Consider the following 72,089-nt stretch of genomic DNA (forward strand, 5'->3'; position numbering starts at 1 on the left):
TTTGATCAGAAAGAGCTGAATATGAGACAGAGGAGACGGTTAGAGTTTCTGAAGGATTATGACTTTGGTTTGAATTACCATCCGGGTAAAGCAAACGTAGCGGCTGATGCATTGAGTCGGAAATCATTGCATATGTCTATGTTAATGGTTAAGGAATTGGATTTAATTGAGCAGTTTAGAGACTTGAGTTTGGTGTGTGAGAGTACTCACAATAGTGTTAAATTGGGAATGTTGAAGTTAACGAGTGGTATTCTGGATGAGATTAGAGAGGGTCAGAAATCCGATGTGCTTTTGGTTGATAAGTTGACTCTAGTGAATCAAGGTCAAGGTGGTGAATTTAGAGTTGATGAGAATGGTGTTTTGAAATTTGGTAATCGGGTGTGTATTCCGGATGTTACCGAACTTAAGAAGAGTATTCTTGAGGAAGGACATCGTAGTGGCCTGAGTATTCATCCTGGGGCTACGAAGATGTATCATGATTTAAAAAAGTTATTTTGGTGGCCGGGAATGAAAAGAGAAATTGCGAGTTTTGTTTATTCTTGTTTGACTTGTCAGAAGTCAAAGATTGAGCATCAGAAGCCGTCTGGGCTAATGCAACCGTTGGCTATTCCAGAGTGGAAGTGGGATAGTATCAGTATGGATTTTGTTTCTGGTTTACCGAGGACAATTAAGAATTTTGAAGCTATTTGGGTGATTGTTGACAGATTGACAAAATCGGCTCATTTCATTCCGATCAGAATGGATTATCCGTTAGAGAGATTAGCTGAGTTGTATATTGAGAAAATTGTAAGTTTGCATGGTATTCCGTCGAGTATTGTTTCGGACAGAGATCCTAGATTTACATCGAAGTTCTGGGAAGGTTTGCAGAGGGCTTTGGGAACTAAGCTGAGATTGAGTTCTGCATATCATCCGCAGACTGATGGTCAGACTGAGAGGACGATTCAGTCACTGGAGGATCTTTTGAGGGCTTGTGTTTTGGAAAAGGGAGGTGCTTGGGATTGTTATTTACCTTTGATTGAGTTTACCTACAACAATAGTTTTCATTCGAGCATTGGTATGGCACCGTTTGAAGCTTTGTATGGTAGGAGATGTCAGACACCTTTATGTTGGTATGAGTCCGGTGAGAGTGCTGTGGTTGGACCGGAGATTGTTCAACAAACTACGGAAAAGATTAAGATGATTCAGGAGAAGATGAGGATTGCTCAGAGTCGTCAGAAGAGTTATCACGACAAGAGGAGGAAGTCACTTGAGTTTCAAGAGGGAGATCATGTGTTACTCCGATAACTGGGGTTGGTCGAGCTTTGAAGTCGAAGAAGTTGACACCTCGATTTATTGGTCCTTATCAGATTTTGGAGAGGATAGGGGGGGTAGCCTATCGTATCGCTTTACCGCCGTCACTTGCGAATTTGCATGAGGTTTTTCATGTGTCTCAGTTGAGGAGGTACATTCCTGATCCGTCGCATGTGGTTCAAGTAGATGATGTACAGGTGAGAGATAGCCTGACTGTTGAAACATCACCTATGAGGATCGAGGATCGAGAGTTGAAGCAGTTGCGGGGTAAAGAGATTGCTTTGCTAAAGGTAGCTTGGGGAGGACCAGCAGGTGGCAATGTGACTTGGGAACTTGAGAGTCAGATGAAGGAGTCTTATCCAGAGTTATTCGCTTGAGGTATGTTTTCGAGGACGAAAACTCTTTTAGTGGGGGAGAGTTGTAACACCCCGATAAAATATGATAATTATTTAAATTAAGTTAATAGTATATTTATTAATTTAATTAAATAATTGGATTATTATTGGAATATTATTTGGAATTATTATTATTGGAATAATAAAGTTGGAATATATATAAAGAGTTCCATTTGGTAAAAAGGGTTTTTCACGTGAAAACCAGAGAAGCGACAGAAAGTGAGAATAGGGTAAAGAGGAAGAGCAAGAGAACGAGGGTTGAAGAAGGGAAAAGCTTAAAGCTAAAGGATTTGCCGGATTAACTCAGGTAAGGGGGGTTTATCGTCGTTTAATGGGTATTATGGGTTAACATGTAACGGGTAGTAATAAGCCATTGAATTGACCCTAATTTGGATGATGAATGTTGCAAATTGTGATGATCAAATTACGTTAAAAACTGTGATTAAATCTATAATTGGATGAGTTGTGATTTTCTGGACGTGTAGCCGTTTACGGAATCGAAATCGGAGGTCCGGAAGTCCTCCGACGGCGGAAAATGCGGGTAATTCTGCATTCTGTTCGTGTTAGCGCAGGAACAGCTTTCTATCTTGCGTTAACCGGTTAACCCAGGGTGTTAACCGGTTAACACTGTTATGATTTAGAAAAATTAATTTCTGTTCTGCGTTAACCGGTTAACCCAGGGTGTTAACCGGTTAACACTGTTATGAATTATTAGAAATTGCTGTCTGTCTTGCGTTAACCGGTTAACCCAGGGCGTTAACCGGTTAACACTGTTAAAATGTGCCAGGAAGCGTGTTCTGTGTTGCGTTAACCGGTTAACCCAGGGCGTTAACCGGTTAACACTGTTGGAAAAGTGGAAATTTGATATTTAAATATTGTGGACATATTTGATGATTGGCCTATATTGGTGTATGATATAGTAGGGATTATTTCCCGTTGTTTTGAGCAGTATAGGTATTAGTAGAGTGTGCTAATACTGTGATTTATTATTTGGCATGACATGATATGCTTCTGTGATAAATATGCTGATGCTGTATGATGGTATGCATAATGCTGTGAATATATCTATTATGTATGCAATTGTGGATGGATTGTTTATGACTTAGAGTGTGAGCATAGGTCCATTGTGGATTGTTGTTGTTGGTTGCATGCTAGGTGATTTAGCGTGCATAGTATGGCCTTTATGGTGGTAGCTAATTCCCATGGTGAGGAATTAGTGAGTGAGTTATTGTGGATTGTTGTTGATGTTTGCATGCTAGGTGATTTAGCGTGCATAGCATAGCCCTTGGGGTGGTAGCTAATTCCCATGGTGAGGAATTAGTGAGTGATTCACTAGGTCTCAAATGAGTGGGACTAGTGAGCTTGGTAGCCGTATCTGGATTTGATCGGTGAGGTTGAACTATGTGTTCACGAATAGTCGGTACCGCATGCATGGAGTCTCATTGCATAATGTATGTGTGGCGTATAATATGAATGGATGTATTCCAATATTATACGTGTGTTTTGTGTTGTGTTGTGTTGAGTATGATTTATGAGTTGATGTTGCCGTTGCTGAATGTGTGATATGATTAGGGTGATGAAATGTGTTAATTTACTTAGCATTACATGATATTTTATAATGCTTATTATATCGATTGAGGAACTCACCCTTACAACTATGTTTCAGGTAACGAGCAATGATTGAGTAGAAGCTAGTGCTTGGAGTCTAGTGTAGTTCCTTAGTGGGTCATGCTCTGGTAGATGTAACATCGGGACGGGATGTTTTACTTTGTTTTCAATTGTGATTGTTGAACAGTTTTACATGTAATGTGATTACATGGTTTGCATGATTGATTAGATCTCTATCCGCTGCGAATTGTGCAATGTTTTATTTTGATTAATAAATGAGCATGACAAGTTATTATGGTGAATGGTGTGAAGTGTCAAGTGTGACACCCTTAAATTGCATATCTACTCTGATTTATATTTTGTTGAATTAATTAATTATTGGGGTATTCTAGAAGGGTGTTACATTAGTGGTATCAGAGCATAGTCGGTCGAGTCGAGTCGTAATTATTCTGTTTCCATGTATGTGATAGGTGTTGTGTAACCCTATCAGTACTTATTGTTTTAGCTTGTTGGGTTCTCAGAATAGAGATGGCTGGAAGAGGTAGAGACAATGCTGCGATTGCTGAGGCTCTGGGTATGCTAGCTGGAGTACTTGGAGGGAATCCGAATGTTGTGGGATCGGGAGCTGCTAGTCAACTGAGTGAGTTCCAGAAGAACAATCCTCCAATGTTCAAGGGAGCATACGATCCAGATGGTGCTCAGAAGTGGTTGAAGGAGATCGAGAGGATCTTCCGAGTGACTGAGTGTGCCGATAACCAGAAGGTCAGGTTCGGTACGCATATGCTGTCAGAGGAAGCAGATGATTGGTGGGTTGCTGCCCGCACTGAGTTGGAAGCTGCTGGGAGTGCTGAGATCACTTGGGCGGTGTTCAGAGAGAGATTCCTGAGGAAGTACTTTCCGGAGGATGTCAGAGGAAAGAAAGAGATAGAGTTCTTAGAATTGAAGCAGGGCAACCGGTCTGTTACTGAGTATGCTGCTAAGTTCACAGAGCTGTCGAAGTATTACACTCCCTATGATGAGGCAGTAGCAGATGGGGCAGAGTCGTTTATGCTGTTAGCGACTTTGGAGGCTAAAGATAAACTGGTGATTTGCGATCTAGCCGTGGTGTGTGATTTTCCTGATGTGTTTCCTGAAGAAGTGAATGAATTACCGCCAGAGCGTGAAGTTGAGTTCTCGATTGATTTGGTACCTGGTACTAGGCCGATATCGATGGCTCCGTACCGTATGTCTGCTGTTGAGTTAACTGAATTGAAGAGTCAGCTGGAAGATCTGTTGGATAAGAAATTTATTCGTCCGAGTGTGTCACCGTGGGGCGCACCAGTGTTATTGGTTAAGAAGAAAGAAGGTACTATGAGGTTGTGTGTGGACTACAGGCAACTGAATAAAGTGACGATCAAGAATCGGTATCCTTTGCCGAGGATTGATGATTTGATGGATCAGTTGGTTGGTGCGAGTGTGTTCAGCAAAATAGATTTGAGATCGGGGTATCATCAGATACGTGTGAAAACTGAGGATATTCAGAAGACTGCTTTCAGAACAAGGTATGGACATTATGAGTATTCTGTAATGCCTTTTGGTGTGACTAATGCGCCTGGGGTATTTATGGAGTATATGAATAGGATTTTCCATCCGTACCTAGACAAGTTTGTTGTGGTGTTTATTGACGATATTTTGGTGTATTCGAAATCTGAAGAAGAGCATGCTGAACATTTGAGAGTGGTTTTAGGAGTTCTACGAGAAAAGAAGTTATTTGCTAAACTGTCCAAGTGTGAATTTTGGTTAGAAGAGGTTAGTTTTCTTGGTCATGTGATTTCAAGAGGTGGTATTGCTGTTGATCCTTCTAAGATAGAAGCGGTATCTAAGTGGGAAGCTCCGAAGTCAGTTTCTGAGATAAGGAGTTTTCTTGGACTTGCAGGTTATTATAGGAAATTCATTGAGGGATTTTCTAAGTTGGCATTACCGTTGACGATGTTGACTAGAAAGGGGCAAGCGTTTGTTTGGGATTCAAAAAATAAAGAAAATGAAAATGAATGCTTGCTTGGAAGAAAAATAGTGAAAAACAAAAATTGAGTTGTGAAATAAGAGTTGTGAAGGTTTCAAATGAGAAATAAATGGAACGAAGTTGAGATGTGTGAATAATGTACAGTGAATGTCTCTTTTGCATCGGCAATTTCGTTTTCAATGGCCTTAGAAATGACCCTTGTTTGTTAACCTAACCAAGCTTCAACCGAAAAGTCCTTAGTGATCTTCGTGCTTCCACATTACCATTTATAATTGTTAGACATTGCATGAATTGAATTGATTTCTTCATTGTTGTTGGAGAGTGAGATTATTCCCGCGGTTGCAAACGCGTAATTTCTTCAATCCTTATTCGAAGAGGAGAGATAGGGTGATTCATTCAAGATAATATTGTTGTGGATAGATACATATTTCGCATTGCTACTAAGTTTTAGTTCTTGTGTATTATTTTATTCTAACCGTTGGAAATTTGTATCTACTGATTCGCTTGTGTTTGAGCCGTTTTATCCGATTTCGGAGAAACCTTTTTCTTAATGCAAATCCTCTTGTCCTTCAAGAGGCATACTTTGCTTGAGGACAAGCAAGAATCTAGTTGGGGAGAGTTGTTAGATACCCAAAAGTGCTTATTTGAGCTATCAAATATGGGCATCTTTCACTCCATTTCCTTGCTAAAGTGTTCGAAACCACCTTTGTTTTTGATGAATTGCAATACAATAATAAACGATCTTGGTACCTTTGATTTGTGTGTTATTGTGCAGGAATTAGGCATGAAATAATAGAAAATGAAGCCACAAGAAAGTTGGCAAAGGGACAAAAAAAAAGGATGCATTCATCAGCTTACTCGCTAGGCGAGGGCTGTGGCGAAGAGCTCGCTAGGCGAGCGCCCAGCGAGAACCCAGCGAAGAGCTCCAGTATTTTACAGTAGCAAACATCAACAAACTCGCTAGGCGAGCAGCCAACGAAGGGTGTAGCGAACACGTCCAGACTTGGTCAAAAGCGCAGCCAGCACTCGCTCGCTAGGCGATCCAGTAGCGAGCTCCCAGCGAGCAATTCCAGTAGCAAAACCTCCTAAGCTCGCTGGAGCCACTACGCCAAAAACTGGAATAGACAGCGCACCTTAGAGGGCGCTTTTTTACAAAAACGCTCTCTAAAGTGAAGCGAAAAAATAAGGAGCAATAGACAGCGCACTTTAGAGGGCGCTTTTGTAATAAATCGCCCTCTAAGGTGAAGCGAAAAAATAAGGAGGAGATAGAGGGACAACAATACATGGCGCTTTTTAGAAAGCGCCCTCTAAGGTTACCCTTAGAGGGCGCTTTTAATAAAGCGCTGTTATAAGTCCATGTGCATTTCCAGTTTATAAAGCGCTTCTGGAAAGCCTTAGAGAGCGCTTCCATAAGCGCCTTCTTAGGCCCCCTTTAGAGGGCGCTTTTTTTCCACAAGCGCCCTCTAAGGTCCCCTTTAGTAAACATTAAAATTATAACATACTGCGCGTTTTGTTATTTCACTCTCTGTTATTTTCGTTCTTTTTCACGTTAGGGTTCTAAGGCGTTCTCCTTCCACCTCTGTTAGATCTACGACGTTTCCTCCTTCTACCAATCAAAGGTACACGATGCATACATTATTACTTGCACTATTGCTTTGTTTTAGCTTTGCCCCATTTCAGTTTTATGTTATTGTTTGCTATGCTATGTTTGTTTCGATCTGTAAAGTTTCAATATTCATAGTCATTTAAATAGTTTGGGTTTATTAGGCAATTGACGGTTGGTTTTTAAATTGCTGAATTTGATATCGCTATGAATCACATTCAAAGACTGTTGTTAGGGTTCGGTTATGGTTGCATTATAGAGACATTAGAAACCTTTGATTCTAGTAACTTATAGCGTAGCTAGTAACTTAAGAAGTTTAGGTATGGATGTTATTTGATAGAGTAAATGGAGACATGAATGCACTGCACAGAGACTAACTCAATAAAGCGAAATTGTTTTGTCTCATCCCATTTTTGGTTTCTCTTCTGAAATTGTTTTTTGTTTATTCTAATTAGTAATGGATAATACATGGATGTCTTCCAATCGATTGTCGAGAGAGTTCGAGAATGGGGTATCAGAATTCGTTAAGTTTGCCATTGCGCACGCCGAAGACCCCAGTAGAATGATATGTCCTTGCTTGGGTTGTTGTTATGGGAAACGGGTTGACGCAGTTCAGTTGACATCGCATCTAATGAGGCATGGAATTGATCGAAGTTATACATGTTGGAATTTGCATGGTGAGAAAAGTAACGAGAATGTTGAACCGGGGGATAGTACGACCTATGCCTCAAACTATAGTGGCGCAGATACATACGATTGTGATCGAGTTGAAGAGATTGCAGAAGCACTTGAAGGAGATCTTAAGGATTGTCCAGAAATGTTTGAGAGGTTGGTAAGTGATGCAGAGAAACCTTTGTATGATGGTTGCACTAAATTCACAAGATTGTCTGCGGTATTAAAGTTGTACAACTTAAAGGCGGGCAATGGATGGTCGGATAAAAGTTTCACAGAGTTATTAGCCCTTTTGAAAGATATGCTTCCTGAGGATAATGTTCTTCCCAATCGAACATATGAGACTAAAAAGATGTTGTGCTCTATTGGCATGAGCTATGATAAGATACATGCATGTCCAAACGATTGCGTTTTGTTTCGAAATGAGTATGCATCGTTAAATGAGTGTCCTAAATGCGGTGTCTCGTGATATAAGAACAAGTTGTCTCCAGCAAAAGTCTTGTGGTATTTTCCTGTTATTCCGAGATTTAGACGCATGTTTCGTAGTGAAACCGATTCAAGACACTTGACCTGGCATGCAGATGAAAGAATTATAGATGGAAAGTATCGACATCCGGCAGATTCACCACAGTGGTTGAAAATTGATAATGATTATCCTGAATTTGGAGAAGAATCAAGAAACCTTCGCTTGGCATTATCTACTGATGGAATGAACCCACACGGTATCCAGAGTATCTCACACAGTACATGGCCTGTGATTATTATGATTTATAACCTACCTCCATGGCTATGTATGAAGCGTAAGTACATGATGTTGGCTATGTTGATTTCTGGACCTAAACCACCAGGGAATGACATAGACGTGTACTTGAAGCCCTTAATCGAAGATTTAAAGATTTTGTGGGAGACCGGTGTGGAGGTTTATGATGGATATAGGAAAGAAAGTTTCAACTTGAGGGCGATGTTGTTTGGCACAATTAATGATTTTCCAGCATACGGAAATCTATCAGGGTATAGCATAAAAGGTCAATGTGCGTGTCCTATTTGTGAAGATAAAACAGATTGGAAGCGCTTGGAGTTTGGTCAGAAGAATGTCTTTCTCGGTCATCGGAGATTCTTAAATTCAAATCATCACTACCGTGGATGGAGAAAGGCGTTCAATGGAGAGACAGAACAAGGCAGAGCTCCACCTATATTGACGGGTGATCAAATTTTTGAAAAGGTGAAAGATTTGGATACTCAGTTTGGCAAGCCTTTTGCCCAGACACTTGTCAAAAGTGGGTGGAAGAAGAGGTCAGTTTTTTTTGAATTGCCGTATTGGAAGTCCTTGTATGTGAGACATTTTCTTGATGTTATGCATATTGAAAAAAATGTATTTGAAAGTGTTATTGGCACGTTACTCAATATACAAGGAAAGTCTAAGGATGGCCTTAAGGCAAGAAAGGACTTGATAGCGATGGGAATAAGAACTAAATTAGGACCCTTGAAGAAAGGAAAACGAACATATCTACCGCCTGCTGCTTATACTCTATCTAGAAAGGAGAAAAAAACATTGTGTAAGTTTCTAAGTGAAGTTAAAGTTCCAGAAGGGTACTCTTCAGATATTAGAAGACTTGTGTCTATGAAAGACCTCAAGTTAAAGAGTTTAAAGACCCATGATTGCCATGTTATAATGGAACATTTTCTCCCAATAGGTATACGTTCTGTTCTTCCAGAAAAAGTAAGAAGCTCTATAACTAAGTTGTGTTCTTTCTTCAAGTCAATTTGCAGTAAGGTGATCAATCCTGCGATCTTACCAATGTTGCAAAAAGAAATCGTTATTACTTTGTGTGAGCTTGAAATGTTTTTTCCTCCATCATTTTTTGACATAATGGTACATCTAGTTGTTCATCTTGTGAAAGAGACACAATTGTGTGGACCAGCTTATATGAGATGGATGTACCCTGTTGAACGTTATATGAAAATATTAAAAGGGTACGTGAAGAACCGAAGTCGACCAGAAGGTTGTATGGTTGAAAGATACATTATTGAAGAAGCGATTGAGTTTTGTACTGAATATTTGTCTAATGTTCAGTCAATTGGACTCCCCAAGTCTCAGCTTGTCGAAAAGAAAGAAGGAAAAAATCTAATTGGAAATAAAATCGTGGCAGTATCAAGGGTCGAACGGGATCAAGTGCATTTGTATGTTTTGCACAATGAGAATGAGGTTGAGCCGTATGTTGAAATTCACAAGGATGTTCTCCGAGGTTTAAATCCCAATAGAAATGAAAATTGGATAGTACGAGAGCACAATCGATGTTTTATACCTTGGTTTAAGGATCATATTTATTCAAAGTATTATTCAGATCCCGCTTCAATAACAGAAAGGTTGAGATGCTTAGCATATGGTCCAAGTTTCCATGTTTTTTCTTATAGCGCATACGCGATTAATGGATACACATTTTATACCAAAGAACAAGATGATAAAAGTACTATGCAGAATAGTGGTGTCACCGTGGTAGCTGAAGCAATGCACATATCAAGTGTGAAGGACTTAAACCCCAAATTTGCAAATCTGTCGTATTTTGGTGTTATCGAGCGCATTTGGGTGTTTGATTATGAGAAGTTTCAAATTCCTATATTTGGTTGCAAGTGGGTTGAAAATAATAACGGCATTCGAATGGGTAAGTCAGGATTTTTGCAAGTGGATCTTAATAGGGTGGGATACAAAGATGAGTCTTTTATTCTAGCCTCTCAAGCTAGACAAGTGTTCTATGTCAATGATCCGAAAAGTACGAAATGGTCTATAGTTCTTTTTTCCAACAAAGTAATTGATGAAAACACTGGAGATCAAGGTGATATTGATGTTGAGATTGAATCGTTTACCAGAAATGGTCAAGATGAGAATATTATATCAAATGATTCATATATTAGAAATGATCATAATGAGGGTATTTGGATCAATCCAACCGTCCGTGTTGTTAAGAGACATGTAGAACATATTCCAACCAAGAAAAGAAAGAGAACTTAGTGAAAAAGGTACAGGTCAAATGATTTTAATTGTTTTCTTTATTACAGGTAAAATGACTTTTATGATTTTAATTGTTTTTACATTTGTCATCTGATTTTAATTGTTTTCTTTATTACAGGTAAAATGGCTATTATGAAGTCAATCATTCGTGCAAGGGGCAAGGGATACTTGAAAGTATCAATTGATATTTGTTTAGATGAAGATGTTCCATTGTCGTCAAGCCTCATTCGCGTAGATGATGATGCTGGATATTTGAAAGTATCCCTCTACGACAATGGAACATGTCCATCTAAACAAATATCAATTCTATCTTCAAAAGATAAGGGACCAAAAATATAAGGGGATTACGCAGCAAATCGAGTCAGTTGCATAAAAAAAAGGTATAAACACAATTATATGATATTTATGCATAGAAAATGTTAATTCTTGATCTTATACATCACCTAACTAATTTTATGATATTTTAGGTTCATGCTATTGATATTGAACAAAAAGAGGTTGTTGCTAAGAAGACTGCTGCTAGCAAAAAAAACATACATCTCAGAGATGCTTTTGCTACTTAGTTTTATTTCTTTTTAAGTTATGAATTGGTTGTATATTTAGAATCTTTAGAAGTTAAACGATTATATATCAGTGGATTGTTGTATATGTATGGATTGTTGTATATAAGGCTTGTTGAATGCAATGTGTTAAAAAAGGGATTCAAATTATATAGTTTTGGGTGTACTGCTTCAATATACAGGTTGTCTAAAATAAATAAAAAAATATAGCGCTTTTTAAAAAAAAAAATTTAAATAACCACCCACTTTAGAGGGCGCTTCCCAAAATAAGCGCCCTCTAAACCCTTTAAATTTCCACTTTAGAGGGCGCTTTCCAGTAAAAGCGCCCTCTAAACCCTTAAAAGTTTCCACTTTAGAGGGCGCTTTCCAGTAAAAGAGCCCTCTAAACCCTTAAATGTTTCCACTTTAGAGGGCGCTTTCTTTAAAAAGCGCCCTCTAAAGTGGCCCTTAAAGGGCTTAAAGAGCCACTTTAGACAGTGCTTTCACCAGGAAAAAAAGCGTTGTCTTTACTTATGCCAGCGCCAGATTAGAGGGCGCTTTAAAGCGCTATTATAGGCCAAAAAAAGCGCCCTCTTTTCCCTTATTTGGCGTAGTGAGCGAAGGGTGAAGCGTGTGCTTCGCCTAGCGAAGGTTTTGTTCGCCTAGCGAACATGCCAATCTAGCAAAGGACATTTCTTTGGGCGCAGGTGCCTCAGGTGCCTCATTTTGGGGCTCGCTAGGCGAGCCATTCTGCTCGCCTAGCGAGCATGACAGCTCAGTAGCAGCACTATAAGTAGCAATGGCTACTTTTTGGAGCCATACTTTACACCTCCATACTTTTGTACTTTTTAGATATTTTTCCAGCATTGCTCTAGAGATACTTTGTGACCTAGAAATCATTTCTCTTCATCTCTTAACAATCTTTCACAAAAAGAAGGTGGATTCCCATCCAATCTCGATTATTCGACTCGGATGTTGATCAACCTTCTTCCGAAACTTGTTGACCAAGCTACCATGAAAATGAGTAGCTAAGTTCTTCATTTTGTCAAGGTTAGATGTAGATGATCATTAACTTTGTGTGTAAATGGGATGATCTTCATTTGTAAACTCTTTAATGGTGAATATATGGTGAAAACTTTGTGCTTATTAAAAACTCTTTGTGTTGGTTTATGATCGAGAGATGTTTACCAACTTTTTACCTAGGTTTTCATCCAATCTTGTTTGTTAGCTAGAGATAGTAATGAATGATTTTGTTCACGATAAGGTTGAACCAAAAAGTTGTCATTTTGATAGATTGTGTTAGAGATAAACAATGGATCAAAATGGGAAAACTCACAATGTGTGTTAGAGATAAACACATTGGGAGGACTTTGTGAAATAGTTTATCATCTAAAGGAGTTTATAAGTTTTGTTGATCGAACATATACGTGCAAAGTGATCGTCGAACCCTAACTTTGGCAATATTTCTCAAATATTAAAACCAAACCTTTTACCGCAATTTCTTACACTTTTATGCAAGATACCGTGACTAAAACCAAAACCCCATTGTTACCTTAAGCTAAGAATTAAAACAACTGTCGAAAGGCGGTGATATCTCACAATCCCTGTGGAGACGATAACAAAAACCCGACACTTAAAAACACAATCAACAGGCAGACACTAACATTATTGGAATTATCAGTGATAAAGCAAGAAACATAAAGGATTATGCAATGTTTGATCCAAATTCCATGAACACATGTATTATTCATCCAGAGATCACTTTGGGTCAATTTGAGTTTAAACAAATGATGTTTCAAATGTTTACAAGCCATTGGCCAATACTCAGGCGCTGCAAATGAAGGTCCACACTTCCATTTGAGACAAGTCGTGGAAGTGGATAGTAACTTCAAGATTCCTAGCATTATAGATGACACCTTCAGGTTGAGACTTTTTTCGTACTTTCTAAGGGAAAAAGCCAAGATCTGGTTGAACTACCTATAGCCAAATTCCATAGCCACATGGAGCGCTTTAGTTGGAAAAAATTTAGCTAAGTATTTTCCTCCTGTCAAGAATGATAAGATGAGGAATGAGATCACTTCATTTAGACAAGGAGGTGATGAATCTTTATTTGATGCTTCAGAAATATTTAAAGAGTTTCTTAGATAATGTCCCCACCTTAGGATACCAATATGCATTCAACTAGAGAAGTTCTACAATGGATTGGTGCCCTCTTTAAGAAACATGCTTGATGTATCTAGTGGTGGAGCCTCATTATCCAAGTGTTATGAAGACGGGTATAAGTTGATTGAAAGTATTACAACCAATACTTACCAATGGCTAGTTACAAGAACTATTGTTGTCTTTACTCAGAAAAAGCCAACTGGTGTTCATGAAGTCACTAAGACTATAACTCTTGTTTCTCAGGTGGCTCAGATTCACCAAATGATGAAAAACATGATGGTAAGTCCTGACGTGACATCGGTTGAACCTGTCAAGGTTGTGACTGACACATTAGAGGTTGCCAGTGTATGAACCTGACAAGGTTGTGACTCACGCATCAGGTTGCTTGTGTCTATTATAGGCGTGCTCACTTGTTTGAATACTTCTTAGAAAAATCATGTTTGTGTTAACTATGTGGGCCATAACAAATACTACAACCCTTACAGTAACACTTACAATCCTGGTTGGCGTGATCATCCAAATTTCTCTTTGAGCAACAACCAAAACCAACTTAAATCTCAAGAATCACAAGTTCCTCCTAGTTTTTTCCACAAAACTATGATGTGGCTAATCAAAGGAACAACCAGTTCGGTTTTTTTAAATACTTCATTCAATAGACCAAGAACTAGTTTCAAGCTCAAGGTGTAAGCATAAAGAACTTGGAGAGTCTGGTCGAGAAAATTTCTTGTGCACTTAGTTCAAGGACTATGGGAGCCCTACCTAGCTCCACTAAAACTCCAGCTTCTACCTCTGGAGGAAAGAGTATTGAAAAATGCAAGGTCATCAAGCTAAGAAGTGGAAAATAATGTGAAGGATCAACATTAAGAAGAGAATAATCATCAAAAGAAAATCTGATTACGTTTGACACTTCAGAGGGGGAAGAGTCTGAACCCACCGAAGTTACACTTGTGTTAAAGCCTCAAGAGGAACATGTAATACAAGAGAAAACCAATATTAGATCTCTTGGCATGATATCTAATTCAGAGAAACAACCAATTGATATGCCATAGGTTGACATAGTACCCAGATTTATTCAAGAGAGACCCCCACCTCCCTTTCCTCAAAGAATCAGGAAGGCATAAAAAGAGTAGCAGTTTGGAAAGTTCATGGAAATTCTGAAGCAAATTCATATCAACATAGCATTGATTAAGGCTATCCAACAAATACAAAATTACTCAAAATTCATGAAGGATGTTCTTACAAAGAGGAAGAGAATGAGAGAGTTTTCCACTGTAGCATTGACTTAAGAGTGTAGCCAACTTATTAAAGGAAAAATACCTTCTAAATTGAAGGATCATGGAAGTTTAACATAGGAGATTCATTTAATGGAAGGGAATTGTGTGATCTTGGAGCAAGAAAATACATTATGCCTTTGTCTATCTTTAATAAGTTAGGAATTGGAGCAGCCAAACTAATAAACATCACCCTTCAACTAGTTGATAGGAGAATTTATTATCCTCAACGGAAGATTGAAGATGAGTTCATAAGATTTGATATATTTGTGTTCCCTGCTAAATTTATCATTACGGACTTCAATGCTAATGAAAAAAATCTCATCTTATTGGGAAAACCATTTATTGCTACTAGAAGAAATTTAATAGATATTGAAAGAGGAGAACTAACTATGAGAGTCAATAGGCATAAAGTGGTGTTCAACATATTGAGTGCATTACAATGTCCAGAAGAAGTTGTTGATTGTTCAATAATCTCCAGTTGGGAAAACATAGTTCACAAGAATCTACTCAAAATCAACAACAACCTAGAGCAAGAATTGGGCAAGCTAAACAAAGAAGTTGAGGTGGATGAAGGAATCATGAGTGGACCACTAAGAAAGTCCAATGAGAAGGAATAACCTATGTATATTTTGGAGCTTACATGTGAATTGAAGAAAAATAATATTACATCAATGGAGGTCCCTCATGAATTGGAGCTTAAGCAAAAATCATTCTTCTTTTGGTATTCCTCACTACTTCCTTCTAACTCTTCAAAAACTTGATGACTTATCGGTAAGTGTAGCGATAATGTCGAAGTAATAAAAAGATCGAATCCACAAGGGATGCCTTCAATCAAGACAAAATGTGTGCAATGTATAGAAAACTAGTAAAAAATGAGGATTTTGAGTTTCAGTATGAAAAGTAAATAAACGAGTAAACAATATCACGAAACCGGTTATGTTGTGTTCAAGAATCCCCCTATTCCTCTATTGTTGATGTTTAATGTCTTATATGAATAATCTTATCACTATAACACCATAACAAATTAACAAAATCGTTATACCCGATCCCTAACAAAATAACTCACGAACCACTACTCGGAGCTTTCTATCCCTAGTCCTCCAGCGTAAGCAGGGTTAAGTGATATATAGAATGTTAATTCTCTATGCCACTACCCGGGGTCTCCTATTCCTATTCAACTAGCATAAGTACAACAATTTCCCTAGGTCCAACACATAGACTAATGTTCAATATTCCCAATGTACCCAAAATCAGATTAAAAGAGTATCTCACATAAAGAGCATTAAGAACAATAAGCAATTGAATGACACACTACAAAAAATAACACTTTTTATGATGAAGCTTTCACCACAAACAATATAAAGCCGAGGGTGTATGTAACAGGAACGCCTTGTTTTATTTAAAAAAAATCAATTTGTTACCTCGGTTTTATGAAAAAACAACATAAATATATGCTCAAGATTTGAGATTCGATTCCCAGCTTCTGCAGTTTTATGTTTTATATGGAACCAAAAAGACTTCTTTAATTTTTGTAGATTTTACGTCGGATATGTTACCTCGATTTTCATCAAAACTGAGATAAATACTCTCTAATCTTTTATTCTTTTTGGAACCAAAAAGACACCTTTATTTTTTATAGATTTTATGTCAGATATGTTACCTCGGTTTTCAATATAACCATGATAAATACTCTTTATATTTTTTATTCACTTAGTGTCTACCTCATTGACTTCTCGAGCCCTAGCGAAAGAACACTTCTTCTCCAGCCAACGAAAGAACACTTATTCTCCAATGAGCCCTAGCAAATAAAAAAACCCTCTCACCATTATTCTTCGGTATGTTATCTATTATAATATATTAAGTCTAATGCAGCGGACTATGTTATGACCCATAATATGCCATATATGTTATATTTGCAACGTCAATTAAAATCTGATGTGTCACTTTTAAGATTGAATCTTAGAACAAATTGACACAATTATACTTCAACTTTTATTCCGAAAACATATGTTACAAAAATATTACTATTAAATATTTCCCAAGAGTTAATAACTAAACACAATTATCACTCTTTATATAATTTAGTCTTTTTACCTTACATCTATAAATAATAATAATAAGTACAAAATTTTGTTAATAACTACACTATTCTTTTTTTTATAGAGTCTAATATCAAAAAATATAATAACTACACTATTTTATTAAATTACAAAACATCACAAAAAGAAACAACCATTCAAAAATAAAATAAAAAAACTGATGACTAACAAAAAAAGTTATATTAAATATTAAATTTCTTAAAAAATTTAATAATTACAATAATTTTATTAGTTGATCAATTTTCATAATTAATTTAAATTTTATTTACAAATTAATAAAATACAACTACACTTCAACTTTTATTCCAAATATGTTTCAAAAATCTTATTATTATATATCTTAGAGGAGTTAATTACAACTAAACACAATTATCACACTTTATATAATTCAATATTTTTCCCTTACACCTAAAAAAAATAATGACTACACTATTTTGTTAATAACTACTCTATTTCATTTTTTTTCTAGAATCTAATACCTGAAAATATAATAACTACACTATTTTGTTAAACCAAAAACCATTTAGCACAAAAGTAAACTGATCATTCAAAATAAAATAAAAAAAATGGAAGGCTAACAAAAAAATAATATTAAATATATAAAATTTTTACAAAATTTAATAACTACAATAATTTTATTAAGTGGTCAATTTTCATAACTAATTTAAACTTTATTTATAAATTAATAAATAAAAAAATATAAAATATAAAAAATTTGGTTTCTAAATATTAAAAAAAATAATAGTCATTTGATTAAACTTTTTAATAGCAAATCATCTTATTATTTGTTCAACTTTTCTAACTAATTGGAATTTTTTTAATTTTAAAATTATAAAATTATAATGTATAATTTAAAAACACAATATACACTTCCTTAATAACATGAAATATTTCTAATACCTACAAATAAAAAATTTACTCTAAAGTAAAAAAATTTAAAATAATTAACATATTTTAGTCCAACAAAAAAATCTATCTATTGTCTATTATAATATATTAAATCTAATACAACGGATTATGTTACGACACATAATATACCATGTAGGTTATGTTTGTCACATCAATTAAAATTTGATGCGTCACCTTTAAGATTGAATTTTGAAACAAATTTACACAATTATACTTCAACTTCTATTCCAAAAACAAATGTTACAAAAATATTATTATTAAAATAATTAACATATTTTAGTCCAACAGGAAAATAATTGAATAATATCAAAATAATTTTGTAATTTCTTTTTTTATTTAACTAAAAACTTGAAACTACCTCAATATCATTCTATATATAAAACATATACAAAAAAATTAAAATATAAATTAAATATCTCTATATTTATATGAAAATAGCAAAATATTAACAATTACAACATTCAAATAAATACAAAATTGATAAAAAAAATGTTAAAACCTCCGCGCAACGCGCGGGTTACCATCTAGTTATTATTGTTGTCGTTCTTGTTTTGCTTTGGTCCATTAGCTTTTTTCTTGTTATTCTGCATTATTGTTGTTCTTGTTATTATTTTTATATTTTTTATTTCCTCAGTGTCTACCTCATTCACTTCTCGAGCTCTAGTGAAATAACACTTATTCTCCAAGGAGTATGATAATGGGGGTGAAGCTTCATTTGTCTAAATAACAAAAACAGAACCCTAACAAAGAGCGCTAAAAAACGAGATCCATAAACACATATCATCTTCAATAAAAGATTTTATGTGTTTAGGGTTCTCTTTTCTTCTTCAGAGATCCAAAACATTTTCTTTTACTTCTTCTTCAGAGATCTGGTATGTCAAACACCATTACTAATATTTTTGTCATATTTTTGTTATTACTATTGTTCTTGTTGTTGTTCTTGATATCCAAAACCCTAGAGTTTTTATTGTTCTTTTTGTTATTGTTTTTTATGTTGTTATTGATGTTGTTTTTGTCGATGTTGTTGTTCTTGTTGTTGAGACACTAAACCCTATAGGTTGTTTATTGACGTTGTCGTTATTGATATTGTTGTTGTTTATTGACGTTGTTGTTCTTAATGTTGTGGTTGATGTTGTTGTTATTTTTGTTATTGATATTAATATTGAGATTATGTTTTTTGTGATTCTTTGTGCAACTCTCATCTTGTTCCGTCTAGTTGAGTTTATTACATCTAATGTCGATTGTTTGTTTCACTAACCCCTCTTTGAACTTATAACCTATTAAATTGATTTTGGAAATAATCATATGCAAAATTATATTTTATCTGAAACTTATTTTACACTTATTAATGATTTTCTAGTATTTTGTAACTCATCATTCTTCTCACATCGTTTTATTGTTAAAATCTCTCAAATACTTCTAGTTTTTGTTCCACTTTCTTCCATATTTGTTCATTTTTCAAAACATCAAATTTTATGCTTTCAAGAATGAATTAGTAGAAAAGGAAGTGTTGCATAAAGAACTTGAAATATTGGAGAAGTTTTAACCATAAAACATCGTGAGAAGAATGTTGAGTTGCAAAATGCTTCAAAATCATAATCAATCTAAGTTATTCTTCAAATATAACATAATTATTCATATAATTATTTTCCTAACTAATTTTTAGAAGTTATATGTTCAGTATAGGGTTTAGTGAAATGAGCAATCTACATTAGATTTAATAAACTCAAAATTGTTTTACCTTTCGGCTTTATGAGATAACCAAGGTGAAAGTATGATATATCCGTCAGCGAAATTAAAAAATCAAGGCGACATGTTTTCGTCTTTTTAGAATTTCAAAAAAGTTACATGTGAAGGTACAATTGAGTACGAACTTTTCAATAAATCCCAAAGAAAAACATTTATGATATGGAAAAACGATTCATTCACATTATGAATCATATGATAACTTTGGGTGAAGTACTTCAAAATGATGATTTGGTTATAAAATTCTCTAGATTCCTAAACCACGCCTAGCAACCAAAAGTAACTGCGATTTTTTAAATCTAGGGACTTATCTTCCACGAATTTAGCTAATTTATTTGGAAAATTGCAGGAACACGATATGGAGTTGAATAAGAGATTTAAGGATGAAGAATGTGATAAGAAGAAGAAAAGCATGACTCTCAAAGATGAAGAAGCAAATGATTCATATTTTGATAGAGATATGACATTTCTTGTTCAAAACTTAAAAAAAAAATCATGAAACATAACAAGCAACAACATTTTTAACACAATAATGGAGGAAAATCTTAGTTTTAACCCGACCTCTATGTGGAAAGAAAAGACATATAAAATCTAGGTTCCCTCATAACCAGAGACAAATACATAACCAAAAATCGCAATTAGAAAAAATTCAGAAAACCCTAAAAAAAAGCAAAGAAAGCAAACATAGTCTAGGATGAAAATGACATGGAGTCTTCAGATCAAGAAGCAAACATCTTCCTCGTGGAAAATCATGAAGATGATGGGGTAACTTCATACTTTACTTATGATGAGTTATTTTGCATATGTAAGAAATTAAATAAAGAATCGAGAAAATTAAAACACATCATTTATGCCTCTAAGACTACTATTTCTTCCCTTGAAATAGACACTATAAACTCACTGAAAGAAATAGAGAGTCTTAAAGAGAGGCAACATATATATTAATAAAATCTTCCTCTTTTTTTGAAGATCCGATAAAACCTACCAAATATGAACAATACAATGTTTTGTAAAATAAAATTGATGATGTACATAACATACTTCATAAGTTTACCAATGACGAGTCAATTGAAATCTTATTTTAGGAAATCAAAGAGCTTCATATAATAAAGACGATCTAGGTTATGAACCTAAGAACAATGTTAAAAGTTCCAATAATATGTCATGCTGATAAAATCTCAACATATAATTATTTTAAATGCAATTATTATAATAAAAATGGCCATGTTGCTTTGTTTTTCTTTGTCAAGAAAATCCATGAAAGCAAAAATGGTTATCCTACTTCTCACTTCTATAAAGAATACCATGAACATAAAATGAAAATATATCTGCTTCATTTTACTTATGTAATTATGTTCCTAATGAGATATCTATAGAAAATATTTATTACACTAATATTGGAGGACCCAAATTGATTTAAGTACCTAAAGTTAAGATTTAAGTTTATAATGCAGGAATACTTTACAGTATCGAACACTAAGTGATACCTTTATAGTGACTTTTCAAAGCATATGATTGGAAATACATATTTTTTCTCTTCCTTTACTCCTAAAAACGTTTTTTTTTCTTATGGCGATAACAACAAAGGAATGATCATTGGTATAAATACCTATTTTGTAGGAGAACAAGATTATGATCAGAAAACGTAATATGAACTTTATGGTGCAGCGGAGCTCCGTTTCCAATGCGATAGATGAAGCTAACTTACAAGGTTAGCACTATAGTGCTCAATTTAGTTATGGGTCAACTCAAAGTGAAGTGAAATCTTGAAGAAATGAGTTTCATACATTTTGACCCGAGAGAGTGATTATTTGTAAGGTGGGAAGAATTGGGCCTTATTGACATTTCTCTTTAGGCCTTGATCCGATCTAGAATAGTATCGTTGGTAAGTTCCTCAATCCAACAATTGGATAAGTTCTTTTAGTTGATGGTTTTAAAGCATAATTTACTAACTATTATCTAATTATGCGATAAAGATAATAATGTAATGTTTGATTCTTCTAGATGCAAGGTTATAAGATTTAAATCAAATCAAACTTTTTTACGAGTTCTAGAAGTGGGAATATTTACAATGTAAACTTTAACAAAATCTCTGTAAATGATGTACATTTTTTGAATAATAAGGATGAATCTCGTCTATGGTATATGAGAGTAGCTCATATCCAAATGGCTAAACTAAGCAAGTTGGTTTGCAAGGATTTAGTAATCGGTTCACGAAACTTGCATTTTGAAAAACATAGATTATGTGATGCGTGTTAAAAGGGTAAACAAGTAAATGCTTCTTTTAAATATAAATTTTTTTAGACTTAATTGCAATTTTGGTCCCCCTATTTTATCTTTTTTTTTGGGGGGTTTTGGTCTCCCATTTTAAAAATTTCAATTTTGGTCTCTTTGTTTTGAGTTGGATTATGGTCGTTTTTTGGGGACTAAAATCCAACACAAAAATTTAAAAAGGGGACAAAAAAAAAAGCAAAATAAGGGGACCAAAGTTAAAATTAAGCCAAAATTTTATTTCCACAAATAAATGTTTACAACTATGACATATGAATCTTTTTGCCTCTTTCAAAATTATGAATTTTGACGGGAATTATTATGCCCTTATAACTATGGATGACTAGATTAATTTTACTATACATGGATGATATTATCTCATAAAAGAGACGTGTTTGCTTCCTTTCAGAAACTATGTAAGATTATCTAGAAGAAGAAGAAAGGACTAAACATTGCATCGATTTGAAGCAATCATAGTGGTGAACTCCAAAATGTAGATTTTGAGAACTAGTGTAATGAGATTGGAATCAAGCACACATTTTTTGCTTCACAGACTCCCTAACAAAATGAGGTAGTAGAATAGAAAAATAGATCTTTTGAAGAGGTAGAGAGGACAATGTTCAATGAGACTAACCTTTTTAAGTACTTTTGGATTGATGTAGTAAATATTACTTGCTATGTGATGAATCGTATCTTGATAAGACCATTTCTAAAGTAGTCTTCCTATGATTTATACAAAGGAATGGAGTGTAATATTTCTAACCTCCATGTGTTCGAACGCAAATGTTTTGTTCTTAATAACAAGAAGAAGAATCTTGAAAAGTTTGACGCTAAAGTGATGAAGGACTATATTTAGGATATTCCATTTCTAGTCAATCTTTTAAAACTTTTGAAAAAAGAATCTTTCTTAAGAAGAATCAGTTTATGTCACATTTGAAAAATTTAATCCAAAATTGGTAGAGGTAGGTGTGGTTGAATCTTTAGGAAAAAAATATCTAAAAGATAAAGATCAAAATCAAAATCAAATAAAAAATCATCAAAATCAAAATTCAAACATTGAACATCAAAAACTTCTTTGAGACTGATTTTTTATGCACCTTAAATATATTTAATAAAATTTAAATAATCACTTATCAACTTGCTCATACTATAAAAAAAGAATGAATATATTCTAAATATTCTAATAAATATTATATAAAAGGAATTTATCAAACTACACAATATAGTATATCGAATATTTTTTATCTTATAATTTATAAAATATTCACTTAAAAAATTAGTTAATAAATATTGTTACTTTAAATTTTTTAAATATTGTCGGTCAATCACAACTATTAAATACGTAAAAATGTTAAACTCTTATCGTACTTACCTCTAAAATTATACATATTTAATCTCACGAAAATGTAAAATCTTCTTAAATTGGTACTACATATCAATTAATTTCCAAAACTAAATATTGTTAATAAATAAACATAAAAATACATGTTATGTTTGATTATACTCCCTTCCAATAAACAAATAGTTTATTTGATTTCGCTTCTCCAATACACTATTTTGAAAATTGAATGACCCTATTGTAATAGCTTTTAAGAATACGACTTATTGTATCAAAGGACGGTCTAGTGGAAGGATTTCCATCCCAACAAAGACGTATAACATCAATCAATTCTCCCAACTGCTCACCATCATCCCTTGAAGGAAGCATAGGTCGCAGCTTGCCCTCCACAACTTCCATAGCAATCTAAAAAATATACATAAATAATACGTTACAAAAATGACATTAAAACAAAAATTGTGATGAATTTAATGATATTGATACCTTGGCAGGACCATATTCTGTCTCAATATAAGGATGTTTTCCTGTTAAAAGCTCATTCAATATAACTCCAAAACTGTATACATCACATTTTTCATTATATGGTTCACATCGTATCACTTCTGGTGACATATATACGTATGTTCCTGAAAATATAATTAATATATTATATATATTCAAATTTCTAAAAAAAAATAAATACAGTTACAAATTAATTTATATTTGTTATAAAACTTGCCTGTTTCTCCGGTGAGAGCCATTTCACCGTCTCCTAAGAAACGAGCATGTCCAAAATCAGCAACTCTAACATGCAAATTAAAGTCCAAGAAAATGTTGCTGGGCTTCAAATCACGGTGAATAATCTTGGGCTTTTGTTCATGAAGATATTGCATAGCTTGGGCTATTTCTAAAGCCCGTAGGACTCTTTCTTTCAAAGGAGGAAGTGGCACAATTCTATCTCTGCGCCTTTTATTACATATTAATAAGTTAGTTAGTAATAATGACTAATTAATAAATTATTAATTAATTAAAATAGTTAAATCTGTAATACCTTTTTCCAGGACCATAAAGCCATTCCTTGAGTGTGGTGCTTAGAAACTCTGTAACAACCCATGCATGGTTCGGAGGGTCAAGACATGCACCCATTAGATTAAGCACAAACCTGTGACGTTGCTTTGAGAGAGTTTCAATTTCTTGAGCAAAGAATTCAACACCGTTTGCATTTGTTCGAAAGAATTCAGGTGAAATACATTTCACTGCTATATCAAATCCACGCCATGTTCCTCGATAGATGTCTGCTGTTGTTCCTTGTCCTATTTTATCTTCTAACTGAATCTGTTCAAATAAAATTTCTATATATTATTCTCAGTATGATATATCAGATACATTGATTATTTAATAAATTTGAAAAATAAATTTTTTCTTATAAATATGATCAGAGATGTATGCGAACCTCCGATGGATCAATGTACCATCCGTTGATTTTGGCTTGATCGATGATTGCCTCTAGATTGGGGTGGTGTTGGTGGATAGGAGTGGGAATTTGAGGACTATTGATAATGGAGTTGACACTGTAAGGTGATTGTTGGAGTTCACCTTTCGAGTGAATAATCTGTTCTAAGATTCCATTTTCTTGTGCTATTTGGAGGCAGTACCTTAAATAATCTTGTGTTCTTTCCATTCTTTTTCTATACATTACTCTCAGTTCTGTTTGCTTTTGCACCTCCTTTTCCATATCTGCCACCTACTTGTGCCACAAAAGCAACATATATATCATTTTGTGTATCTATATAATTAACATTAACTTTTCATATTTCAAGAGACATATATCTATTAATAAGGGGTTAAATTTTATAATTAAAAAAACACTAAATATATTTAATAATTTAACATTAGAATTTATTTGTATGAACAATTTTAAAAAATAGACATTAAAATGTTATAATTTAAACAAGTATTTTTTCTTCCTACCTTTTTATATATTTTGAATCTTAGAATTCAAACACATGTTTTTTTCCTTTCAAATTTACACCCACATATCCTAAAATTTAGAGTATAAAGAAAAACGCAAAATAAAAGGAAATCCAGCCCATATAGCAACCTTTCAGCCTTGCTGGTTTATATATTGGTCATTTACTTGTTCTTTTGTTTGTCGGGCTGAAATATCAAAAAATTCAAAAAATTTAGGTAAATTATTTAGTATCTATGAATTTAAATTTGGTACATTAAATGTAAATTGTTTTAAAATTTTGATTTATTTTAAAATTTTAATTTATTTTAAAATAAAATAAAATAATAAAATAATTGCACTTACCCAATTAAATTAAATTAAATTTTAAAATTTTGACTTGTTTTAAAATTTTAATTTAATTTAAAATAAAATAAAATTTTGATTTATTTAATTATACTGTTTGATTAGTTGAGAGTATTGACTGCCAATTAAATTTAAAAGTACGAAGCCCTCGTCAAATTTTAATTCTTACCCAACAAGTATACTTATATTCCCTAAAACAATAAATTATTCACATGAACATTCATTTTAACAAATTCAAATATTATATTTAACAAAAAAAGTCTATATATATTAAGCAAAATTTATAAAAACAAATTATCTGTATAAATAACAAAATATAAAATATAGTATGAAATATTTGACTTTTTATTTATTATTTATTTATAGTGACAAACAATATCTATCAATTCAACTACACTCTCTCTCTACGTTTACTATATATTAAATCAATTTATTTTTTTCTATTTTATTGAATTTTTAATAATAAAATTTCAGTTTGAATATTCATACCAAAATTTTATTTTTGTGATTTTTTAAAAATCCATTTGTATTTTGATAAGTTAACTATTAATAAGACTTTTAATATGATCATCATTGAAAGTAGACATGACAACACGACGGAGATAGTTTTTATCTCTCCAATCCCAAATAATCCTCATTCTTCGTCACAAAACTCAAACGGAGATGAAGAATAATATCAGAAATCGTTAATTTCAATTCTTCTTTTTATTATATCAAATGGTTTTTTATTGATGTTAAATTTTATATAAATGATTTATATGATAATATCATTCGGTTTAATGGTGAATTTAATTATATGAATATGCGTTAAAAATTATTGGAATTGTTATATTATTAAATTTGATAATTTGATGTTATATATATATATATATATATATATATATATATATATATATATATATATATATATATATATATATATATATATATATATATATATATAATTTTAGAAAGTTGAAACAACTACACTACTATCAAACTGTTTGCAATATACGTAAGATCATTTGAATTAGAAGATGATATAGATCTCTTTCTTAGCATGAAGTCAGACTCAGCTTTGAGAATGTTGCATTTATAAATCATTAAGAGAAAGTTTTGATCGATTTACCTGGAAAAAAAGATTGTTTAGAATATTTTAAAAAAATTATTAGTTTACTTAGATACAGAAATTTCAAAGAGATGTCCAACATTAATAATTTCTAAGACTATTTTGCTTAGTATGCAATATTTAAACTTTTAATTAGTTTACGTAGATTATTTCAAAGACATGCTCAACATTAACAATTTCCATTACTATCTTGCTTTGCGTCACATAAATCATTACAACAATATATACCTTGACTTCCAAACTCTCATAACGCTGCTGTTGGAGCTGATGTTGTTGCACCGTTGATGTGGTGGATGCCACCGTCTTCACGCTGGTGAACCCTCGACAACATCCACCACCCGAAAACGGGCTAAGTGGCTCTTGCTTCGCCCTCGAATTCGACTTCGAGGATTGCCGAGACAGGCTCTTCTGAGTTTGAGGACTGTTTCTCATATTCATATTTTTCTTTTCTTCTCTATCCTGCAAAGTTATGCAACTTTAAATTTCTGTACGAGTCTTGTGTTGCAACATAAATGGAGATAGAGGTTTTAACCTTTGTACCGTTCTTTTTTTGGTGCCGAAATAGCACACGACAATTATGACGGACTTTGTGATGAACATTGAAGAAACCAACATGTTGATTGGTACGCATTTTGCATTCGGTCGTTTTCATGTTCAAATATCAATACTTTATCATGGACAATAGGGGTAATGCTGTTTACTATTCTTTCCCATGATATTTATATTTTATCATATTTTCATTAAAAAAAGAGTCGAAAATAATATTTTTTTCAGTTTTAGTACAACTTTATTTTCCAATTCTAAATTAATGTTACGGACATCACTATGAGATTATAATTATTTATTGATTTAAATACATTTTTGTTCATTATTCAAAAAAATTTAAGTTTTTATCCTTCATCTTTAAAGTCCAGTTTTATAGCTTACTAATTTGAATTTTCATAAATTTGGATCTTTCATTTTATTTTTCTCATTGATTTTGATAACATGTTAGCATATGCCGAAGAGTTTAATATTGTTGAAGTGTTATATTAAAGAGTTTAATTGAAATATACTTACGGTATAAAAGAATTTTACACCGTCAGTTAATCATAGATGTCGGATATTAAAAAAAGTTTGATTTTTATTTTTAAAATCTATAAAGTAATACAAACGGATGGTGATGAATCGACAGTGTAAAACTTTTTACACTGACAGTGTATAGTAATTAATCTCTATATTAAATTGATCTATTGCTTACTGAGTAAATATATAAAAAAATATTATTAAATTTTATTGTAAATAATTAAATGATATTATTAGAATTTATGGTAAATAGTTATTCATTAGTTATTACTTATTGAGTATTATATATATATATATATATATATATATATATATATATATATATATATATATATATATATATATATATATATATATATAATGTATCCATATCAACGAGAAGGCAGAACCAATATTAATCTCTCTATCATAGATATCAGGAAGCGTCGGTACTGATCTCTCATACTAAATCTTAGCGTTGTCTTTTCCCTTAATCCTAATCTCCAATATTAATTTCTCTATCATGGTATAAATAAATTTCGGTATTGATCTCTCCCACTAAATTCTAGTGTCTCCCTTCTCCTTAATCTTAATCTCTAAATCCCTCTCCTCCCCCTTCTCTTTTGCATATTATTTCCATCCCTTCTCCTATGGCCGACAAAAGTAACAAGGATTCTCCACCTACTATAGTAACAAAACAATGATTTCAGGGTCCAATCTTAGAAAGTGTGCCTCTTCACTACTATAAATATAACGAATGACGACATGAAAATCGGTCACCTTATTCCTTGATTTCTGAATAATTTAGGGGATAATTGAAATAGTCATTGGTTCGATCACCACCAACAATATATTTTTTTTCAAAACTATGTGCGTGCGTCATATACCTCTCGATTTTTGTTAATAACGAGGGAAATGACTCATTTTTATGTCGATTTTTTTTAATGACCGAGGGGTATAACATATTTTTTTTCATTTATGGTTTATTTTAAACCCCATTTTGATTAACCTGTATTATTATTTTACATGGAACATACAAATAATGTGACAGAACCAAATCATTTGTATTTTATACAAAACATAACACAAAATATCAAATTTACATTGTTTACAAAACCAAATGTACAATGATTACAATACTTACAATGACATTTGGGATAATCAAAACCTCTACCAAGAGAACATATACATATTTGAACATATACATATTTGCACATATAATGACAAAACCTCTATACAATGTGATGAGATGTCATCTACATCTTCTTGTGGGAATGACGTTTCGTCGTTAAACCCCTATAATTTTAACAAAATTTAAATTATGGTAAGCTAACAACATCAACATTAACTTAACAAATATACATAAATTACATGTATATGGATAAAGTTAATACCTTAAGTCATCCATTAATAATGCATCCAGAGACAATATTGAACATATGTCTAATGACATAGTATCCACATCCAAAGCTTTCATATTGTTTTTGCGACTACAAACAATTTCCATATAGTTATTAATTAATACACACAACGCACAAGTAATACATTAGTGAAAATAAAAGAATGTGAAAAAGCACAAGTAATACTTACATATGGTTCTATGAACTTTGGCTTTCTACCTTATATATTACGTTTCACAAAATTGTATCCCTCCATAGCTCTATATGCCGGTAAAAATTAAACATGAATAAAAAGTATTAAAAAATAAAGGTAAAAGTTGAGTATTACAAATAATATCACTTACCCGCTCAAAACCTTGTGCATATCTTCATCAAGTTTATAGTGTAACGAGCATAACATAACTACAACATTTTGCTTCAAACATAAAATAATTAGTTGTCAATGGTTCCTACATAAACACTCAGAATATTTAATAATGTGTATAAAATTGATTTATAAATGAAAATATAAATTAAAGCATATACATACTTATGGATAAAAGGCATCAAGAATCATTCTTTATTCTCACTAATCAACTTATTTTGTATATACATCTGAATAGTGTTTGTTGCATTACCTCGAAATTTAATGTTCAATTGATCTAAGAAATAATATTTTTTCAATTTCTTTTCAACACACATCCCATGCAAGACCCTAATTAAAATTTAATGCAAAATTCAAATATTTATGTTAAAGTATAAGAATAATGAATATAAATTGAAATCACCATAAAAATTATACTTACGAGCACCACAATTGTATTACGTGTATGTCCAACTAATCATCTTCCTTCAAAACTTCCAGAAGACAACTCTTATGAAGTATAACAAATTGTTGTGTTTCATTTAAACTCTGAGAGTTCTGGAATCTCCTCTACCATCCTTGATAATCTCTCAGTGTTATCTACTTGAGGTGGTGTGGTCTCAATATTATGATGCGAGGCGGAACAATTATCTTTAGTACTTGCACCACCCATAATTGTTTTCTCAACTACTTTCTCATGTATGTCCAACTGATTTAGAATTGGATAGTTGAGTACACCCATTGAAATATAATAAAAAAATTAAAACACACAAACAATAACAACAACATACAACACAAATATTTTAAATTATACTTATACTTCAACCACATCGTTGATACACTTCTCTCGTTCAACCTCATCAACCCCTTTCGCTCCTCCTGCATCTCCTGCAACATCTTCTCCTGCTTCTCCGACAACATCCTCTATCGCTTATCCCGCATCTCCTGCAACATCATTTCTCGCTCCTGCAACAACATTCTCTCCCGCTCCTTAAGATGCACCCTCACATGTTTCTCCCGAGTCCATTTCTCCATCGCCTCCTGAGTCCACTTCTCTCACTTTTGTCCTAATACCTCCCCTATATTTTCAATAACTATCTCTTCAATTTCTCTCATACGATTTACTTCATTAATTGTTTGCGATGGTCCAAAAAATAACTTGAAGACGACACCTCTTCCAAGACCACTGACACGCCTAACATGCTTCTCGATTCTAATTACTTCTACAAAGATGTCACGACAATCTTGTGGAGCAAAAATACTATTTGGGTTATTCAACCAGTACAACCTACAATACATATAAAAGTTCAATGATCTTTACCAAATTGAATTAACTAAAATAAGTAACATTGAAAAAAGTATCTCCTTACAATATTTTCAGCCACTTCGCGTGTAGCCTCTGATGTGAACTCACCATTTGGTATTTGACATTCCCTTTTCTATTTCTCATGGTGTGATGATGGATATGGACTGCAATCAGGGCTTCTAGAAGGATCTCTCAGCTCTAGTTCCCTTTGTTTTCTTTTTTCATTAATCATTTTCTATTCAAGTTTATCATATCCTTCATGAGACAATCTATATGAATAGATATTTCTAGCTCTATTCTCCTTTCCTTTTTGGCTCTTAGCCAAGAATTCAAGAGTGATGTGATACTTTACAAAATCCTCCCAAACTTTATTATCAATAAATGAATATTTCATGTATGAATGATCTACGTTATCTTTTGGATGTTTAATATATTCATCTTTGAGTTGTGTCTTAAAGTCCCTCCAACGCTCAGCAGCATATGCAAGCCATTTCTTTTTCAGTATATTATCCTCTAAAACAATAAACACTTCCTACGCTTACATAATATAGTTGATATTAGTATTAAACCAAAAAAATAAATGGTCATATATACTTGTAAAACAAATCCAAAAATTCATAATAAGTACCTTAATATCAGTTCATATGCTATCTTTCAAATCACTGTCAACCTCGTGCTAATTATCTATCAAAATACTTACTTTTCTTCTACCTTGTAATTCCATGTAACCCTTAAAACCATCAACATTTTCGATAAGCCTTACCAGATCTCAGATCAAAATTAACCGGGAATCAAACACCATTTTCGTGGGACTTTTTAACCTTGATATTTTACGTGCACCTCTAGTTTTTCTTTTACTTTTTGTATTAGAAGAGGTTGCAACAGATATTGTATGAGAGGTACTTGTCGAATTACTCATGTCTGTATACTAACTAGATATATAGAAGAGATAAACCATAGAATAATACTAACTAGAAATATGATGAAACATTTCAAGAAAAATAACATATATGGAAGAGTTACGTACATTTCAGTGGTATTACCATTTCTATGAACATTTCTAAAATTAAAACCATAGTGCTAACAACATTTCTATGAACATTTCTAAAAGAAAGCCATTTCTATGAACATTTCTAAAAATAAATCCATTTCTATGAATATTTCATTTATGTGCCTGCTTCAAACGTAATGACAAAGCTTCTAGTTGATGTTGGAAGAGATGTGTCAAACCCTAAAATTTACCCTGAGTGTTTTACCTATATCAGCATAGCATAATTACCTCATTTTATCATGCATTACATCATCCTAAAGCATTCATCAAGGTTTAGATGAAAGGTCATGAGTTCTGGCATTTTATCTGGTCTTGATGATATTCATTCAGTCATATGTTGATTATTAAGTCAAAAGACTTGATTTCCTATTCTCAGTGCACCGTCCATTCCATTTCATCATGTTTCAAAGGTTCAGAAGGTAACAATCAAAAGTATCATCGTCATCTGAATCTTGTAGGGTTTAGATTATGATTAAGAATTAGAAGAAAAAGGTCCAAAAGTTGATTCCTTTACATCTGATTATCTATTCACAATTATTCGATTAGTAAATCAATGCATTCACAAGTCATATGCACTTTCTACTTATTATAGCATGCATTTTGTTATGCATAATGCCTAAAATGTCAACAAGAATAAATTTTTGAATTTACAGACAGACCGATTAAATTAATTTTCAAATATACACAGAATTAGCAGGCGAATTTTTTTAAAATTGAGCTTGCAGACGTCAGTATTATTAATCTACGGTTTGCATAGTTTAACTTGGGGTGTTCGTTTTATTTTTTGACTACTTTTTCAGTCACATTTTGATTAGCCTAAGTCTTTTAACCGATCTTTTCTATTTCAAAATTTTATCAAAACATGTATGTTTTCGAGAAATTTATTTTGCGCTAATCATTTTGGTGCATTTAGTTTATTTTTTCCGACACTTTTGCGCTCGATTGTTATTCATTTGAGTCCTTTCTTTATTCTTTTATTAAAATGTTCGAAATAAATAAATAGGATCAGCTATGTTTTCATTTCATTTTTTTTATTCTTATGTGGATCAATGTATGAATATAAAAACATTAAAGAGAAAAAAAAGGTCATTGTAGTGAGGGAGTTGGTTCCTCACATTTGTTCTTTCATTAAAAAAAATTCACTCATCATCAACATAACACCGCATCACTCGTATTTCCATTTACTTCATAAAAACCAACAATTCTCCACTCACCTTGCACCATCATCCTATCCACATCACACAAAAGACAAAATAGAAAATATTGAGGAAAATAACTTTTTCTATTAGTATAAATAAGGGTGCAACGAAAACAAATAGGAGAAGAGTATGTTTCATCATCATCATCAAAATAAAACGTTCACCATTTTACACCACCCAACCTCATCTCCGTCACCTTCATCACTCACCCTCGCATTCATCACTTCTTATCCATAACATAAACTACACACATCTTCATCATCTTTAAAAATATAATAACTCCACTGATAACATCACAAAAACTCATAAAGTCAGTCATAAAACTCGTTCTTCATAACACCAAAAACATAACAATAACTAAAAAAAAACTTCATAACAACAACTCGTTTTTTTCAACATAATAACAATACCTCCTTCATCATTTTACACAACATCACTACACCAACTTCATCTTCTTCCTTATTTCACTCAAAGTGAAATAACTTCAAACACCATAACCATAAACATTAAACCACTCATCTTATCACTTTCTCTCTTCATCATCAACAAACAACAACATAAATCATTCTCCATCATCATCAAACTATCATCTTCTTCACTCTCCAACAACATAAATCATTCTCCATCATCATCAACAATAAACAACCTCTTCATCAACCAAACACGCCTCACAAGCAACCACAACAACAATTTGAAGAAAAAGTAACAAAGCAGAAAGAGAAGGAAAAGATTAAATTAGAAAGGTCTCCAAAATTGTCTCCACGCACATGGATCCGATGCGTTTTCACCATAGCCAACGTCGAAGGTTCTGTTTGTGTTCTCTGCTTTCTATTTTTGATTCTTGCTTCAATTGTTTGATTTATGCTGAAAAATGGAAAGAGTGTCTTGATTTTAGTTATGAAGATTTGTTATTGTTGTTTGAAGTTTTCATTTGCTAAGTAAAAGAGAGAGTAGAGACACGAAAAAGAGAAGAAAAGGTTTTTATTTTTATTTTTTTTGACTTTTTCTCCCCCTCCCCTCGCCACGTGTCAATGCCTTAGTGGGGGGGGGGGATTAAATTTCAAAAAAATTCTCTCTCTCTCTCTCTCTCTCTCTCTCTCTTCTCTCTCTCTCTCTCTCTCTCTCTCTCTCTCTCTCTCTCTCTCTCTATCTCTCTCCTCTCTCTCCTCTCGCTCTCTCTCTCTCTCTCTCTCTATCTCTCTCTCTCTCTCTTCCTCTATCTCTCTCTCTCTCTCTCCTCTCTCTCTCTCTCTCTCTCTCTCTCTCTCTCTCTCTCTCTCTCTCTCTCTCTCTCTCTCTCTCTCTCTCTCTCCTCTCTCTCTCTCTCTCCTCTCTCTCTCTCTCTCTCTCTCTCTTGGATCAGTGCGCCCCCCCCCCCCCCCCATATTGTGTTCTTGTTTAATTTTTCTTTTTTTTCTTTTCTTTTGTTTTATATATTATGGCTAACTATTATTATTATTATTAGTGTTAATTACTATTATTATATATATTATTATTACCATTCTCTTCTTCTTCTCATTATTATTATTATTATTTTATATATTATTATCATAATTATAATTATTATTATTATCATCATTTATTTTTATTATTATTATTATTATTATTATTATTATTATTATTATTATTATTATTATTATTATTATTATTGTTGTTGTTGTTATTGTCGTCGTCATTATTATTATTATCTTTAATTATTGTTATTTATCATTAAAATTATTATTAATATTTATTGATTAATTATTATTATTTTTTGTCATTATTATTATTATTATTATTTATTCTTATTGATTAATTATTATTATTGACTACTATTGTTATTACTAATGATTATTATTATGATTGTTTATTATTATCGTTTTTATTATTTATTGATTAATTGAATATTTTAAATTAGTTAATTTAATATTTTAAATTGATAAATAGAATATATAATTAATGGTCTTATCGGTTTTCAAATGCGTTGCGACTTCAGATAATTTTCCCCACTTGAATAATTTCCGCTCTCGAAAATTACCTTAAGTTAACTGATTCAGATACGACTCCCTCATCTGACTCTCAAGCTCTTAAGTCACGTTTCTACCAGATGGTCCTTCCCAAACTAGCTTCACAAAGATAATCTCTTTAGCATGCAATTATTTCACTTCCCGGTTCTCTATCTGCATGGGTGATGCGTCAACAGTCAGGTTATCTCTCACCTGCACATCATCCACTTGGATCACATAAGACAGATCCAAAATGTATATCCTAGATTGAGACACATGAAGTACATCATGAAGATTAGAAAGTGATGATGGTAAAGCAATATGATAGGCCAATTCTCCCATCCTCTGCAAAATATGGTATGGATCGATGAAACACAGAGAGAGATTTTGAGAATTCAAAGCGACCAACACCAATTACCATAGTAACTCTTAGAAACACGTGATTCCCTCTTGGAACTCAAGTGCCTTCCTTCGATTATCATGATAACTCTTCTGGCGACTTTGCGAAGCTTTGATCTTCTCTTCGCTCACTTTGATCTTCTTTGTGGTACGTTGAACAATCTCAGGTCCAATCACAGTACCCTCTCCTGACTCATACCAGCATAAAGGTGTCCTAAATAGAAATTGTTGTTGTAGGTAAAGTCGATCAGCGGTAAATCTCCATCCTAAGTGTAGTGGTAAAAAATTTGAGATTAAGCTATTAATTAACTTAACTCAGAAAGCAAGAGTCGCCACCGCGCTTTTATTATTTATAGAGGAAAAGGGAAAAAGTATGAACAAAACCCAAGGAAGTTTTAAAGACAAAAAATAATAAAGAGAGAACAAAGGTCAGGGGGTTGGTTATGCAAAGGGAAGGTGTTAGCACCCTAAACATCCATGGTACTCCATGGTGTAGCGGTGTATTCGTCGCTATATGATCTATCGATTAAATCATAAGCTAAGAGATACATTGAAATTTCGAGTCGCCACCGCACTTTTATTTATCCAAAGGATTGGCTAAAAAGCGAACAAAAGCCTAAGAAGTTTTACACGTAGAAAACTAATAAAAAGATCAGAGATTCTGGGTAAGGGGTAAATTACGCAATGGGAAGGTGTTAGGCACCCACTACGTCCTAGGTACTCCTAGGGAGCCCTTTTCACACTTGTTATGCTAAATTGTTATTTGTTATGACATAAAGATTGTGCAAACATGATTGGGATGATGAGAAAAGAATATACAATTTTTATTATTATTGGGTTCGAACGGATGAACCCGTTGCCTACGTACCTTCCATCAAAGGTAAGGATCAGAACGCCGTAGTTCGGCTAAAAGATTTCCAAAAGTTGGTGGATTCAGTTTTAAACACAAGCACTGAGGCTTTTCATTATCAATGGGAGAACACTCGACCAAAAACAACATCCACCATGCGAGGATAGCTTCGACGTACTGGAGGGGTTAGCCCTGTTTTAAGTACGGAAGTCTTACTGTCAACTCACTAAGGATAGGCAAGATTTACATCAACCACAATGATAATTGAAGCCTATGGCTAATGCATGAAAAGATTAATGGACAGAGCCAAAACAAGTGAATGAGTGAAGTTAATTGATTATGATTATGAAAGTGAAGTCAAAGTATGATTAAGATTGATTCAAAAGAAGTATTATGAAATGAGTTTGAAAAAAGTCAAGGACTTGAGTCCAGGTTTTTAATTAGAAAACATGAAGATGTTTGCACAACACTTATGTCAAGTTTGAAAGATAAAGTGTGAAAAGGTTTAGGACATAATGAATGATGAATGGATGAAGGTGGATAGTAAAACTTCTTAGAAGGTTCACTTCTTGAAATCATATAGCAGATGATTTAAGTGTGTCCTTTGGAATGGCAATGAATGATAACAAACAAAGGAAGTCAAGAAAGGCGGATACCGGATGCCAATCAATGGCCTTATACTAATCTCCTAAAATGAAACGGGATGTCAGAAGCCACTCAATGGACTTACACTAATCTCCACAGGCAAAGAAATAAAAAGCGGATACCGGATACCAATAGATGGATTTACACCAGTCTCCTAAAACAGAAATGGATATCAGATGCCACTCAATGGACTTACACTAATCTCCTCAAAAGAAAAATAAAGATGAGAAATGGAAGTCAACTGCCAATTTATCTGGACTTAGGTTAACTCCACAGTATGGTCCTAGGAAATCCAATGCCACATTACAGGGACTTACAATGGATCCTCACATACAAGAACAAAAGCAACAATATGATCACAGGAATGCAAATGCCAACTTACAGGGACTTATAATTGCAACCTCTCATACAAATCAAACAGATCAAATTATGATCACAGGATAACAGATGCCAACTTACAGGGACTTATAACTGTATCCTCACATACAAATCAAACAGATCAAATTATGATCACAGGATAACAGATGCCAACTTACAGGGACTTATAACTGTATCCTCACATACAAACAGATAAAACAGAAGATATGAGTGACCAATGAGGTCTTACACTCTATCCTTCCATATCACAGGAGCAAATGCCAAAGCAATGGACTTACAATTGACCTCAATGGGCAAACAACAATGATAGCATCACAAAAAGCAAATGAGATGATCATGCATTAATGGCAATTGATGATGATGATAGATGCATAACATACAGGCAAGCAAGTGCATATGAAGCAATCAAACAATCAATGAATATCAAACAGCACACTCTATAGCCAAACAATGGGGGCTCACACAAGAGGGTTTGACTTTTGAAAGTCCACTGTAATAGGTAAAGGTCGCTCTTAACCTGGCCATTGAGGGGCTCAGGTGAAGCAGATTAAAAGGAGATGAGGGGTGTGCCTCATTGCCTCTATCTCAGATCAGAGAGAGCATCAAAGAAAGTGTGGGAGTTCAGAAAGTAGGAACTCTCTCCACATCATTGACTCGATTAGATCTTGGGTTTTTATCTCAATGCTTCAACCATGCAATGGGAGCAAAGAGAGGACACACTGAATAGTGGGGGATAGATTGCTTATCCCTACCTTCCACCAATTGCCTTACTTGAAGGGCTTTTCCTGCTTAGGACAAATTTAAACAAACACAGGCATTGCCTCTTAAGGAGGACTTCAGACAGTTTGCCCGGTCAAATAACAGACCGGGTCTCCAGACTACATGAAGAAGAAGTAATTATACCTCAAAGCAAATGCTAAAAAAGCAAAGCAAGCAAGTTCAAAGAACTTAAGCAACTAAAGTACCTGAAAAAGTCAAACCAATTAGTAAACAGCTCAACAATCAAAATCAAAAGAAAATGAACCAATAGTCAACCACAGAGGGGCCAATTGTGCAAGGCACAAAGACTCAAGTATGTGAGTCACACCTACAAAACAAAGGTTAGCACATTAAACAATCAAACTAAAACACATTTGAATGATCCTCAAGGCATTGGTGCTTAACCTGAAACAGATGAACTCAATATAAGCTTAGAAGACCACTAGGACTAGCCTAGGGTCAAAGATGAAAGAAAAAGTCAAGGCAGCAAGGAAAAGTCAACCCAAACCAAGTCTAAACATTCAAGAAGCATTCTCAATTGGATTCATAATTATATCTTGCATCATGGCCATTTCATAAACCAAAGAAGTCAAAACATGGCAAGAGAAGCATACAAAAGTCAACAGCAAAGACTTCATTCAAAAGTCAACTCAAACAATCCCAAAAATTATGAAATAAATCACACTCAATCCTAACATCTAACATGGTAAGCATGTCAAATTTCAATGCATTTGGATGAGAGGAAGGCAATCAAGTAAAATCATGAAGTCAAACCAAATTCAAGTAAGCATGGTGAAAGTCAACAAACAAGGGTCAACTTCAAAAAATCATATCAATTTGAAAACAGAAGAGAAATGAATGAGATTAACACCAATGCAAAGCTTGAGGTGTCTAGTTATCACATATGAAATTTCATGGTCATACAATAAGATTTGAGAATTTCACAAAAGATTTGGCAAGGCATAGCACAAAAAGTCAACAAATGACCAAGTATGGAAGAAAATTCTCAAATAAATGGAAAACAGCATCATCAATTCCAAGAAAATTCATACACCAACTAGACATACAAAGGATGGTTCATGCAAAATTTGGGGTCAATTGGATAAGAAGAAGCATGTGAACAAAAATTGGGAAAATACATGATCATGGTATAGCACCAAATGTAACACATAACTTCAGAAACTCATAACTCTCAATCCACAAATGATAAATGCACAAACTTTATATGGAAATGAAGGTCAAGGTGTCTAGTTTCACCATAAAAAATTTCAAAGGCATTGGATATAACATGAGTATTTCACAATTGAAATGGCACAATGTATCATTTTGGCATACATGTTGGGAAAACAATTATCATTTAAAATCCAGCCACTGAAAAATTAATTAAAATTCACCATAAAAAACTAGACACATTCATGAACATGAGGAAAAAATTTCATAATTTTTGGAGTTGAAATGAATTAAAAATAAATTGTTGAAGTTTGGTGAAATAATGGAACAAGCATGAACAAATGACATGAACTAGTGGTCAAACAAGGAAGTCAGCATGGCATAATTGTAAATAGGGCGCTCACTAATCAAAACGACACAGTTTTGGAGAAGGAAATGAAATGTTCCTATTGGCTCTCAGCCAATGGAACAGTGCACGCAGCTAAAAAGCTCAAATTCCTGGTTTTTCACATAAACCCTTAGGGTTTCTAACAGCATGGCCAAGGCATTGCTCAATGTTATCATCATCATGAAACAAAACAAACAACAGCATGGCATTGGTATCATGTTCAGCTTCATCAATCAATCAAAACCAACAGCAACATGTAGCAATGATCATACAACGAACCAGCATCCATGACCAAATACAACAAACAACAGCATGTGAATTTTATGAACAAGTTTAGAGTTTTCAATCAGCAGGGCAAATGCAGCAATGGTATTCATCATCATGTTTCATCATCAGTCAACATTTCAATATTATGGTAACAGCATGGCATCAACAACATCAAACATCATGATTCGACCAAACCACACAACAGCATAGCACAATCCATGAAGGTTTTCTGGACAGAGTGCTTGGTTCAAATAACAGCAGCAACAACATCATACAACAGCACATAAACAGCAGGACATATTCATGAGATTTTCTGAACAGAGCTAGGTTTAAACAAACAGCATCCAGTCATCAGGGAAAAACCAATCTCAAGCAACATTATGCAAACAGCTAGGTAATGGGACAACAATGTTCGTGCACCATTCACACAACAATAAACCAATCACTAAACAAGTGCACTTCTGGTCAGGTTAAAATGATTTAAAACAGCAGCAGGCATTAGCATGGCATCAATGTGCAAACAACAACCAAACAGCAGCACACCACATATTTCACATGGATTTCCTAGGCATGGTCATAAGGTTTCAAAACTGCAGCAAGGTTTAATCAGCATGGCAGCACATGTTCATCAACAATAATCAAACCTAGTTCATCTAAGCAATCACAACAGCATACACATATTAATGTTCACATAGCCACCAGGCAACAGTATGCAACACAACCAAATGGATTTTCAAGGCAAATGTTCAAGGAGTTTCAAAACTGCAGCAAGGTTTTGGCATAGCATCATGTGGTCATCATTAAACAAAATTCGAGCAAAAGCACACAATGACATAGCATCAGTGCTTATATAGCATCATAACACCAGCAAACAAAACACACTTCATGAGGATTTCTTGGCAGGGTTTAGGGTTAGAACAGCAGTAAGCAACATCATCATGTAAAATCATCAAGAACCAACATGTCCAAAAAATGAAACTATACCCACCAACATGTCAAACAAACATCATTAGTGCGTATTCTAACAGCCATCATCACTAAATCGAGCTAGAACAAAAGAAACATACCAAGACAACTTTGGGCATATTACTTTAAAATCAGATTTCTCATGCATAACTCTACTATTTTACATGCTACAAATTGCAATGGACTCAGTGATGTGTATTCTATCAGAAGCATACCATGGTTTGGAGAAAAAGGAAGGTCGAGAAACTTACTTGTTTTGGAAGAAAATGTGAAACAGGGTTGTATGGAGTGATTCAAATGCAAACAGATGCTTCAAATGCTTGGAAATGATGAAGGGTCAATGCTCTTTGCTCAGCTACGCCTGAACAGGTCCAAAGCTTGAGTTGCCATGGTTGAGCTTGAAGAAAACAGAACGAGGGAGAGCTTGCACAGATGATGAATAATGCTTGCAATAGGTTCTAAATCATGGTTGGATGATGAAGGATGCAAGGGTTATTCGAGGGTTTTGAGATTTTTCTGCAGAAATTCCTTTTGAGCAAAACTGCAAGAATGAGAGGAAATCAATATTTTGGTCTGTGGCTGCTGTCAACTAGGGTTGGAAAATGCTCAGAATGATCTTTATATGGTCTGTTTATCATTGGTTTAGGAAGTACTAAACTTGATTAGCTTGAATGAGTGTAATTGCAAACTTGCTAATTTTGGACAAAGTGGAAAATGGGGGGTGGTATGGTACACGAATGGGCCTGGAAAGGCTGCAGAAGGACAACATGTTTTGCTGTTTTTGGTTGTACATGAAAGGCTGTACCTTACTTCTACTTATTGAAGCCATTTTGCAAAATTGCCAAGTTTGCATTTTTATCCAAAATTGTGGTATGGTGATGGAATGTGCATGAATTAGGACTTGAGGCAAGTTTCAAATGTGATTTTAAACCTTTCCCAATTGGCAAAAATGAGAAAAAGTCCATAAATCAAAAAGTCAACTGTGAGTCAAACTTTGATTTTTAAAGGAATAGGTCCAAAAATGCCATTTTGAATGGTAGGGTTTTAGGTCATGAAATTTATATTTTTGGAAAGAGGATGAAAAATGTGGTTTGTAGGAAAAAACCCCACCAAATTTGGCCTTATGGTTTGAGAGATATGGCTCTTTGAAGTTCAAAAATTGGTGAAAATGATTTGATCATATCTTGACAACCACACATGGGATTTGGGAGTTCTTGGACTTTTTGAAAATGGGAGAACAAGATCTTCAACTTTCATGTTGGGCAAAAATTCATTTGAAGCTTGTATCATGATGTAAGTTTAAGATCAAGAAGTTTCCATTTTTGGCAGTTGAAATTACAGGTCCACTTTCTATTTCTGGAAATTTTCTGTTTTACTTGATTTTCTTCCATGATGAGGTTAAACATGATAGATGAGGCTTGTATAAGCATGAATGAACTCCTTCAAATCAATTTTATCCATCAAATCCTTGATTAAATCAACAGTTGACCAAGTTTGACTTTTTCTAGGGTTTTGGATGACTGAAGCATTTCTGATGAATTCCAAACCCTAATTCCTTGAGAACTTGACTTCAAATGATGTCCCAAGATGTATGAACTCTTGATTATTGATCATGGTGCCCAAATTCTGCAAGAATGGCCACCATCCATTGCTTTGACTGATCAATGACTGACTTTGACCTAATTGCTGATGATTGCTTCAACTGCAAGCAACAAGGTTAGACTGACAATATTTTTGTACTTTTTGAATAATAAACATATGAAAGCAAAGATATACAAATGCAAAGTATGCTTGGTGATCAAGAAACAAACCTACAAGGCAATCTACCCACTAGGAGGGAACAAAGGCATGCAATGATCCTTGAGGTTATGATATGAATGATATGGGCCATGAGGGATCTTAGGGCCCAAAATTGGGGTCTTACACATGGGAACCTCTTTGAAAATATGCACATTTTTTTAGCTTGAAAAAGGTGTTGTATATTAAAAGATTGGAGGGATGAGAAAAGAAGCATTTTTATTAGGATCTGGTGTTTGCTAAGACTTTTAAAGTCTCATGCCTACGTACCAACAAAGTGCAATGGAGGATCAAAGCCTCCTAGTTCGTGGTAAAAATAACAAAAGTAGTTTGTTTTGATTCATTTTTATGGAAAAAGACATTTTGTCATTTTAAGGAGAATACTCAACTAGTCACCCACAAGTATGAGAACTTTACATCATCGTAAGAAGGGCTCCAACTTGGATAATGATCAGCAAGTATGCCACTAGCTCTCACAGATGGAAAATAATTATCATCAATACTATGGAGATAGGAGAATTACAACTCAACTATGGAAATGACTCATGTCTAATGCCTTAAGAAAATGTTTTTTTAAAAAAGTGCACAAAAGACATAAAATGGTTTGAATGAGTTAGGAATTTTTTTAGTCCCTTGAAATTGGTCTAAGTATGCTTAAGATGGATTGGCATTTATTAAGAAAAAGGTTTTGAAAATAACTTGACAAAAGTCAAGGTTTATTGAGAAAATGGTTCAAGTTTGAAAACAAGAAGGTTTTGAAAAAGAGAAGATATTTTGAAAATTAAAGAAAGGGAGGAGAAGGAGAGACTATCCTAAAGTATAAAGTAAAAGCTAAAAAAGAAATATCTAACTAAGAGATAGAAAGCTTTATGACATAAGTCAAGCAAGAATTTCCCTTCTTTGGATTAAGCCTCAAGAAAGCAAAATAAGCAAATAGTAATCCATGTGTCAGATGAAACCAAAGTAACCAAGCCAAGTCTTTACAGAGAAGTCCAAAGTCAAAGGTATCAGATAGATTCCAAGGTCTCAAGTCACAAGTCCCAAAGCAAAGGTCAAGATCCTAATTCTAAGTCCATAACTCCACAAAGATACCAAGGATAGTAACCACAAGTCCATGAATCAAGATAACCAAGTTCCTTTTAGAGGTTTTTCCTTTATTAATGTTTTTTTAAAAGAAAATGAAAGTCCAAATGGACAAAGGAAAAAGAGCATAAACATAAATAAAGGTCCACATGGACAAAGAGAAAATATGACATGAGATTCTAAAATAAAAGCATAAAGTAAATAACAAGAAATAAAAAGCATGAAGTAAATGACACTAAAATAAAGTTAATATAATAAGATGTTAGTAAATGTTAGTGAAAGAAGAAAAGATGTTTTGGTCATTTTTTGGAGAACACTCAACTATTTACTCACAAGCATGAAAATATGAACTCATACATGATTTATGAGAAGGACTCCAACTTGGATAAAATCAACAAGTATGCCACTAGCTCTCACAAATGGAAAAGGGGCAAAATTTTCATACAATTCCATGAGGAATAAGAGACTTACAATCTCACTTATAAAAATCCCATTGCCTTTGGGACAAATTTAGCGCTATGTTAAGCAATCGTAGTTGGACTTATGTAGAAGTCACAACTATTTGAGATCGGTCAATAATAATGTTTGTGTTAATACATACTAGAGAAATGGTATGTAAATCACCCTCCTAAAGCTATGCCACACAAGCTAAAAAAAAGAAAGGGGATGATCAAGCACAAAGGCTAGGAGGATGGGCTATTACTTCAATCCACATTTCATGACACCTAGGACAAGCTTATGCATCAATCCAAAGTACCTTAAATGATTCATGATCACTTAGAAGGTAGATTTAAAATGATGAAAGTTCATAAAGCATCAATCCACACATCATAAACAAGATGGACACAAATTCATCCAATTGATCAAAGAGAAATAAAGGGGATGAAGAAGAAAGGGGACAAGAGAGGTCACACCCAAATTGAATCACAAATTTGATCAAGTCATCATCAAAAGCAATCATCCATTTTGGTGGATTAGGGTTTTCACCCCATTAACACCCAAGATCCATTGAGTTTGATGAGACTTAAAGTCAAAATCATCATGATTCAAGGACAAGAGAAGTCCACAAGGTCAAACAAATTTAAAATGCAATTAAATGAAATAAAAATGCATTAAAGGTATTTTTAAAATGGAAATAAAATGGAAAATTCATAAAGTCCTTCAAAATACCAAATAAATGGTCAAGAAAATTATGGAAGGTTGAAAATAAAATGAGAAACATATAATAAAATTTTCAGAGCTTTAAAATGCAGAAAAGTATTTTTAAACCAATTAAAACAAAGAAGAAAAGAGAAAATTCATGAAAAATAGAAAATCAATGAAATAAAATATGGAAAAATAAAAATAAGATGAAGAAAAATAAAAGAGAATTTTAGAAATTATTTTGGGCTTTTTTGGATAAAAAATAAAATTACTATGAATTTTTAAAGAAAAAGTAATTTAAAATAATAAAAGAAAAAGAATTAAAATCAGAAAAAACTACGAGCGTTGGATCACGCCTCATTAATTGACGTGGCAGATCCAATACTCCAAATGATGAGAAACACAATGGAACACGCTGCAATCAGAACATAGGATCCAATTTGAATTTAACCAATCAAAACATTTCAAAATGCCAACGTGTCTGGTCCAAACTCAAACCACCTGAGAAATACTCCGGCCATCTTCTCCGATGAGCTCTCACCGAAGTTTCATCGTTTGGTAACTTAAAGACACGAGACCACCACCATTGTGATCATGTTCTTATCTTGAATTCAACCTTACGCCTCAAATTCATTTATGTGAACTGAAAAAAGGGAATTTCAAAGAATTTTCAGAAACAAGCAAGCCACGAAAAATTAAATTAAATGATGAACACGACTAATCAACACCAGATAAGTTAGGGGAAAGCATCACAGAGTGAAGGACTACATTGTGGTAACTTGTTTGAGTTTAAATGATGCTCAGAACTACCTTGTCCAAATGGTGATCAGAAGTTGATGAAGCTCGATCTGGTTGGAGCAATTCAAAAGGTCTCAGAGCTCGGGAATTGTTGCAAAAGTTTCAGAGGATGCCAATGGAGCTAATAGAATCAAGAAAATGGATTGAGACAAGCTGAACCTCAAAACACGGTAGTTGAATTTTCTAGAAAAATTTCAAGTTGCAGCAGGGGTTTCTTGGCTCTCCAAAGCTTGCAAATGAAGGCAATAACTTCCTCTATTTATAGGCAATTTTTTATTGGATCTAAATACGTGCGGAATGATGCAGAATTCGTGTAAAACGAATTTGATCCAAGTGTGTGAAAAGTGTGACTTGAAACTCCTCAAAACTCAACCAAATGATGCATTTTAAGTGTCAATTAACTTTTGGAGGTTTGTTAAAACATGTTTAGGACCAAAAACTTGCTAATTTGGCTTGGAATTGAGATTAGTCATGACCAAATTTCGGGCAATGGTGATTTCTTCAGTTTTAAGTCACCATGTTCAACTCAATGAGACATCCTACTCAAGAGGCTTTTTGATCCCATTCTTTTTGCAATGTGTTAACATCATGGCCAAAATTACAATGAGCCAAGAAAGGTTGCATTTGGATGTTTGAGCACAAAGTTATGGTGTGTTGAAGTTGGCATAAAATACTGGTTCCATAACTTAGAAAAATTTGAGTGTTTCATGGCTGAATAACCTATAATGTCCTAATGAATTCCATGGCCTTCTAAGCATAACTTGACCTTGTCCTTGAAGAAAACTTGTAGAGGGTATCCCTAATGGCATTGTGCAAAAAGAATCAGCTTCATATGTTGAACATTGAAGAAGTTATGATCTTTAAAAGTTGGCAAAAAGTCACTTGAAAATAGGTCAAATTTCACTAAGTCCACAAATAACCTATAATGTCTCCAATCTTTTGATGATCCTCCAAGAATAATTGTCTCTTATCATGTGAAGATAAGTTTTAGGGGATATTGAGAAAAGTCATATGCAAAAAAGGGCATTCAAAAATGTTGAGAATTGAAGGAGTTGTGATCCTTGGAACCTTGACTTTAAAATGTTGACTTTTAGGGCAAACCACTTGAAACAAGCTTGTGCACTTGGACTTTTCTTGTATTTCAAAGCACATGGGTGATCATATGAACTCAAGATAAGGTTTACTTGATGGAATCTTGATTAAATTTCTCAAAGGTTGAAGTTACTTGTTGAAGAAGGCATGGAAATAAACACATGAACCTTTGAGTTTTCTTGAGAAGTAAGTCACAAAAATTTTAGATGCTTTTGCCTTGAGGAGTCCTACCTTGCATAATAAACTTAAGGGAAAAAGACATATTTTTGGTATTTTTATTATTGGTTAGATAAGGAATGAACATATAAACACAAAGGTAAACAAAGAGGTGCTTGGTGATATTGCAAGAAGCAAACCCGAAGATGGATAGGGGAAGGGACAAGATGTGACCTTGTTTGTATGCAAAAGATGCAAATGAGATGTGAGATCTTAGGGTTAAAAATTATGGTATGACACTAAGCACCTCATTATTCTAGCACAGAGGCTCTCAAGAGGTCTTCTAAAGACTGGATAGTCCTCTCTATCTGACCATTTGTCTACGGATGATAAGCAAAACTCAAACGCAGCTTCGTACCCAAAGCCTTCTGAAAACTCTCCCAGAACCTCGAAGTAAACCTCAGATCTCTATCAAATATAATACTGGATGGAATCCCATACAAACTAACAATCTTCTCAATACACAACTCTGCTAGCCTCTCTAATGGATAGTTAAGTCAAATCAGAATGAAGTAAGTTGATTTAGTCAACCTATCCATAACATCAAACTGTTATCACAATTCTTCACTGTCTTCGGAAAACCAGACACAAAATCCATCGAAATATTATCCCACATCCACTCAGGAATACTCAATGGTTGCATCAGACCCAACGGCTTCTGATGTTCAATCTTTGACTTATAGAAATTCAAACAAGCATACACAAACTTAACAATCTCCTTCTTCATTCTTGGCCACCAAAATAACTTCTTCAGGTCTTAGTACATTATAGTAGCACCGGGATGAATACTCAAACAACTCATGTGACCTTCCTCAAGAATACTCTTCTTATGTTCAGGCACATCTGGTACATAGACTATATCTCTGAATTTTATCACATTGTTCTCGTCGATTCTAAAATCATCACCCCGACCTTGATTAATTGACACAAACTAGTCAAACAATCCTAAGTCGACCTAATGACCTTCCTTGATCTCCTCAAGAATAGTACAGGTCAGCTTCAGCATGCCCAACTTTACACTATTACGAGTCCTTTCACATACCAAACTCAGATCTCGGTATTGTTCAATTAACTCTAACCCTCAAACCATACGCATCGACATATGCAATGACTTCATATTCAAGGAATCATCTATGACATTGGCTTTACCAGGAAGGTAATTCAAACCAAATCACATTCCTTCAGAAATTCAAGCCACCTCATCTGCCTCATATTCAATTCCCTTTGATCAAACAAGTACTTCAAACTCTTGTGATCACTGAACACTTCAAATCTGGAACCAAGCAGGTAATGTCTCCCAATTTTAAGTACAAACATAACAACGACTAATTCCAAGTCATGTGTAGGATAATTTCTCTCATGAACCTTCAACTATATAGAAGCATAACCTATAACCTGTCTATTCTGCATCAGTGCACCACCCAGACCCATCATTGAAGCATCACAATACACAACAAAAGACTCACTCGGATTCTACAAAATCAATATAGTAGCAGACAACAACTTCTTCTTGAGTTCTATAAAACTCTTTTCACACAAAGCATCCCACACATATGTTTAACCCTTTCAAGTTAACCGAGTCAAAGGCATTGTCAACTTAGAAAAGCCTTCAATAACCTTTTATTGTAACCAACCAATCCTAGAAGACTTATGATCTCCATAACAGACTTCGGAGTTTCCCATTGTAACACAACATCAACCTTCGATGTATCAGCATCAATACCTTCACTAGAAATTACATGACCCAATAAACTCACTTCTTTCAAGGAGGACTCACACTTAGATAACTTTCCATACAACTTATTTTCATTCAAAGTCTGCAACACCATTCTTAGGAGCTCCACATGATCTTCCTCGAAATTTTAATATATTAGAATATTATCGATGAACACAACCATAAACTGATTTAGATATGGATAGAATATTTTATTCATGTACTCCATTAACACTTCATGCGCGTTAGATATACCAAACAGAATCACAAAATACTCGTAATGATCATACCTTGTCCTGAATGTAGTCTTTGGAATGTCTTCTAGTTTCACTCGAATCTGACGGTATCCTAACCTCAAATCAATCTTGTTGAAAACACAAGCGCCAACCAACTGATTCATCAGATCATCAATTCTTATAAATGGATCCTCGTTCTTGACAATCACTTTATTCAGTTGTCGATAATCAACACATAACCTCATACTACCATCCTTTTTCTTTTGAGTGACACTGGCACACCCCACGGCGAGACACTCGAATGAAAAAACTTCTTCTCAAGTAACTCTTCCAATTATTTCTTCAAGTGGCACAGCTCAGGAGAAAACATCCTATAAGGAACCATCGATTTAGGAGTAGTATCAGGTACTAAGTCTATAGAAAACTCCACCTCACGCTCTGGCACTGATATCGTCCGGAAACACTTCGGGAAAATCACATACAACTGGAAACTCTCACATCGTAGCTTTACTATCGATTCCAAAATAACAAACATAGCAAACACTTGCGCCTCTTTTTTCATGAATTCTTCTACTTTCTTAGTAGATACAATCATCAATTCTCAATCATCTCCCATCTCTTAAAATAACATAGTCTTGGTAAAATAGTTGGTATGCACACAATTAAACTCCAACCAATTTATTCCAAGGATAACATCAAGTTGACTCAACTGTAGACAGACTAAATCCATCGCAAGACTCTTACCATAAATTGCAAAGGACAATTCACACAACCATCAAATATGAACTTTGAATCTTCCTGTTCAACAAACTCAAGAACAACATTGACTCATCCAACAACCTGCACTATATCAATTAGCGACACACTAAACCAATCCTCCACACTTGAAACATATCTAAGAAGTAGAAGCTTCTCCCCCAATTTTTTCAATCCCTCTCCTGTAGACAAGCGATTAGAAAAACAAAGAGCACCGATAGTGTTTCATACACATGTCGAGTACAAGGGAACAAACAAAGTTGCACAACCTGGTCAGATGGACCGACCTGCTCTGGTACCACTATTGTAACACCCTAAGCTCGATACTTATATAAGAAGAATCATACGACAATTAAAGTGCTACCTCAACAAAACACTTAAACAATTATTCAAATAGCAGCGAAAATAAATATAAAAATACTCTTTAAAATAACATGTTTGTTCTCCAAATAAAACCACTAACTTTGCACGGTCATAACAAAAATCTCCATAAAAAATAAAACAAATGTTCCCAGTCCCGATGTTACATGATCAGAGCATAACCTACTAAGGTAAACAATGAAAAACTAAGTGGGAATAAACTCCAACAATTTAATCTTCCACTCACAACAACATTGCCTACTCTTGGTTATCTACAAGATGTCCATGAGGGACAACATCAAAGCAAAGGGGATGAGAATTCACATCAATAAATTAATGGCATATACAAGGTAGAATTCAAACATCTGCACGTCAAACAACAATCACACATAATCATTCTCACACTCAATCCATCAACATACACAACAATCATATATTCATCATTTAATTATGTAATGTGACTCTCAACTTCAACTAGACTCATATGCATGTAGTACCAATCAACGAAGGTTCTTCATATGAGCCAGGTCCACCCTTTTAGATTTGGAACAAGTCATTAGTCCACCCTTCTAGACTTGTAACTAAGCCTCTTTCAAAAACAATGACACACTGAATGCATGTCATACAACTCGTGTTGGTGTAAGCCCTAGAGGACAATATTTTTGGTACTTGTATCAGAGTTATTTATTAATAATAAAAGGCTTTTTCTTTATTATGTTTGTTTAATAAAGTCCATAGAATAGCTAGTTCGTTTAATGTATCAAGTGTGACTTAATCATGAGATCACATTAAACATAAGGACACTATTCTTAAAGTATCCGTAGTCAAGCTTTATTGTGAAGTGGGATAACATTAAAGCATTAAGACTATTATGTATATAGACTTATGATCACATCTCATGGACCATGGATAAGGAGTTATCAAGTCTTAAACATAGGTATGAATATTAAGAGTAATATTTATACTGGATTGACCCGCTATGAGAATACTATATATAATGTTATGAAAAGTGTCATAAGTTATTCTCATGGTGATAATGGTGTATACCACCCTTCGACCTGAAACCACTATGGACCCTAGATGTAGAGTCGAGTGCCTTATTGTTGATCAAATGTTGTCCGTAAATGGATGACCATAAAGACAGTTGATGGGTACTCCACGAAGCATGCTGAGGGACATGAGTGACGTAGATGGAATTTGCCCATCCTGCGTAATAGGATAAATGTCTATGGGCCTAATATTGAACTGGACAAGGATGACACGGTCTATGCCTTGTGTTGAATATAGACATAAGGGCAAAAGGATTTGTCAGATCACATGACATTTTCGTGTCTTAGGTAGCAGTGATGTGTTGCTAGATATCGCTCACTGTTTATTATGTTAAATACATGATTTAATATAATTGTCAATGCCGCGAAAACCTATAGGGTCACACACAAAAGGACGTATTAATGAGAGATAGAGTAACTAAGGAACACCGTAAGGTACGGTGCACTTAAGTGAATTGTAGAACATTGTAAGGTACGACATACTTAAGTAGAATACAAAATATGGTAAGGTACCACGCGCTTAAGTAATTTTGGCCTATTATAAGATATGGGCCACATACACTTAAGTGGGCTTTTTAGCTTGCAGCCCACACAAGTGGTTCTATAAATAGAACCCTTGTGCAGAAGCATTTGTGCAGTTGCAATTTCGTTTCTCTCTCTCTCTCTCACTCAAAGCCTTCATTCGTAGCAGCTAGCACTAAGATTGAAGGAATTCGTCTGTCTACTCAGTCCACACAAACGGATTCCTTCAATCTCAGTGCTAGCTGCTACGAATGAAGGTTTTGAGTGAGTGAGTGAGAGAGAGAGAGAGAGAGAGAGAGAGAGAGAGAGAGAGAGAGAGAGAGAGAGAGAGAGAGATAGAGAGAGAGAGAGAGAGAGAAACGAAATTGCAACTGCACAAATGCTTCTGCACAAGGGTTCTATTTATAGAGCCACTTGTGTGGACTGCAAGCTAAAAAGCTCACTTAAGTGTATGTGGCCCATATCTTATAGTATACCGAAAATCACTTAAGCGTGGGGTAGCTTACCACATTTCGTATTCTACTTAAGTGTGTTGTACCTTACGATGTTCTAAAATTCACTTAAGTGCATCGTACCTTACAGCGTTCCTTATTTACTTTATCTCTCATCAATCCTTCCTTTTGTGTGTGACCCTGTAGGTTTTCGCGATATTGACAATTATATTAAATCACGTATTTAACATAGTAAACAGTGAGCGGTATCTAGCAACACATCACTGCTACCTAAGACACGAAAATGTCATGTGATTTGACAAATCCTTTTTGTGATAATACTTGTGTGTATTACCCCTTTTGCCCTTATGTCTATATTGAACACAAGGCATAGACTATGTCATCCTTGTCCAGTTCAATATCGGGCCCATAGATATTTATCCTGTTATGCATGATGGGAAAATTCCATCTATGTCACTCATGTCCTTCAGCATGCTTCGTGGAGTACCCATAAATTGTCTTTATGGCCATCTAGTTACAGATAATGTTTGATCAGCAATAAAGCACTCGACTCTACATCTAGGGTCCATAGCGGTTTCAGATCGAAGGGTGGTATACACCATTATCACCATGAGAATAACTTATGACACTTTGTATAATATTCTAAGTATTATTCTCATAATGGGTTAATCCAGTATAAATATTACTTCTAATATTCATACCTATGTTTAAGACTTGATAACTCTTTATCCATGATCCATAAGATGTGATCATCAGTCTATATACATAATAGTCTTAATGCTTTAATGTTATCCTACTTCACAATAAAGCTCAACTACGGATACTTTAAGAATAATGTCCTTATGCTTAATGGGATCTCATGATTAAGTCACACTTGATACATTAAACAAACTAGTTATTATAGGGACTTTATTAAACATACATAATAAAGAAAAAGCCTTTTATTATTAATAAATAATTCGATACAAGTACCAAAAGTATTGACCTCTAGGGCTTACACCAACAATCTCCCACTAGCGCTAGAGCCAATCACACATACCCTTAATACCCATAGATCTAGTATGGCCATCATGCTTCTGTTGCGCAAGAGGCTTTGCCAGTGGGTCAGCAATATTGTCAAGTGTAGGTACTCTGCATATTTGTACATCTCCTCTATCTATTATCTCTCGAATAAGGTGATAACACCTAAGTATGTGTTTAGATCGTTGATGAGATCTAGGCTCCTTAGCTTGTGTGATAGCACCATTGTTGTCACAATAAAGATCAATGGGATCCACAATGCTAGGAACTATGCCAAGTTCACTAATGAAATTTTTGATCCAAATAACTACCTTTGTAATGCTTGAGGCATCAATATACTCGGTCTCGGTTGTAAAATTAGCAACTGTATCTTGCTTTGAACTTTTCCAGCTCACAGCGCCACCGTTTAAGCAGAACACATAACGAGATTGCGATCTAAAGTCATCATCATCTATCTGGAAGCTAGCATCGGTGTATCCAAGAACAACAAGCTCTTCATGACTTCCATATATCAAGAATGAGTCCTTAGTCCTTCTCAAATACTTAAGGATATTCTTGACAGCTACCCAATGAGCATCACCGGGATCAGATTGGTACCTACTCGTTGCACTTAAGGAATACGAGACATTTGGTTAAGTACATAACATGGCATACATGGTAGATCCTATTGTAGATGCATATGGAATCTTATTCATGCAATCCCTTTCTTTCTTAGTTGAAGGGGATTGTATTTTTGATAGACACAGACCATGTTGCATAAGTATGAATCCTTTCTTGGAATCATGCATATTAAAGCGTCTCAGTACTTTGTCTATGTATGTACTCGACTTAGGCCAAGCGGTTTTTGTGATCTATCTCTATAGATCCTGATTCCTAATATATAAGTTGTTTCACCTAGGTCCTTCATAGAAAAGCATTTCCCCAACCAATTCTTTACTTGTTGTAGGGTAGGGACATCGTTTCCAATGAGTAATATGTCATCTACATATAATACCAGGAAGACGGTCATGCTCCACTAACCTTCTTGTATACACAAGGCTCGTCTTTATTCTTAATGAAACCATATTGTTTTACTATTTCATCAAAACGAAGATTCCATCTTCTAGAAGCTTGCTTCAATCTATAGATTGATCTCTATAACTTGCATATCTTTTGGGCTTCTTCTGGTATGTCAAATCCTTCAGAATGTGTCATGTACACATCCTCAAGAAGATTACCATTAAGAAAAGCAGTTTTGACATCCATCTTCCATATTCCATAATCATGATATGCAACGATAGCAAGTAAAATATGAACAGATTTGAGCATTGCAACTGGTGAAAAGGTTTCATCATAGTTAACCCCATGAATTTGTTTATATCCTTTTGCAACCAGTCTTTCCTTATAGATATGTACCTTACCATCCATGTCAGACTTCTTTTTGAAGACCCACTTGCATCCTATAGGGTTAACTCCTATAAGAGGCTCTACCAAGGTCCAAAACTGATTTGTGTACATGGAATCCATTTCTGATTTCATGGCTTCTAGCCACTTCTCAAACACAGGACCAATTATGGCCTCTTGGTAGGTCAGAGGCTCATCTTGATCCATGAGTAATACATCACCTTGATCAGTTATGAGATATCCATATCTCTTAGGTAGGTTATGTATCCTGCTTTACCTACGTTGGTCTTGTTCTACTTGGGCAGGTTGCTCTTCCACCCCCGGAAGGGCCAAGGCTTGATAATCACATGCAACTCACTTGTTGGTACATGTCAGACGTTCATGTGCATCTGACATTCTTAGCATCCCCTGGCGAACTCAATACAGTCTTTTAACATACTTGGCTAATAAACACCTTGTCGGAATAAAAGTCATTTCATCTTATGGCCAGCTTGGTGTTCCCCCACAGGTTCCACTGTGTACCTCAGATATTACCAAGTAAGCTTATGTATTTCCAAGACACTTGAGCAATATTCCTTCTGGATTTTTCTTCAACAACTCATTTCCCAGGCGTACATAACTTAAAGCTCTATACTTGATTTTTCTGTCGGTGTTTCCGACTGGATTTTCCAAGTACTCTATGATTGGTTTTCTCCAATCTGATTGTGATAAATTGTCAATGGTAAAAACTTCGTACCTTGCAAAAATTTCGAAATTTTCAAGACATTTATTGTTGCTGAAGAAGACCTATGTCCCCCTAGTTTTTGGTATTGCCATATTAGGTGACAACGAGACGTTCGACACCATCTTTTCCTTTATCTCAATAAAATTCTTGAGCTTTTCTTTCGATACCTTATACCCAGAGGCGATTTGTGCTAACTCGTTGTCTTCTTGATTCTCCATTCTTGGCACATGCGTAATGCTGACAACCTCGAAGCATTCCAATAGTTGTGTCTCCATTGCAAAATACATCAGCAGATTTTCTTTAATGCACTTATATTCTCGCGTGATCTGTCTAATCACTAGTTCTGAATCTCCTTTTATTTCTACTTTCTTAGCCCCTAAATCTCTTAGGATTTTCAGACAAATTATTAGGGCTTCGTACTTTGCTTCGTTATTGGAACCCTTTCCGTCGACTTTACATTTGAACTTCATCGAAATGTCTTGTGGGGATAATATTAAGACCCTAACTCCTGTTCCATTCTTATGACTTAATCCGTCGAAATATAACCGCCAAGGGTTCTTGTCAATCATGTTTAGTGAAGGTTCTACTATGGCATGATGGACAATAAAACCTGCCACTATTTGGCCCTTCATAGCCCTCAAAGGCTTATATGTTAACAAAAAGTCTGTCAATGCTAGCGCCCATTTCCCAATTCGACTATGTAGAATGGGTTTAGACAACATATGTTTAATAACATCACAATGAGACGAAACATAAACATCAACTGATTTTATATATTGCTTTAATTTCATACATGAGAAGTACAGGCACAAGCACAATTTTTAAATCATATTGTACCTAGTTTCAGCATCTATCAAAATTCAACTGAGGTAGTATATGCGTCTTTCGACACCACTGGAATCCTCTTGAGCTAACATGCATGTTAGTGTTGTATCCGACGCAACAATATACAAACTCATATTCTTATTCCTACTAGGAGGTAACAAAATGAGAGGCTTTGTGAGGTATTCTTTGATGGTGTCGAAAACCTCCTGCTGTTCTTGCCCCCAATGAAAATCACTTTCCTTCTTGATCTTGAGTAGTGGCGAAAAAACCTTCGTCTTACCACTTACATTCAATATGAATCTTCTCAAGCAGTTTATCTTCCCCAATAAAGACTGGAGTTGTTTCTTTATCGACGGAGGCTTGAGATCCAGAATTGCTTTTATCCTGTTTTGGTTGATCTCGATGCCTTTCTTGTGTACCACGAAACCTAAGAAGTCTCCTGCATGTACACCAAAAGCATATTTTAATGGATTCATTTTTAATACATACTTTCTCATCCTCTCAAACGAGCGTCGAAGGTGATCAAGATGATCATTTTCAGATGACGATTTTATCACAATATCATCAATGTACACCTGCATAAATTTTTCAATAAAATCATAGAATATGGCATTCATGGCTCTTTGATAGGTTGCTTCAGTGTTTTTTAAACCAAATGGTATCACAACCCATTTGTATGACCCCAAAGCTCCAGGACATCGAAATTCCATCTTGGGAACATCATCTTCTGCTATAAGAATTTGATTATAGCCAGAATAACCATCAATCATACTCAAGTATTTGAAGCCTATGGCTGAATCGACTAGCATGTCTGCCACAGACATCGAATACTCATCTTTTGGGGTAACATTATTTAAATATCTAAAATCTATACAAATTCTTAGAGTTCCATTTTTCTTAATAACATGTACTATATTAGCTAACCATTCGACATACCTTGCAGTTCTTATGACCCGAATCTTGAGGAGTCTTTCGATGTCCTGCTTAATCTTTAGAGTGACTTCAGGAGAAAACCGTCGAGGATGTTTCTTTACTGGCCTTTTTCCAGGTTGAATAGGCAATCGATGCTCCACCATACTTCGATCTAGACCATGCATTTCGCCGTAGTTTCAGGAGAAACAGTCTTTGTATTCTTTTAATACTTCAATCAGTTTAACTTTCATCTCTGACCCAACTTTAATGCTTATGTACGCTGGTCTTTTTGTGACTCCATCTCCTAGATCAATTTCTTTGAGTGGGTCTTGTGCTTGCATTTTTTGCAACTCATTCAATGGGTTTTTCTCAAACCCCAAAGGCTCATTGTCATATATGCAATCAAGCCTCCGACTTTCTGAAGCTGTTGCTTGGTCTTGTCGGCCATCTTCTCCCTCTTTGGCTTCGAATCTAAATTCTGAAGTCTCTCACCTTCTAGGGCCGACTTTCTTTTGTTCTCAGCCAAATAGGCCATAGGCCAAAATTTGAGCTCAACATTATGACTCAGCAGTCATATCCATCGACTACAGGCCATCCTGTGGGTGGGATTACCATTTATGCCTCCATTTCTTCTTCAGCATCCATATGAATTTGTAGTCGGGATCGAGGTTCAACACGCGACCTGTGCTGATGGAATTGTAGGACTCTGATTCTTCATCACAAGGTGCAATGTTTGCCAAATGTTGGTCTAAATATTTCTTCGAGCCCTTGGCCTCATCAACCCTGTAATAACTCTGGTCAACTTCAATGTTTTCCACGATGTCATCCTTTCTCCAGATTATGAGCCTTTGATGTACAATTGGTGGTACTTCTCCTATTCCACGTATCTGCTCCCGTCCTAGGAGTAGGTTAAAATTTTCTCTGGAATTTATTACCATAAATAGCGTCGAACGTGTGGTCATGCCAACGGCTAGATCAACCTGGATAACACCAAGTATATTACTGGTTTTTCCCTCGTAGTTGATAGAACCATATTGTGTTGTCGGAGATCATCGTCGCATTTTCCCATCTTCTTGAACAAAGTGTAAGGCATTAAGTTGACGGTTGCACCACGGTCTACGAATACCTTATTCATTGTTATCCCGTCGACCTTCGCCTTTATGAATAAAGGCTTCAGATGGTACATCATCCCTGGGCTGAGTCTTTCAAACATGGCTTTTTGCTCCTCGATCACACCAATATTCATAACATAATAGCACAGTGGTTTACCTCCAATAGTTTCGCATGGCATGAACTCCTCCTCTATTTCAGAGACTTCTGACACCATATCATATTCTGCAGGCAACACTGATATGATGCTGCAGTTAACGATGAAATCTTCACCATAAGTGTCGTCATTAGTATCTTCTTACATATCCTCGTCGAACTCTTCATCGGACTGGGGAGAGTATTCAGGTTCCCCCTCATCCGACTGAGGGGAGTATTCAGGCTCCTCCTCATTCGATTTAAGCGTGTCCTTTGACTTTTTCTCCTTCTTGACCTGAGGCGAACATTTCATACTTTAGGAAGATACCATCCCTTTTTTTCCTGTAGGGTCAACAATCATGGCTATTGTCTGATTAGCCACGATCTTTCCTTTTTCTACCCACACTCCTTTTGGGAGTTGCCTCTTCTGTCCAGAAGTTTTGACAAGCTTTAACTGCAAAGTCGGAGCCTCTTTCCCAGTTTTTTTGTTCCGCTGGTAACGCCTCCATTGTATTCTGGTCATTGGGTTTTCCCCTTGTAGTTAGGAGAAACTACATAACCTCTTGTTTCGACGTTCTTTTCTGGCGTCTTTGTTTCTTTTTCTAAATCTAACACTCTCCATTTTTTCCTTTTGGCCCCCTTCTGGTTCACCGATTCCACCCACTTCTCCTGTGGATATCCTATGGCGGAAGGAAAGTCTTTGGTCAAGGCTGATGGAATTGCCTCATGTATTCTTCGTTTCGACGTGGTGTTCCATGTTTGTCGAACACGAATTTGGGGATGATAGGCTTCTCTTCTTCATGTGCCTTCTTTTTGTCAGCTTCCAATATTTCAGCGGCTTTCTCGTCGAACACAACGCTACACCTTGGACATAGCATCACTTTTGACCCACTCACTTTTCATTTGTATTGGAAATCTGTTAGGTTTTCGCCTGCTTGGGGATAAACTGATTCCAACTTATCTTCAGTTCTCATGTCGAAACCATCAGTAGTCTCAACCATTAATACTTCAAAAGATTCAACTAGAGAAACAACATCCAGAGACTCCATGAGACCATCACTAGTCTCCACCATCATGCATTTAAGAGGTTCAGAGTACAAGGCTTCTTCAACCTCTAGAGGATCAAAGCGCACTTGCATCTTTGGCCTTTTGCCAAATTGAAGCCTTCCTTCTTTCAATGCTTTTTACACCAAATCCCTGAAAATAACACATTGATAAGTTTTATGACCAAGAAAGTTATGAAACTTATAAAATACCCTTTTCTTTTTGTGTTATAAAGGGGGATACTTTAAACCCTGAGGAACAACGATTTGACCATCTTTAACTAGTAAATCAAATATCTCATCACACTTAGACACATTAAACGTGTAAGTTTTAGCAACATATTTATCTTCTTTTTTTCGTTTCGATGGGATTTTTCCAGTTCGATGGTTTTAATACTTTACATGTGTAAGGAGGTCCAGGCTTAAGTTCAGCCACATTGACCTCGCTTTCATCGACAAACTCTTCATCGTCAGAAGAGTAATCCTCAACTGTTATATAAGACACTTTCTCTTTCTTATGGTATCGACCAATTTTGGTCTTTTCAGCTTTCAAGCGTTCGATGTGTCGAACTCTATCAGCTAAGTGCCCCTATCCCTCAGATACTGGGTATCAAACTTCTTTCTGATAAAATAGTCTAAATCGAATGTGGCTATCTCGACTAACTCGTGCTCAAGGACTTGAGTAAAGCATCCAGCCTTCAACAGTCTAAACCTGTTGAGGTATTGATCAATTGACTCAATGGTCTTTTGTTTGACGCTGGCTAGTTCTTTCAGACTTATTTTTTACTGTCCCATGTAAAACTTTTCATGGAACAATCTCTACAATTGTGTCCATGTTTGGATGGATTGTGGAGGTAGCGTCGTAAACCACGTGAACACATTTTTTTTAAGAGAACTTGGAAATTACTTCAACTTCAAATCCTCATTATTTTTTATGTCTCCAGCTTCGGTTTGATATTTGACAACATGTTCGACGGTAGATTCTTCGGTATCTTCGGCGAACTTGGTGAATTTTGGAACCTTTCACCCCCTAGGCAATTCTATTTGTAAAATAAAATTTGGTAAAGGAGAAGAGTATGTTGACCCATGTAGGCATGGGTTTATCCTATTTTTCACTATGATCCGTTCAACAATAACCTCTAAGTTTTTCTCCCCAACCGTTGCCTTCTATCGAATCTGCCTGACCACATGGTCGGGATCCTGGTAACTATTAAATAATACAACGAGATGCCTTCGAGCCACCCTAGGAATTGGTTCGACTTTCTGGTATTCTTGTTCAACCGTTTCGTCTGCCATTTCCTCTTGTCGGACCGGGATTTTCGGTGGAGGTGGAGGTCGGGGAGTCTGACGAACTTACGCTCTAGGAGCCCCTAGGAAATCCCCTATTCGGGTCATCTGTGTTGCCAATTGTTGGTAACTCTGGATCGCGTCCTAAATTAAAGGTCTCAGTATAGTGCCCATTTGCTGAGTCAGTATGTGGACCATTTCGTGATTACTTTCATCCATCTGCTATCTCATGACTACGACAGAACTTGATGTGAAAGTTGGGATTGACTGAGATGACAATCCAAAACCCGGGGGTCGACCAAATTGGTTTGCCAACGATCCTAACCCTTGGTAGCGTAGGAATGACAACGATGGTGTTTTGCCGAATGTCAAGCTGAAATTATGCATACTTTCCATAAACTCAGTTGGCATTCCCAATGTTCTGTGCATGGGGAGTGTAAAACTGGGCATGTATTGCCCTGAAGTTCCCGCAGTTGTCGGTGTCGGAGTTTGAGGATGACGCGGTGTTAGAATTGGTCCATTATATGCAGTCGAAACCGCAGGTATAGTGCCAAAACCAACATCAGTTTTTTGTGACGTGATTTCGTCTCCCCCCGAAGACGTTTCTTCGTGTGGTCGTGGTGACACCATCTTGCCACTATGTAGTTGCATATACTGAACACAACGGGTCCCACTGGGTGTGCCAATTTGTTTTCGTAACAATCTCTAGCCTTGCTATCGAGGTTTACTTGCAGGACCGGCTACAAAGTCCTAGACTGATATGTGTTAAGTATATGGTGTGTTTGTTGATAAAGTGTTTGGAATACTAGAACAATAAGTGAAATGTTTGCAGAATAGAAAAATGGATCATAAATGGTTTTTTTCCGACACGTGGCGCATCATAAATGGATCATGACCTCCTAGCAATTATTTTTCCTCTTCCAATTTGGTGTTTTGATATCATTGCGTTTATGTTGTGCTGGATTTTTGGTTTTGTTTATGTTGTTCGTGTTGTAATGAGCTTGTAATTTTTGTGATCGAATAAGACATATGCGTGGTTGCTGTTGTTTTACTTCATTGTGTTTTAAATCAGATTTTTAATTCGCGGATCCGACATTTTTTATGTCGTTATGCCACTGAAATTTCCGATACATTGATATAATATTTTATCGCGTTATGATCCTTGTGTATGATATTCCACTCTTGTTGTTATTACGCATAAATCGGCTGTGAGCACATTATGACTAACTTTGTGTGCGTCTCATTGCTATGTGCACCCTCAATTTTTATTAATTAGTTTTATTCTAATTAATTGAATTCGATAATTAAGATTGATTAAAATTATTAATTGTTGAATTAACCAATTAATCATGATAATCACTTTTCATTATCCTAATTAATTAATTTAATAAAATCCTAATTAATTAAATTCACATTATTCATCTGATTGCTTATTTGATTAAATAATAAGTGATAATTGAATAAACATTTTCAATAAATAAAATCCTTGGTCCAAAGCCAAGTGAATTCGTTTTCTCAAATCATTCTGTTTTGATTAATCTTGATCCAACGGAAATAAAAATTTCGATCAACATGGAGTACATTTCTCTAATTCAAAGTTAAAAGAATTAATCATACTTAAACACCATTTTAAAGGTTGAAAAGGGAGATGGTCTAGAAACTTTGATTCCTCTTCTCGATTGTTCGGATATGGGTTTCCTTATTCGACCATTCAAGCAATCGTCATCCATTAAAAAACTTCAAATCTGATTCGATTCAAACTTTTTCCCGAATCAATGTAACTTTAAGTTTTGATTTCTTAATTAAACTTCGGATGAAAAGGGAATGAGAGGATTTTTCCTCACACTTCCTTGAACAATTGAACGATTCGCGTTTGCCATATTACTCGAATTTTCGTTTTCCGATTAAAATACTCTAATCAAACTTGGATAAATGAATGGGTGGCACATGCCTTTTTATTCCTCGAATAAGCAAGTGGAAGGTGCTTGACTCCCTACTTCAAATATTCGACTTTCACAAACAATTTGCAAATACTAAATTGGACGAAAAATGGAATTGGAGGCGCACACCTTACTACTCCTCGTATAAAGCGAACGATTGACGCGCGCCATATTGCTCGAACTTTTTTCGTCCTTCTAAAAATACTCAACAGATAAAATATAATTTCTCGCCCCCGTGCGATCAACTTTTTTACGAAAAGACATTATCTAGTATGTCCTAACGCGTATACAAGCTAGCACTTAAGTCTCCCCCGTGAGCATGCAAGCCAATGTTTAACCGTTAGAACATGATGTAAACACTTGTTCAATCAAACAAACCAACCAACCAAACTTGTTTTACGTCCTTGCGCGACTTTGAAAACCTTTTTCAGAAGCGAGTACGCTTTACCCATTTCGATGAGAAATAGACAAAGGCTTTCACTTCTAAGAGAAAGCGGTAAGAAAAGGTTTAATCACTCGAAATATATAAAGCAACACTCTTTAAAAATAATAAACCAATACAGAGTGTTCTATGCTGAACTATGTATCTTTGAATTCCTTATTGTATATGATGATACGTAAGAGCGAGACCCGTAATCTTGTCAAACTCCCTAATAAAAACCTTTTTACGATCCTTTTTCTTTTCCTTTTGCATTTTTTCCCAAAGAAAACAATTAACGTAAGCCAACATTCATTTGCAAGTTTAACTAAAAGGTTCTCATTGAGTATAATGGATCTGAGGGGTGCTAATACATTCCCCTTGTGTAATCAACTCCCGAACCCGAATATGGTTGCGACGAACATTTTCATTTTCTCTTAAGCGTTTTATCTATATTTTCCTTTCCTTTTTTTGGAATAAATAAAGTTCAGTAGCGACCCTGTTCGAATTATTTATCCCATGAGCCTATGAATGTCTAGCGAAGGATCATATTTTTCTAGATGCGACAATATGTTGATGCTGATTATGGTATTTTTTCATGATATGGGTGTGTTTGTGCTAACATAACCCTTGCATGACTGGCCTTGTATATGTTATTCTCAATGCATATTGTATTCGTTGAAAGACTAACCCTTTGCCAAATTATGGAGAAAAAAAAGGAGTAATGATATGAAGTGGTGTATCTTCTATGTGCAGATAAACCTGGTAATTATTTAGTACCGACTGTTCAGGAAGTACTAATGTTGTGATTCTTGTTGGAGCATCAGGAAGGACATCTGGTCCTGGTCCTTGTATCTATGAAAAACAACTATATATATATATTATATATATATATATATATATATATATATATATATATATATATATATATATATATATATGTGTGTGTGTGTGTGTTTATGTGTGTGTTAGTAATATTCATTGATATTTTGATATCAATTATTAATTGATTTTGTACGCATGACTAAGTATGTGAATGATTGCATACTGATATATGTTAGTTAGTAGAATTGTATGTTACTAACTATGTGATACTAGATTCATGCTTGACTAAGTTTGTGAATCATTGCATGATTGTCTATTTGGTTTTGAGCAACTGGATGGACTATGTGTAAGCATCTGAATGTTGATGCTTCTGACTTTTGTTGTTGCTGGTGCTTAACTTTGATACATGGAAGTTGTTGTTGTTGAAATGCTTTGAATATTTAGTACATATATTGGTTGTCACTTGTTGTCATGGAAGAAGTGTTATTTATCTTGAAGAGTTGGTTTCCCATAATTTTCCAAATGGGGAGATTGTTGTTCCTATTGGATTTACTACAATTTAGTAAAAAAAAACTTGGAAAAGTGTCCAAGTATTCAAGATTGGTCTAGCTTGCTAAAGTTATATGAATCTGCAGAAAGGACACATGTTGGGCACGATGCTCCAACATGTTGGTACCTCATTTGGGCCTTATGCAACAGACGCCAAAATGTTGCGTTATGTAGTATGATCTATAGAAGATTTGTTAAATATTTTATTGTTATTGATTTAACAATATGATTAGGTGATTTGTTTGAAATTGGATGAAGTTTAATTGGGATTTAAATGAAGATTTAAATTTAAATTTAAATTAAAATAAATCATATATTGTTGGAGATATTCAAGGAGAAAATCAAATATCCAAAAAATTATGCATTAATTCTGGACGAATTCAAAGATATTATCGAAAGATAAAAGCCCATAGTTTCTTTGCTATATAAAGAGCTCAAACCTACATTGGAAATCAAGCACTCACATTGAAGATCTTAGAGTGCTAGGTTTTGTATCGTGTAATCCATGCTAATTCTCTAATAGGATTAGTAGAATTTTTTATGAACACCTCTATGTTTCAGTAACTTGGCACATAAGGTTTGTTCAGTTGAGTTGTAATCAACATTAATTATGCACACCTCTATGTTTCAGTAACTTGGCATAGAAGTTTATTTATTTGAGTTATAATATTCAATATTCTTTCATCTTGTGAAGATTGAAATTGATCACTAGGGTTTAGTGGTTGTTTACCCATGTCACTAGTTTTGTGACAGAGAAGAAAGTGAGTAGGTTCTCATATTTAGGGAGAAGCTCTAAATAGAAATTTATTGGATAGTTTTAAGAAGAGCCATTGAACAACATATGGTTGGTTGTTTCTTGTAAGACAATTTATACTAAACTACTAATAGTGAATTTCCTTTCTTGGGTTTTGGACTCAGCCCCCTAGACAAAGGTGTTCTTTATTGTTTTTTTCTCCATCATTTATTACTTGTTAGTATAGTGATTATGGTGTATCTTGTCGTACATGTTGTCAAAGCATAGAGTCCAACGTTTGTCCCCTTAGGAACATAATTTAAGTGTGTGTAAGTGTGTGTATGTGTGTGTATGTTTGTGCGTGTTTGTGTGTGTGTGTGTGTGTGTGTGTGAGGGAGGGAGGGAGAGGAGAGAGAGAGAGAGAGAGAGAGAGAGAGAGAGAGAGAGAGAGAGAGAGATTATTTGGTATTGTTCATCATCTTCGATTTTAGTCGTTATCCATTGTTGTGGATCTTTAGATGGATCTTCATATCTAAAGATTGAGTGTTTGAGAGAGACTGGTGGTATGTTAGGGTATCTAATGTTTTTGTGTGAAGTTTGTTGTTTGTAATTGGTATAGAGATTGTTTCTTCAATACAGTTTGGAAATTAAGTTATTCATCAAGAGGAGAGTTTCACTTTACTCCATTGAAGACTTTGGTGAGGCTGCGTATAAATTGTCCGTAAGTTTGTTGTGGATAACAAGGTCATTGGATAAATATCATTGAGGATATTGTGTTTTTTAGCAGTTTGAGTATATGCATCAACAGAGGAAATTATCGTGTGATATTTTATTGTAATTAAAATGCTTGTGTCAAACTTATCAAATAGTGGAAGATCATGATTATTTTCTGATGGTCATTGAAGAGTGGAGTATGCAAAGCGAGACGAACGTCGAACCACTATATATCTATGGGTATCTTTTCTCTCTACCCTTATATCTTTTAATTTTCTACATTCATTACTATATCTATTGCATTATTGTATCATTTTTACGTTATTTAGGTTAAACTTTGCTTATAACGATTTAATGTGTAAGCTTAGGTCTGCGGTGCATCAAACCTATTGGATCATCATAAATCAAATTATGTCTTGAATGAATTTCTAAGTAAAGTTTTTTTAAATCGCTTTGTTTAAGTGGTTTGGTTATCTTGTAATTGTCTTGCATTAAAAATAACCATGTCTTTAGTGATATTTTGTAATTCGTTTGTTGGATTAATTCATTGAGACGTTTCCAAGCTCTCTTAGAGTTGTGCTTTACTTCCATACATTTTTAAAATTTCTGATTTCGTTTTATGGGACCCTAAAATATTTTTGAATTTGTCTACTTGGGGATATGTTTATTCGAACTGTCCCCTTTTAGACTTGTTATTGTCCATATTCTCACCCAACATCATTCTTAATGTTATCCAACATATTCCCCTTAAAACCTCTATTCGATTAAGATGCCAATTGTCTAGATAATTGGCGAATTTGAATTTCAAGATTATTTATGGATATTTCATGGTTCTTGTTGGATGTCTCTTGAATTGACTTCACTTCTTAAACATTTGAGTTTATTGCTTCATAGTTGCTTTAAGTCATTTTCGTGAATTAGTTCATAGTCTCTTCTAAAGGAGATTGTTTTTTTAGTGGTGGATTTTGAGGAGCTCCTTGATTGGCACTTTGACCTAGATTGTTACTCCATTTGATATTTAGATGATCTTTCCATCCTGGATTATAAGTGTTAGAGTAAGAATTTGACTTTTAAATTTTTTCAACATAATTAACCTCTTATGTGTGTTCTTCAGGTACACATTTGCCATTTGCATACCTTTACCACAAAAATCACATTGTAACACCCAGGCTTGATTAGCATTTGTTTGATGTAGATTTGTGGAAGCTAATTACTTTGATAAAGCTTTGTCAAGTCATAACTAACTAATAGTATGCCATTAACATACACTAGTAAAACCAAGAAATATTTATACCTAATACCATAAGAGAACATCTATTGCTCATGGCCAAACTCGAGAATAATGAATAAGTGAAGAATTGAATTTTTTATTAATCAAAACTGACACATTACGAAAACTAGTTTATACTATTCTTAGAGTTTTCTAAAAATTTTGATTTTTTTTTTTAAATCACTGTATACATTAGTAGGAGTTTAACAAAATAAATATAAATTTTATTAAACTATAATTTAATCGAGAGAATATCTTTTTAATGCTATATTTAAGCATAGTTCAATAATTTTAAATCATATGTAATAACTTATCTTACACGTTCTAAAAAAATACTCTAATAGTTATTATAATTGATTTATTTTCTTAATATTTTTTAGCTTTATTATTAATTAGTAGATACCTAATAAGCCTACACGCAAATAAAATATACAATTATATCACATCGTGATGAGCATGCCTAAGGTGTAAAAATGGATGAAGTCCCGCTTAAGAGAATCTCTCTTTAGTCAAATTACTATTTATAACAGGATCACATATCATTTACTATATTCTCATAAAAAATATCATTTACTTTAACCTATAGCATAATCTTATTTAATTAGCCTATGGTAGATCTACGACTTAATAATATAAGAAATGCAGTATGGGAAATGATTATGGAATTTTGTAATGCAATATCTTACATTTATTTAAAGTAGAAAATAGCGTACGATTGTTCCTATCGTTTTCTTTGTTTGGATATTCCGTACGGTGGGTGAGTTGGAGAAGTATCCGAGCAATTATGAGAGGAATAAATTTTCGCTGTCTCATAACAGTCTCTTTTTTTCAAAAGAAAAAGGAAAATATATATACATATTCTCCATGTTTAAGAGAATTTGCAAGTAAACTATGGATGTACTAAAAGATTTTAATTAAATTATTTAGATAAGTTGCCTCCCTTCTTTCTTCGACTTTAATTTCCTTTTTTCTTCATTCACTAAAAAATGGTAATTTTAATCACTCTCTTTAAATTCTTTTTTCCTTTTTTTTTTCATTTAAATAAATAATTTTACATATATTTTCAATTTTTCTTTCAGTTATTTCGCCGTCATAAATGTCTTAGTATGACATTGTATTAATTGTCGTCTTATTGTGCCGTTATTTTGTTATTCTGTCTTGGTGCGGTGTTTATTCATTTCAAATTTATAGATTAATTTCGAGTCAGTGTATATTCAATTAATGACTTTGACGTTGTCAACACAGGAGACTCGGAGACATGGGTATTCCAAGCATTTCAATTTTGTCATATTTGTAGGCTTTTTCACATTAGTAGACATTTTTTTGTTATATGCTATTAACTTGGATGTTGTGAGTTTGTTCGCAGATTCATCCTTTTCAGTTTATTGCGATTTTGAATTTGTATTATTCGATTTATTCCATCAATTTGAATCAACGCATGTTATTTTTAGTCTAAGCAAAAATTATCTATGTAAGCACTACTAAAAATACTCTATTTTCTTGCAGAATTTCATGCGAAACTAAATCTGCAGGTATACCTGCAGATTTTGCTCCGACTTAATTAAAAATGGAATTTCTTATCCCACCCTATAGGGTGCAAAAGCGTCCTATGAAAAATCCAAAATGTCCCTCAGTTTTCGGAGATGCATCCCCGGATGCACCTTATCTTAAATCAAAACGTTAATTGATTCGGAGATTCATATCCGAAATATTTTAAAACATAAACCATGAATTCCACTCTGAAAGGCATTTTACATGTTTATTGTTCTGGAGATGCATCTCCGTTTAGGATTTACGGAGATGCATCTCAGTACCATATCAGAACAATGTATGTTATGTTTGTTTTATGGTTACACATATGAAAGTGATGATTTATAAATGTTAAGAATCCTATTATGTTATGAGATTTAAACCATATAATCGATATGCAAAAAATGACATATATAAATTCAGATGGTCCAAAAATAACATATATAAATAAAGTTGAAATACATGATAAAATAGGATGAAATGAAAATAAAATACAACCCATAATGAATCCAAAGTACAACTATTATATTCTATTGTGTGTGTCGGATTACAGGTCCTCTTACTCCTCGTGCTCCTCGGCGTCCACTATCCCCCATACTGTGACGTCATCTCCGACACATCAGTGCCTCTCGTGCCTCTGTCATAATAGTATCTAGGACTTGCCCCACCTCACACCCATCGAGGAAGATACCTCTGTCAATGTTTATCTGTGCAATCTCCATTATACGATGACATCTAGGCAAGACATCATGAACATGATCTAATTGTGTCTGCTCATACTCTAGTATATCCTGATGAGTTAGCCTCGATGGATCTCCTAGAGCAACCTGTGTGACACCCTGAAGAACCTATGATGTACCCGTCAACGTAGCTCTAATCGCTCTTAGCTATGATACTTTGTGCCTCCTCTGATACCAGATGGCTAAGATAATCATCAAATATGGCATCCATCTCTATATGTGTCATAGAAGGAGGAACAAAGATAACATGGTGTTTGGGAATACTATGAGTGTAGCCGGACTTCCACATGATGCACTCAAACATATGAGGAAATGTGAGACGTGGGACTGTGTTTCACTATGATCGACATAGCTATTGAAGTTCATATCCTCGACAATCAAGCGGTAAAGATACACTTTGAACGACTTTATTGCCTGGTTCCCTCTGAGCGGGGAAAATGCAGATGCATGTGACATATCCTCATTGTAAGTCGGTACATACATCCAGTCGAAGATGCGCGGAAAATGCTGGAGGATTCAAGCCTGAAAAGTGTTAGAACACACAAATCATCCGAAAGAACATTGCAAAAATACAATGAAAATGACACAGAAACATTAAAAGACCAATAATTATTACCGTCAATAGTGTGATGTTGCACGTGACCTGCTTCGTCTTCCACCTACAGCCTTCTGATAACATCGAGTACAGGTAGACCAAATAAGCAGCCCCCAAGTTGTACTCATGGATCCGCTAGAAGTCTTCAAAGTACCGTAGGTAGACGACATCTGTATAAATGACACTCTTGTCCATAGAAATAGAAGTGTCAACCAAATATAGCAGGTATGCTCTCATAGCATACACTTTATGGATCCCTACCTGCTCGTCAACGCCTGAAGCCTCTTGATCTCTAAGGATCTCATTTGTATATACCCTTTTTTAGGAATTCAAACCTAGCATGGCATCCACTAGTTCTTAAAAACTCCCTCATGGCATCCTCCAGGTCAACTCCCAGATAGTCTACCATCATCCCGAGTGCCTTGTCTCTGCTAATCCTTCAATGATCTAGCAGTTCCCCCTGATCAAAAGATGCAACAAATAAGACACATTGTTGAGTGTGATAAATATCTCACCAAGTGGGAGATGAAATGACGAGGTCTTAGTATGCCATCTCTCCACGAATGCATTAAGCATCATGTGGTTAACTGTAACACAACCAATCATGCACAAGTCCTTCATCCCAGATAAGGACAAAGCAGTCTGAAACCACTCCTCATTCGGATGAGGCAAGTCAATAATCTTCCGTCCATGGTTAAAAAACTTAAGAGGATCACGGTCCTACGGAAAAATAAATCCATGTCAGAAACTTATAATATAATAATAAATGTAATTTAAAAAGAATGAATCTAACTAATTTTATCTCTCAGACCCAGATATATCTGGTAGTATGTTCTGGGTACATATGCAGCAATGAAAACTCTATAGGGTCTCTTCCAAATGCCAGAGGTGGCACTGTCTCATCATCCTCAGCATCCTGAGATGACCATGGCTCAACAACCTCATTACCCAGAGGTGGCACTGTCTCATCAAGGTCCCTCCGGTCCTTGGGGTGGCACTTTTGCCTCAGGTACTACTGGTGACTCGGGTACTTCTGGCGCCTGAATAGGTGATACTTGTTGCATGTGGGAGGATGAAGGAAGTGATGCATCAATAGGTGAAACCTGCCTCTTACGGGAAAAAGAAGATGGAGAAGCATGAGCGCCAAAAGTAGATTCCTCTGCATGGCTAGACTGAACAGGAGCCTCTGAAACCTAAATCTTCTCCCTACGCACTGATGCATGTTGTGCAATCCTCTTTGGACTCAGTTTGTCATCTCTATTAGCCATAATGCATGTAAGTAAACCAGACAATCAGTACAAGTAATCATACAATCAAGAAAAGCAATAAAAAAACAGACTGATGATTTACTGAGATGCGTCTCCGGGTACTCTGGGAATCCAAACGTTAGGAAATTCCAGAGAAGCATCTCTAAAATTTTCTGTAACTCTTAAGGTTTGTCAATGACGATAATTTAGACCACCAAACCCCCAAAATAATGGTTTGATCGCTATTTTTAACCATCAAACATGTTCTTTATTTTGTATAAACTATCATTCGTGCAATTTTTACTTATTTATTACCTAAATCATCAACTTCTACTCATTTATACAAAATTTCAAAAAACTTTTCAAAACATCAAAAACTTACAAATCTAGAGTTTACTTAGTATTGAATAATGTCTTTGATGTACTTGATGATGATTGAAGAACCTTTGAGCTTGCTTGTTGGATTTTTGACTTGGTTGATGGAAGAAGCTTTGAGAGAGTTTGAGAAAATTTTGTGTTTTTTTAGAAATGATGAAGGATAAGGATTCTGGCGCAATTTAAACTCCAATACCACCCGAAGATACATCTCCGAAATAATTTTGAAAATGTATCTCCGAAATTTTTAACTTTAAATCAGAATTTTATATACTCAAGATGCTTCCGAACATACATCTCCAGAATATAGAAATATTTTAGTATGTTTACGTAGTACACTAATAATATATAAGATGCATTAAATTTTTTTTTAAAAAAAATACTTAACTAACTATAGAAGATCCAATCTAAGTGCTACGTCATGTCGCATTTAGAGATTAAGCTAGTTATTACTAAAGAAAAATGTTATTCTTACACTATATTCTACACCTACACCGTATTTTACTGTTCACCAATATGGTGAACAGTAAAATATTATAACAATATATTAGTTTTTTTAAAAATATATTTTTTTTATTTTTTTATATTATCTGAATGTTTGTTAACCAGCTTCATAACTTTTTTAACCAACTTCATAACTTGTATTAACCAATTTTGGTGGTTATTCAAAATTATTTTTAATGTCTAAACGTTTATTAACCAATTTCATAGCTTCATTAGTCAACCTTTTACTTTTCATTAATCAACTTTGGTTTATCACTATTATTTTTAATATCTGAATGTTTATTAACCAACTTTGTCACTTAATTAACCAACCTTTTACATTTAATTAACCAATTTTTTTTTTACTATTTTAAGTCACTATTCGCGCGCACTGTTCATAGACACTATTCACGTGTATTGTTCATGTATTTTTCACGTACTGTTCATAAATATATTATTTTATTTTAAAAATACATTATTCACCATATAAATACGGTGAACAATATATATAATGTAAGTATTTGGTATAGAAAATGGTGTAG

General features: G+C 34.6%; 1 protein-coding gene and 1 non-coding gene across 2 annotated transcripts; both read right to left on the bottom strand.

The window, feature by feature from the left end:
• Positions 1-13,177: 13,177 nt before the first annotated feature.
• LOC127089538 (small nucleolar RNA R71) lies at positions 13,178-13,284 on the bottom strand. The gene has a single exon (XR_007791119.1). It is a non-coding gene; the product is annotated as a small nucleolar RNA R71 (small nucleolar RNA).
• Positions 13,285-23,133: 9,849 nt separating this feature from the next.
• LOC127078971 (serine/threonine-protein kinase STY13) lies at positions 23,134-26,759 on the bottom strand. The gene is made up of 6 exons (XM_051019389.1): positions 26,550-26,759; positions 24,353-24,643; positions 23,951-24,234; positions 23,639-23,865; positions 23,404-23,546; positions 23,134-23,325 (listed from the first exon to the last, which is right to left on the bottom strand). Exons 1-6 carry the CDS (start codon positions 26,757-26,759, stop codon positions 23,134-23,136), a joined length of 1,347 nt encoding a protein of 448 aa, XP_050875346.1.
• Positions 26,760-72,089: the final 45,330 nt, after the last annotated feature.

This window comes from Lathyrus oleraceus, chromosome 5 (genome assembly GCF_024323335.1).
Source record: "Lathyrus oleraceus cultivar Zhongwan6 chromosome 5, CAAS_Psat_ZW6_1.0, whole genome shotgun sequence".
NCBI lineage: Eukaryota > Viridiplantae > Streptophyta > Magnoliopsida > Fabales > Fabaceae > Lathyrus > Lathyrus oleraceus.

What these genes read in the sequence shown, in the direction of transcription:
- LOC127078971 (XM_051019389.1), bottom strand. Translation starts at nt 26,759, where the DNA reads ATGAATATGAGAAACAGTCCTCAAACTCAGAAGAGCCTGTCTCGGCAA. An exon ending in GGTACATTGATCCATCGGAG is followed by an intron (nt 24,235 to 24,352) that starts GTTCGCATACAT and finishes TTATTTGAACAG; the next exon opens with ATTCAGTTAGAAGATAAAAT. An exon ending in GGCTCTCACCGGAGAAACAG is followed by an intron (nt 23,547 to 23,638) that starts GCAAGTTTTATA and finishes TTATATTTTCAG; the next exon opens with GAACATACGTATATATGTCA.